The sequence below is a fragment of the Petromyzon marinus genome, chromosome 29 (genome assembly GCF_048934315.1).
Source record: "Petromyzon marinus isolate PM22_M1 ecotype Great Lakes invasive population chromosome 29, UKy_Petmar_22M1.pri1.0, whole genome shotgun sequence".
NCBI lineage: Eukaryota > Metazoa > Chordata > Hyperoartia > Petromyzontiformes > Petromyzontidae > Petromyzon > Petromyzon marinus.
Window position 1 is genome coordinate 1,217,403 of NC_133695.1, and position 60,948 is coordinate 1,278,350.

At 46.2% G+C, this 60,948-nt stretch overlaps 1 protein-coding gene across 3 annotated transcripts; it reads left to right on the forward strand.

Moving 5' to 3' along the window:
- The first annotated feature begins 19,817 nt into the window (after positions 1-19,817).
- LOC116947378 (uncharacterized) lies at positions 19,818-60,367 on the forward strand. 3 transcript variants are annotated; one of them, XM_032963038.2, is made up of 5 exons: positions 19,818-19,940; positions 24,036-24,180; positions 39,382-39,580; positions 46,801-50,847; positions 54,235-60,367. In XM_032963038.2, the coding sequence occupies exons 2-4, from the start codon at positions 24,076-24,078 to the stop codon at positions 50,811-50,813; spliced, it is 4,317 nt and encodes a 1,438-aa protein (XP_032818929.1). In that variant the 5' UTR covers positions 19,818-19,940; positions 24,036-24,075; the 3' UTR covers positions 50,814-50,847; positions 54,235-60,367. The 3 variants fall into 3 exon arrangements, with proteins under 3 accessions (XP_032818929.1, XP_032818928.1, XP_032818927.1); XM_032963037.2 differs by having other exon boundaries at positions 19,829-20,105; XM_032963036.2 differs by lacking the exon at positions 19,818-19,940 and adding an exon at positions 20,127-20,577.
- Positions 60,368-60,948: the final 581 nt, after the last annotated feature.

Here is a 60,948-nt window from a genome sequence, read left to right on the forward strand (position 1 = left end):
GACTCAGGACAGTGCGGCAGCCCAAGGTGGAAACACGCCTGAGAGTGGGCGTCCGCTGTGAGGATTCAGCAATCAGCTTGTGTGTGCAGGAGCGAGAAGGATTGTCACATCGCGAGACCGTGAGCTATGGTGCGAGCTTCGTAGAGCCTTCATCCGGCCGCGACAGAGAATGATCACTCTACACTATAGTCTCGGTTCTTTCGGTAAAGTCACGTTGAAGGGAAACAATAAAATAATAATAAAATAAACGAAAAACCATTCATAATAATGGAATCGCTGAGGAGTATGGGGAGGTGAAGCGTAAGACGCGTAATGTATGACGTTGGGACGTTAAACTGCAGGACAATGGCATTCTCTTGAAAATGACGTCGCTGGGTCTTTGAATGACGATTTCACATCAGACAGCATGCTTTGAATAATACGGCACTCCGTCACATTTCAGGCTCGGTGTGAAGTCCTCCTGTTGTTTGTGGCCACTGCCATCAGCATCACCATCAGCATCATCAGCATATACATTGTGATATTTTGTCGAAGGGAGAAAATCTCAAGACTCTAAAAATGCCGTAAGTTTCTCCAAACTTGCGTGGGGTATATCTTCCCCTTCTCTCAACATTGTGGGGCGTGATTGGACACCCACAGCACCCGTGGCCCTGAACCACAAAGAGGAGGAACCAAATGACACACACACACTGCAAACCGCCGCCACGGTGACTCACACACAGATGACTGTTACGCAGTCGCCCCAGGACACAATAGTCGAAACTCTTCGGCTGATTTTTTTATCAGCAAAAAATATGAAGTACGAGAGGGGAAAAAATAACAACGGGTGGAGCGGTGGAACAGTGGTTAGCGCACTCGGCGACCCAAGTTCGAATGTCGGCTACGGCTAAGATCACGTGAGTGGCGAGTGATATCCAAACCGGTCCTGGCCCCCCTCCACGCTTTACCAATCCGTACTGACCACCGTGATGAAGTATGGTCAAACAACCCACAATAACCGACAGGGTGGTGAGAATCCTTAATCCATCAGTGGATTGCCAAATTGTCCGTAAATGATTATTATTTTTTGGTTCTTTCGGTAAAGTCACGTAGATAGAAAAAAAAAGTTAATAAAAATTAAAATGATACAAATAAAATAAAAATAATAAGAAACGAAAAACCATTCATGTATTATTGTTATTATTACGTGTAATGATTAAGGTAAACCTTCCACATGCAAGCAACAATCCTGGGTCAAGGACTTGGCAAGTGCTGTCGTTCACAACAATGACAAATAGCCACAGAGTTTTGTGGAGTAAAAATAATCCGCAGTTTTTCTGGCCGTTCTCCTTTCAAGAACCAGTCTGCAAACACCGAATGGCTGCCAAGGCAAAGCGCATGGAAATAATGAGACCGGCATGCTTTAAGTGTAGCATGACAGCATGTATAAAATATTACAATAGCGGCCTTGCAGCGTGCATTGCTTTCAACGCAACTATTCCATCTTTGCTGGCTAAGTTTGGCTCTACGGGGCTGTATGACCTTGGTCCAACATGCCCCATGACATCACGGACTGGCGCTGACCACCAGCAGATTCCCGCTGAATGGGCAAGACGAAGGACACAACGGGATTCGCTTCAAATAATGTTTTGTTGTTTTCACGGACAAGAATTTGTTCATCTCACATATGCTAGTACCCCCAGAATGTTTCAGCTCTTTACATCAGCCGTCCGGTGTAATGGTCAGGACACCGGTTTCATTGAACCTTCTGGCAAAGCGGTTTGAAACAAAGGGAACGTTTCCTTAACCGCTCCTCCTCTAGCCACACAGCTGTATACATGGGAACTCCACAGGTTGCGTGTGATGGGGTAAAAGCGTGGACACTGCCACGAGTTACAAATGAACGAGACAATGTGGAAGAGTAGGCCAAATTACCCTCCATAGGAGCTCTGTGGAGGTCTCTCTCATGGACGTGCTTCTGTCAGCATTGGCACGAGCAGGCTGACCATTTACGTTTTTCTTCCTTTACATGAACTAAAAGTTTACATTTTTCTCCGGAGAAATTACCGTGAGCTGAATTCACTGGGAGCCTGTTTTCTATCTCCGACAGCTGCTAACTTGATTGAGCAGAGTTAACGATTCTGAAATATTATTCATTTGAAGTGGGCCCCAATCTCAGCAGACGCCATGCTGTCTGTAAGCTGGTTATTACACAAGCAGCACATTACAACGGTGTATTCTGGGTAATTTAGTCGATCATGACTTTGACGACTATTTATGACATTTGTATAAATATTGTTGCAGGCGAATAATAAAGTGTCTTCATGGTTAATGTCCTATAAATCACGCTTTGGTTCTTTCGGTAAAGTCACGTCGTACGTTGTGTGTGTCTCTATGTTGTCTCTCTCTGCTTGTGTGTCTCTCTGTGTGTCTATGTTGTGTGTCTCTCTGTGTCTCTGTGTTGTCTCTCTCTGCTTGTGTGTTTGTCTGTGTGTCTATGTTGTGTGTGTCTCTCTGTGTCTCTGTGTTGTCTCTCTCTGCTTGTGTGTCTGTCTGTGTGTCTATTGTGTGTCTCTCTGTGTGTCTCTGTGTTGTCTCTCTCTGCTTGTGTGTCTCTTTGTGTGTCTATGTTGTGTGTGTCTCTCTCTGTGTCTCTGTGTTGTCTCTCTCTGCTTGTGTGTGTCTGTGTGTCTATGTTGTGTGTGTCTCTCTCTCTGTGTGTCTCTGTGTTGTCTCTCTGTGCTTGTGTGTCTGTCTGTGCCTATGTTGTGTGTCACTCTGTGTGTCTCTGTGTTGTCTCTCTCTGCTTGTGTGTCTGTCTGTGTCTATGTTGTGTGTCTCTCTCTGTGTCTCTGTGTTGTCTCTCTCCGCTTGTGTGTCTCTCTGTGTCTATGTTGTGTGTCTCTCTCTGTGTCTATGTGCTGTCTCTCTCTGCTTGTGTGTCTGTCTGTGTGTCTATGTTGTGTGTCTCTCACTGTGTCTCTGTGTTGTCTCTCTCTGCTTGTGTGTCTGTCTGTGTGTCTCCGTGTCTGTGTTTTGTCTCTCTCTCAAATTTAGTTGTACCTGATGACGGCTGCTTGTGTTGCAATCGAAACGTCGTACTCTATTATTGAATTTATTTTCTTTCTACGTGACTTTACCGAAATAACCAAATAGTAATCCCTGCAGTCACGAAAGCTTCAAATCAAGTTTGCCCTATAAATCATTTGCATGACAAAACCCTTCTGTAAACCTCAACATTTCCTCAATAAGGCCAGTCAGCCAAAACATCAACATTTTCCTTTCCTCTAAGGTACCATAAAAGCAAGCGCCGTTGTTATTTTTAATCATTGGAAGCAGCAACTTGTAGAGAAGAAACCCCCAATATACACAGGATACAGTATACAACTATCAAGCATAACGTTATCAAAATTATTTCTCAATACAAAACTGTATAGTCCTAGACAGTGGATTTTTATGGGTTGTCCGTTTAAGCCATTAACATTCTCGCCGCGTTACATTGGCGTTGTACCAAACAACGCAACGGACGGTCTGGATTTTACTCCTGTGGCAGTGTTAGCACGTGTATTGACAATGCCGGCATGCCGGGGGCATTCAGTGCAGACAAACAAATGGACCGGCCAGTGGCAGTCACAGCAGCGGTGACCTCAATTGTTGCAAGCGCCTCCCCCTTCCGACATTGGCACGCGATATCACCAAACGGCGAGGAAGAGTGGCATCAGCGGTGCGCCCGACACGTTCACGGTGTTCGCACGAAAGCCTCACCCGATCCCTTCCACGACGCCTTCCGTACAATGCAATGCACGGCCCCGTACAAATGTCAGATTACAACGTGCAGGGGCATTCACTGCTCATCACCCATCAACCCACCCCCCACCCATCTCTCTCTCTCTGTGTGTGTGCAGCTGGTAATGTTTAATACATTCCACAGCAGAGCTCTGCCAGGCTAAGCGCCGCGCTGCCAATTAGGCTAACTCGAAAAACACCAGTCAATAGCTCATCAGTCTGAGGCTATCACGCGTATGTGGCTTGACAGAAACATAACTAGTCCTGTGGGCAAAGCAGCACCCATGAAGGTCTGCCTGCACTGCTCCGTCAAACCCAGCAAGCCAATTGCCCCCACAGCCAAAGCCTCCGCCTTTAAACAGGTGTTAACTTCCAGCTCTGTGGCAATTGTCGCAAGTTTCATCTGGACCAGTGTGGCACGTGAATTGTTTGCAAAAAAAAAATGTGTTGAGCCAAAGGTAGTTGTTGCGAGCGTTATATATTGCATCGCGTCTCAAACGAAAGGCTGGCGAGTTTAAAATCTAACACGCGTGTTGCGGGAACGCCACGGCTGTCCTTGGCATGGACTGGTTCCTGTTTGTTGTCTTCATGGACAAAAACAAACTTGTTGGTGATTTGTACCGCATTGGCAGTGGCACGCACAAGCACAGATAACAAAAATGCCGCAGATCTTCGACATTGCCTTGAACAGCAAAATAACTAAATATATATAATAGGTGACATTTCGAGCAATATCCCTTCTCCATAGCGCTCACATTCAGCGCCGGATTATCGTAGGAGCAACAGTAGCTACATATGTAGTAGCTACGGGCCCCGCACTGTGAAGGGCCCCACGCTAAACGCTTTCAAGCTATCAATTCCGGTTCAGTGATTCTGCACTTGCTCTATTACTATAGTACTATACTGCCTTCAACATTTATGAACGACTGGGTGTTTAAGGTTAGCGATTTGTCGTATTATCTGGCTGTATAGCAAATTAAAACGTACAATTACTTTACTATGCAAGTTAAGCATTTAAGTGTTTATTTATTTAGGGCCCCTTTATAACATGTGCTACAGGCCCCGCATTAGCTTATTACTGCACTGTTCACATTGCCTGAAACGTCGCCTGGATAGCAGCAGTGTTATTGTCAAATTGTCGGGTTTCATAGTTCATAGTTAGTTCATAGTTCCATTTATTTGGTGTAGCCCTGTGAGCCATTCGGCTCTTGAATCGGGTGCAACCGCAACAAACGAAAAACATGAACAAAAAACATCTTAAAGTGATTATGTGACTGTGCAAACAGAAAATACAGGAAAAATTATCAAAATATTCCTGAAATAGCACCGTACACCAACGCTGTGTGCAAAAATCCCAGTGGGATGCAAGTCAAATAACAACAACCACCACAAGACAACTAAGATTAAGGCCATCAGTCTAACTCCGTACTACAATAAACAAAAACACGGCCAAAACAAAAAAAACGTTTTCGAAATCACCAAAATAAAAGCCATAAATGCAATGTAACAGCTGTGTTATGGAGCAGTGCTGTGTTATGTCTTCTAGAACACTGTACATCCCTTCTGGTGTGATGACTTTGTATTTACTTGTCTGCACATTACAGACGGACAGATGTTTTAGGTCCATTGTTTATGTTTTTTTTTGTTTTATTGTATTGTGATTGGGATTTTACTGTTTGCGGCACTGTTTTATTTTCTATATGAAACACATTTCTTATGATGTACTGTACAGCGCGTCGAGATTACCAATTTGTAAGATTGATGTATTACCCTGCCATGCACATGTCAAGGCTCAGCAGTGCTGAGCTACCACTGTACAATATTGACTTAGGGACGTTATTCTCTGAAGCCAATGTGTCAAAGTTAACTTGAGTATCACTGAGCTCACTTCCAGTAAGTTTAGCACTCAGAGAAGAAGTGCAATGATAGCATGTTACATTTAATGACTTTGACCGAACAAGCATAATTATTAAATGACTACCTAAAATCATGGGAGATGTTGACACCACGTTCTCACACAAATAATTAACTTCTGCGAGATTGTGGTTTTCGACATTATGCTGTATACCGTGTGTTGTTTGGTTCAATTCCTAAATTTAGTTTCGGAAGACGCTCCCAGTACGAAGGAGTGACACGTCTGACAATTCAGGAACTGATTTCAGTTCGTGAATAATTTCACAGCACACGTGGTGAGACGTCATCCACCGACGCGAAGAACGCACGGTACAACGGGAAAACGCATCGGAGAGAAAACAAGTTGCTTCTCTTAAAGTGACAGAAAAAAAAGAGAGCTGGATGAATTTTCACTGTGCAAGGATGGCACAGAAGTCTCCCACCACACAGACCGAGGGGTTGCTTTCAGAAGAAATGGCATGGCATCGGTTATACTATGCAACACAATTTTTGTTCCTGGGTAGTAAGTGTTATTTCGTAATTGCTTATGCCTAAAAAGTATAGAAAATGGCTATTATTCCCCACAAACTTTGCTTTTGTGACTAGGACAGTGATATTTTGAAATGTACACAAATTCGCCCGTTTTCTCACTGAATATAGGTAAATTTCAAAATATCAATGTCCTGGTCAGAAAAGCAAAATTTTTGGAAAATAATAGCCATGTTCTGTACTTTTGAGGCATAAGCAATTAGGAAATAACACTTACTACCCAGGAACAAAAGAAAAATTGTTACACAATGTTATGAATGTTGCCATTTATTGCCCCTTAAGCGCCCATTTGTGGGTTAGAAACAATCGCGAACGTACCAATTCATGATAAACTGGGACTTCAGCCGCCATTCTGGCTTCGACTTAAATCAACACCTTATATCGCTATGCATACTACAGAAAGGGTATGCACTGTACTCTATATATTACATATACTGTTTTTATATCGCAATGGGCTTTTGTTTGGTTAAAAGTCAGTCATTTTGCTCCTTTAGTTTTTTTCTGTTTAAACTTTTAGGATCATGCGGTTTGATGTTTGTGTTCCAGCATGGTACTGGCCCACTTCGAGGCCTTACGGATTTGTTTTCGTGTGTGGAGGCGAGGGGCACTCCCTTTCAATTACCTAAATCTTAGTAAGATGACAGGAGGGAAGATATGCGGACAAGATCGAGATGGGAGAGATGAATTGGTGTTTTGTGTTCATTACTGTAGCTTGTTTATTGGCATTTGAGTTTATTATTGGTTCACCCATGTTTTCCATGATTCATCCGGGGTTCATTGAACGACTTGGGGGCGCGGGTTGATCCTTGATTTGGGTTGTTGTTGTCTCGTGGTTCATACCAGCAACAGACGCGGCAGCTCGGCTAAACCCAAGCGAGACATTGCACCGTGAGCGGTTATAGCTGTACGTAATTAGGGGCCGTCCATAAATGACGTCACGCACCTGGGGGGGGGGGGGGGGTTCAGACATTTGTGACGATGTGTGACGAGGGGGGGAGGAGAAATGTGACGTCACGTAAAAATGCGCAACTTTAAATAAATATAGACAATACGTTCTACTTAATTAAATATACTTTTTAATATTTTTTTCTCCTACAACATTAGAGTGCAGCGCCACATTAAATACGCACTACAATGACAATAGTTTAAAGTGATTTGAAGCATGTTTTATATATATTTTGGGGGGGGGGGGGGGGCAGAGCTTTGTGACGTCATATTTGAGGGGAGGTCTGACTCTTTGTGACGCCGTGTGACGAGGGGGGGGGGGGGTCAAAAATCGTCCAAAATCGCGTGACGTCATTTATGGACGGCCCCTTATTTGCAACAACAACAACAATAAGAACACACACACCCATGCACGTGAGGCGTTGCCAGTGGACTTCGCTGCAGAGTGAGTGCGTGCCGATCCAGTCATCGGACTGACTGTCAACTCGAATACAGCGAAGCTCATCCACTCATCAGCAACGTGTGTTGGTTGGTGCCGGCACTGGGGAATTGCCTTCCCGACTCCACTCACTTCTCCCTTCCCCCCGTAGCAAATCGCAATGCCACAGGTTCACCTCCAGCAGAGAGGGAGATAGGTGGGGGAGGGGCGCTGGGAAAGACGGGCACAGGGTTATGCCCGGAGAGTCGCGTTACAAGAGGAAGCCATGGTTATCTTGAGCTTAACGTTGGCTCTTAAATATAATGTTTAAATTGTTTATGTTTAAGTGAATTAATCAGAGCAGAGCTCAGTGAAATGCGCGGTGTGTTCTTCTCGCGGGGTAGCCCTGACTGTCTGTTTTTATAACCACCCTGGAAGACGGAAATGAGCAATGTCAAGCTTGCGATGTTATTTTTTTTTATATATATAACAGAAATGCAAATTGGGAATGAAAAAAGGTAACGCAAAATTACCGCTAAAACCACTGAAATAGCAATGCCGTTCTGGAAGGCACTGCAACAGTCGTGACCCGACTAGTGCAGTTCTGTCGCGCTAAACGGGGACTGCCTGGTTTGTGACGCTTCTGCTCAGCCTGGAGACTCGCTGATCTACAAGTCAGCATCGCTTTGCATGGCTCTTCAACTTTTGAGCTGAAGATTTGCGATTTTTCGTTTTTCCAATGTTTTCTTTCCTTAAATGTTTAGGGATGTCCAACCAACCACCCCTTCCCCAGGCACATCACATGCGGGACACGGCACCGTATACCCCGCCGTGTCATTTCAAGTTGCCACACGGTTTTGCTCAACTTTTTATTTGAATTGTCTTTAGTGATTTTCTCCCCTTTCCTATACTTTGCACTCCTATCGTGTTGTTGTTTCGTTTCTTGTTGTAACTTTCTGACCCGCCCCCAACTGGACATCCGTGAAAAAGAGCTTCATAGCTCATCAGATTCCTCCAGTCTAAATCAAGATTCTGATACTTTTGCAAGAGAGGCAGACCTTGATCACAATTGTTACGCAGAGATACATATTTTCACTACGTTCGTTGTACGTTGCTTGTGTTATTTGAAATTGTTTATTTGAGGATTTGAGCTGTAATATGGTTCAGTATTGTGAAATGAAATTCTTCCCCTCCCAATGAAATTCCAACTGTGCTCTTGGCATTACTTTATTATAATAATGACAATTTACATATCGCCGTAACAAGGGAAGCTATTATCACTTGAAGGTTTGTCCAGATATGACATCAAAACTACTTTGCGAACCCTTCAAGCGACCTCGTGCCCACACTGGTGGTTCTACTTTCCCCGGCACCACCCTGCTATACACAATGTTTGTCGCATAGTATTCAAACGTGCATTCAATATGTATTAGTTCCCAGAGCTGGATATCCCCCCCCCCCCCTCCATAAAGTTAAAGAACGTATTTGACATGCATTTTCCTTCTACGGTGTTTGGTGAGGCAGCTGAGACTGTCAACTTTGTACACTTGAGATCCCGGTTTAATCACAGGTGGCTGCCCAGATTAAAACCTCAACTCTCGGTGATCCTGAAGCAGAAGATTCGTACTGGCAACAACCACATTTGCCAATGTGATTTGGAACCTTGATCCTTATCCGTATATCGATAGTTAACATTGAATGTGAAAGTTAACATTGAATGTGAAAGTTAAAATTGAATGTGATAGTTAAAATTGAATATGATAGTTAAAATTGAATGTGATAGTTAAAATTGAATGTGATAGTTAAAATTGAATGTGATAGTTAAAATTGAATGTGCTATTTTATTGAGGGGACTGTGTGTTGTTGTCTTGGTGTGGTCTGGAACTGTTGTTGTTTTGCTGCCTTGCCCAAGCTTGCATTTAACGTTGAAAAATCGGTAGGAATCGATGCACTTGTGCAATCTCTACTTATATACGTACATTATTTATTTGTATTTATTTTTATTAACTTGCTAACCTTTTCTCTATCTTGCACTCCTATTGTTTTTTTGGGGGTAAAGTTTCTTGTTGTAGCTTTCTGACCCGCCCCCAACTGGACATCCGTAAATCAGAGCTTCATAGCTCCTCAATGGCAGATGGATTTTAATCGGCTACCTTTGGAAGTGATATCGCTTTGGTTTTTATTGTCCGATTCACAGCAGGTGACTTTCAACAAAAATGGTAAAAAGGATCGTCAATTGAAGACCCACAGTCCGTGGTAAACGGTAGACACGCCGGCCACCGTGCGATCTGTCTACGAATAATGATCGGGGTGTCACCTCGAATTGAGAAGCAGTAGAGATGAAAATTTTTGTCACAGCAGGTAGTTTCTCCCCAGTTGTCCCAAAACTAGAAATGTTCACGGAAGATTGTGGATAGTTACGAGGGTAGAAAGAGGCAGCCAAAACCACATTGGCCAGTGTGGTGGATTTTATGGTCAAAAAAACACTCTCCCATATCTGTTGCACATAAACCACAGCTACCAATCCCCAGCAGCGCTGGATCCACCACCCATGGTGTCACCTGGGTAGATGGAGTAGCCGGTGATAATAATTACAGGACACGAACAGCCGTGGTGGAACGGGTTAGCACACTGGACTTGCATTCCAAAGGTAGCCGGTTAATTCCCCGTCCTGGTCGTTGAAACATGGGGCATTTAAAAAACAAATCCACCCCGCCTCTGTCCACCCAGCAGTGTAAATGGGTACATCACATATGACTGGCACATTGCTTATGGTGTGGTAAAGTCGGAGTACTCAAGTCTCTTCAAATACCAGGCAAAATACCCTCTAGATATGTATTGAGTGGAGGCCCTTCCATCAGTATTCGCATGAGCAAGCGTTTTGCAGGGCTGCACCTTTATCTTTTAGCATGTGGACGCCTCCAATTTGTGTACAGGAGCGAGATGGATCGTGGCATCGCGGAGCTGCAAGGGATGGCGATGGCTTGGGGAGACCATCCTCATCCAGCAGTGAATAGACAATGCCTGCCGCTGCTGCTGATGATAACTGAGGCAGCTCCCTGTCCACTCCCCCCACCTCACCCCCTCGTCTAACCACCCCCCCCCCCCACACTCTCTGAGGTCTCACTTGAAAGAGGGCCCGGAGATCTGAAGCTGGGCCACGTGCTGGGAATGTTACCGATCAGACTCCCCGCCTGACACACGCACTCACATGCCCCCTTAAAAACATCTCGAAGTGGCCCTTGAGAAAATCCTGTTCCTCAATTACACGCCAGCGTTATGGCAAGGGGCGCGCCTCTCTTCAACAGGCCGAGGAGGACGTGACCCATTTGTTATGACAAGCGACTAGAGTACACGCACGCTAAGACAAAGATGCCCCGTGTAGCCTTAGCAGACCCTTGGGGCAAGTGCCGTTAGCGAGCGCCTATGAAGGCCGGCACGGCAAACGATGGCGGTGGGTGGCCAGCACAACGCCCGGCCGCCTTTGTCTCTCTTGTGATGATGTTTACACACCGCACCAGGTACTCATTTGAGGCTGAGTCGACCTACGGGAGGCCCAGGACGGCTCAGATAATCGTCACCGGTGTTGGCCCTGAGCGGGAATCGACCAGGTTCGTATCGCAGCGAGGCGCTAACCACTGCACTACCGTACCCCCATAGCACGCAGGACTCACAGAGCACTCGTGCACATAATATAAACATCACAGTTTATGTAACATTTGAAGAGCAGTTTCACACGTGCAGAACGTGTACATCGTATTCCAATTACATTAATTTAAAATCACTGTTTAAGAAGCTTCAACAAATCTAAAAGTAGTCCTTGCGGACTCTGAAAAGTGCAAAAAGATGTTTTCATCCTGAAGACTGCGTTTACAGCTGTTCAGAAATATTTCCACACAGAGAATTTCAGCTTTCATTTTACTTTGGTTATTTATTGATTGCGAACCATCAACTGTTCCACAAATCCACGCAACACTTACAAATTCTGGCTCGTGAACAACCGCGCTGAAGCTTTTATTGTGCACGAACGCCACAGCGGTGGATATGCTTTCAAGTTTCGGGGAGGCTTTCCCATCATCTCGGCAGCCTGACTCCCGGGACCCTTTTGTTCTGCCCAGTATCGCTATTTTGCACGGCACATATATTTCAGTGGCACTGAACAGCTTGAAACTCCACCGCCTTAGTCCTTCATACTTTGACTTCACAGAGCAAATGTTGTAGCAAAGCTTTGACCTGCCGCTTCGCCGACGGAAAACTTTGATGGGAGCAGCGTGGGTCTTGCTGCTAACCCCATAGGTCTGCAAATAAGACAATAAACCAAGTATTAATTGGCCAGCAAAAAAACAGTAATGCAGCACCTACTTGGGGAATTAGCAGGAAAGTGAAGGCAACTACATTTGCCTGTCCTCTCACAGAGCAGCTTAAGTGATTGTGGTGGATTTTTGTTGCGGGACGCGGATGACGAAAACACGCGGTAGTAAATAAAAAAAAGGGCACGCGGATGGTTTCTAGAAGAGCGCTCCCTAATTGGGATCACAAGGCAGACATAGTCCGCATTGCTTAGAGCAGGTCGAGGAAGTCTCGAACGCAATCTCGTGCGTCCCTGCAGACCTAAACACACGTCAGTGCTGCCCCGACACCCTCCCTACCGCCGCCGTTCGTGGCCTCCCCTTGCGCTTGAGAGCGATGTCTCTTGCCACCGCTTGTTGCTTGCGACCTCGTGATGCACGCCAGGCGTCATCCTCGGCGGACTGCCCCTCTGGCGTGCGCAGGCGAAGGGCCCACTTTGGTCTGACAGAGGCGCCGCTATCTCGGCGGTGCGCTGCGTTATGTTTCCAGTTTGACCGTTGAGGCTTAGGAATGTTAAATGAATCTCAAATATCCGACAAATCCCAAGTATTACGGAGCATAATGACCTTGCGTACACTCTCACTTCTGTCTATTTATTTTCTTATGTTAAATCTGCTTTTATTTTAATATGAATTGATTAAATTAATCATTTTTTTAAAAAAACGCAGCCCTGTGCTTTCAAACGCAATTATGTCAAAGTTGTTATGAACACGTGTCGAAGCGAATGAACAGATAAATTAAATGTGCCAGGTAAAAAAAAACAAGCAGGCAGCTTAAATTTCATTCCAAACCTTTACCAAACGGACTGACTGTTCCACGCTAAATTATTCACACTTGCACAGTCACACAGAGGCTGGTGTGGCTTCACTAACATATTTTAATTTTGGGCCACATTAGCTTGAGCAATGGTGACAAAATAAATCAAACGGTGTACATACACGTGGACAGGGGAGACCACGACAAGTATAAAGGGAACAGGCAAAAAAATAATTGTGGTTTTTAAATAGCGGCATTCTGCCTTTACAAACACAAGTGTGGGATGACAATTCATGTAATGATGCATTGCTTCATTCTGTAAAATGGATTCCTTTGCAAATAACAGTACCAGTGAAAAATTATTAGCCACGATTTTTGAAAATTATATGCGCACTCTTCCAACACGTTTATCCACCTTGGAAGAGAAGACCAAATATCTTCTAGAGGGGCTCCGTAGAGCTCCCTCGAGTCAATTGCAGAATTGATTATATAATTTTACATTTGGCCAAATAGAATGAACAACGCTATACAACGGCGCAATAAAAACAAGGGACAATACGAATGAGACGATGTTAAGCTAGACAACAAACTAATTGAATGCCGAATAAAAAAGGATCATGACACTGGATGACCGATGTGGAATTGTTAAGGTGTAAATAGTCACATGCCGATGAGACAGAGCAAAGGTTAAAGATTAGAACAAATACGTATAAGAAAATAAACATCTACAAACGGGGAAACTCTGAAACTGCAGTGCTCCCACAGCAGGAGTCTTAGCATGGTCGCCTACCCATTTCCCAAAAGCCAAACCATGCTTGTGTCACTGTAGCCCTGCAGACGATTGCTCAGTAAACAATGAAAGTTGGATCAATGCTGGGCCAGCATGAGCCCCCAATGTTGCATGTTTACTCGGGGAGGGGAACTTGGGGCTTCCCACCCGGGCCTCTCACATTTGTCAGGCTGAGGGGGTGAACGATAGATCGACTTTTGCCCCCTGCTAGAATCAATTTGGCACAACGGGAGAGTTTAAAAAAAGAGGTACTCATAATTTGTTTTGAAGACAAACCTCTTTCCAGATTTTTTAAAAAGGGGGTGGATGGATGATTTCTCAGTGGAGAGATGCTGTAGCCGCGGGAGTGGGTGCAGGAATCATCACCCGAGACGCCGCCTTCAGCCTGCATCGTTGTCGCACACGACACCCACGTGCCTCGTGTGATATTCACTTGGCTACAAGCGCTTACAAACTATCACGCTTTGTCACTACGGAATGTCAAATATTCGTGTGTTACCCAGCAGCTATTATTAGGTTCCTATTCATATGCCAAACTTGAAAACTGGTAATCAGAAAACATTAAAATGTAATTTCCATCAGGCCCCCATAGTGTAACATGCAGTCAGTCTCCAACTCTCATTATACACTCTGTCTCTTTGGCCTCCGTATTTATGTGTTATGAAGAAGAGCAATTGCCCGAAACGTCACCTATTATTTATTTCTGCCTCTTAAGGCCACGGTGTTGTTGACGAATTTGTTGTTGCGTTTTCGTTGTGACTAACAGCTACAGCGGGTTCCTACTCAGCATCAGCGCCATTGCCTCAGCACTGCCCCCCCCGCGTCCCTCAGGCCCCCAGCCCCACCCCCCAGCCCCCAGCCCCCACCCCCAGCCCCCACCCCCCAGCCCCCACCCCCCAGCCCCCACCCCCCCGCGTCCCTCAAGCTCCCAGCCCCACCCCCCAGCCCCCACCCCCCAGCCCCAGCCCCCAGCCCCCACCCCCCACCACCAACATCATGCAGCCCCCCCCCCCGCCCTGCGAGAATGGTGGTGACACACGTGTCATGAGGAGTGGGTCAGGTCATACCAAAAGAGCTTTGCACGTGTTTGAGTGATCGCCTTTGAATGCGTTCTGACACGCGGCAAGGACACGTTGGCGCGTGTCCTCTTGAGGCAATGACCATGCCATGCAACGCTGCAAAACGACAAAATAAATAAACATAGCCTGCCAAGCCCATCCATTCAGGGAGCCTTCAGTCATATTGAAAAAAAAATGACTTGCCACCGCTGTCTCTGGCCCTCACTTTCCACCAGGATGGCCAGTCACACGCTACATCGCTCAGAAGTCAGCAACACAAGCATGAATTAGATCCACAGGATTAAACGCATATGCGCAAGGTTGAAAAAAATCAAATTAATGCTCCACAAACAACAGGTGCAAGTTATGGAGATGAACATCTGTTAGGCCATAAGTAAAATTCGGCAAACAGAAAATTCCAAAGTGACTCGTATGCATTATATTTAAGTGTCACCATGTGCACAGTATACACAAGATTAGCAAACTTCTATGAAAAATATCTAATAATAATTTTATATGCCTCGAGTTTCCTGGCTGCCTACTGGCTGGGCTCCTGTCTACTCCGACAATAACTCACCTTCCCTCCACAAACCATGACGTCTTCTCGGTTGATGCACCAGTGTGTGTGGGTATGGGAAACGAAATCATTAACAAAACACACATTCGCCTGCGTTCATGGACCAAATAATGTAATGGTCATTTAGTGAAAAAAACAAAAGATGATCACGGTTGTTTGCTTCCGATGGCTTTATTATTTCATGTCGGTGGCGGCAGTGTAGACCCACGTCTACAGCCAGTTTTCCTGATTTGAGTTACACGGGATTTCAGTGGCCTGCTCGGTCGACTGCAGTCTCCTGCCTCCCCATCTGTCTCTGTGCGTGGGTAACTCTGCACGAGGGCTATGGCCGCAAGACCAGAGCAATGCATCCCACACACTATCCGACCAGAACATGAACATATGTAAAATAGCCGCGTACAGGTAAACCTTGCCCAACGCAGCTTTACCTAACGCGTGTTTCGGCTCTTCGCGGTTGAGCTAACGAGGTCTGTTTTCCGAAACACGGGGGTGACGTTTCGGCTCTACGCGGTGAAGATTTTTTTAAAATCTCTGAATCGACAAGTGGTGCCGTGAGAGTGCTGCTGCACCCGTTGGAAGGAGTGAATGAATCGACTGTGAGAGCGACTGATTTACCACGAATGTTTTTTTGTGTGTGTACGTTTCTAGCGCGCTTTTGTGTTATTATGTACCACACACTCAGCGCACACAACGGCACATCGCCAATGTTCACATTGCCGCATGCATCTTGCCGTCAAGTTAAGGACGCCCAGATGGCGAACCATTAACGTTCAAGCGACAATGTCAGGGGCGAGCGTCGGGCGTCAGGGCGGGAAGAGGAAAGGCGACGTGGGGTTTGTGTTGAGGTGACATTAACAACTCAAGTGAGTTTACTTGCACGAGCAATAGAGTGCGACTCAGCATCCCTTAGTGCACTCACAAGGGTGGACATCTTGTCGAGTCAGTTCTACAAAGCGGGAGGGGGTGATCATTTTGGACCTATTATTTGTCGACCGCGGTTTTGCTCAAAACGGCATTTTCCAGGAACGTAACTCCCGCGTTCAGCGAGGTATGTCTGTATTTCGTGTGTTGTCGAATTAGCAAGGACGAGCAGTGGACAATCCGCAGTATATTTAAACGAAGCATATTTATATAATTTTGATCATTGAACATGTTTAATGGCTCTTCATTTGATGTGTCCGGGATTGTTAAACATTAATTATTTTGATTTAAAGTTTTCGTGACTGCAGTAATTCATATTCTTAGCTCTTTCGGTGACGACCGTTTGTGTTATGGTCGAAACGTCGCGATAATTTTAATTGTTTCATATATATTTTATTATTTTATTGTTTCCCTTCAACGTGACTTTACCGAAAGAGCTAAGAATATATTAATTATTGTACATTGCCATTAATCAAACATATGATTAATTTTATATTGTTAACAATCAAACAGAAATTACTTTATATTATAAAAAAAATCTAACATAGGAATTCTAAGTTACATTATTATTTGCAACAATATTTTTCTTTATTCTACAATTATTTGGAATATTTTGTCGATAATTGAGGATACATGAAAAAAGTAATGCAATATATCGTCGGTAATTGAGGATATATTAAATAAGTTAAACTAGTCCTGAATACCTCCAAAACCAAGGTGCTATGCTTCTCACCAGGACTAAAGCAGGAAGTTATTTTTTCCCCAATTACATTCCATAAATAATTATCAAATAGAGCAACTCAAGATCTATAAGTATCTTGGGGTCATCCGTGATTCAAAACTGAATTTTTAAGATCACATTGATTATATTGGTAAAAAGACAAAAAGTAAAATTGGTTTTATGTAACGACACAAGTACTGCTTCCCCGCTATGTTCCGTTTGGAATTGATAAAAGCTACCATACTGCCTCTACTTGATTACTATGACATCGTATATAAATCAGCCCCCAGTACTGTACTGAAGAAGCTTGACTCAATTTATCACTCGGCCTTAAGATTTGCATTGAACTGCCCATATAGAACCCACCACTGTGATCTCTACATTGGGTCAAACTTAACATCTCTCACTGTTCAAATAAACCTACCATTAAAATTATAGACTGATCATTTCTTTGTCAGTGGGCAAACGTACAAAATCAGCAGGGGATCAAATACTTTTTTTCCCTCACTGTATAGCTACAGGGTTTGGTGGTACATGTTGTTTATGTCGTTTATTGTGAAATTTCGGTCACAGTTTCTATGATCACTGTTACATTGCTTTTATGGATTTATTTTGGTGATTTCGAAAACGTTTTTTGGTTTGGCCATGTTTGTTTGTTGTAGTACGGAGTTAAACTGATGGCTTTAATCTAAGTTGTCTTGTGGTTGTTGTTGTTGTTTGACTTGCATCCCACTGGGATTTTTGCACACAGTGTTGGTGTACGGTGCTTTTTCAGGAATATTTTGCTGTTTTTTTCCTGGATTTTCTGTTTGCACAAAGTCACACACAGTCACTTTAAGATGTTTTCTTGTTCATGTTTTTGTTTTTTGTTTGTTACGGTTGCACCCGATTCAAGGCTAAACCAAATAAATGAAACTGAAATGAAACTGAAACGCGTGAAGAATCAAATGTAGCAACGAATCTCGTGCCGTAGAAGAGGTGGGAGTAAGGAGTAGAACAGGCGGACACGGTTTATTAAAAAATACTCAAACTTGTCAATTGCCTTCCTGTTCATGCAATTTTTTCACCGGAATGTTCTTTAAATCCTTGAGAATGTAAAAAAAGTACAAAAACACGTTATCTTGGAGTTTTATCACGTTTAAAAGTACAGGTGCATTGTGGGAAGAATGAGAACGCCAGCTGTCTCTCATTCCTCGTTACAGATCAAAGGGTTCTCTCCTGATATTGACATAATTATTGATGATTTCATGATAATTAATTACTTAGTGACGCAAAGGCCATCGTTGTACTGCACTCCTGTGCGCCCACATCTATCCTCTCCGCCTTCACCGACACGCACTGACCAGCATGGTGAAGTATGGTAATAAAAGACAATCCAATTGCTGACGCACATAAACAACGGCTTCCGATCCACAGCAACTCTGGATCAGTGATAATTATCTGAACCGGTGCTGGGCCTCCCTTGGGTCGACTCAGCCTTTAATGAGCACCTCATGCAGTGTTTAAGGGGCCGTCCATAAATGACGTCACGCACCTGGGGGGAGGGGGGGTCAGACATTTGTGACGATGTGTGACGAGGGGGGGGGGGGTTGAGAAATGTGACGTCACATCAAAATGCGCAACTTTAAATAAATATAGACAACACGTTCTGTTTAATGAAATAGACTTTTTAATAAATGTTTTCTCCTACAACATCAGAGTGCAGCGCCACATTAAATACGCGCTACAATGACAATATATGAAAGCGATTTGATGCATGTTTTATATTTGAGGGGGGGAGGCAGAGCTTTGTGACGTCATATTTTAGGGGGGGGGGTCTGACTTTTTGTGACGCCGTGTGACGAGGGTGGGGGGTCAAAAATCGTCCAAAATCGCGTGACGTCATTTATGGACGGCCCCTAACCACCATCAGCACCGAGAAGACAAAGGCGGTCGGGCGTGGTGCTAGTCCCGGCCACACCACCGCATCTCGCGCACAATGCCAGCCTCAAGAGATGCTCGCTAACGTCACTTGCCCCAACAGTCCGTGCAGGCTACACGGGTGATCTTTGTCTTTGGTGTAATGGGGCGATGGGAGTCTGGGAGTCCGATGAGAGGACCCGTGAAGTGCGAGTCGAGTGCGAGGAGGAGGGGGGAGGAGGAGGGAGGGGGAGGAGGGGGAGGAGGGGGAGGATTGTCCGGATGGGGCTGTTGTGTTTGGATTCGTATGAAGGGGAGATGGGAGAGTTTTTTTTTAATGTCGGGGGTTATTGAGCTTGGGGTTAGAAGGAGAGGTCTGTCGGTGGAGTGGTGGGGGGAGTGGTGGGGGGGTGGTGGGGGAGTGGGGGGGGAGTGGGGGGGGAATGGTGGGGGAGTGGTGAGGGGTGGTGGGGGGGGGGTGGGGGGGAGTTGTGGGGGGATTGTTGAGGATGGGCGGGTCGCGATGCTGGGGGGGAGGGGGGGGCGGTGGTGGTAGTGGTGGGGGGTGGTGGTAGTGGTGGGGGGTGGTGGTAGTGGTGAGGTGTGGTGGTAGTGGTGGGGGGTGGTGGTAGTGGTGGGGGGTGGTGGTAGTGGTGGGGGTTGTGGTAGTGGTGGGTGGTGGGGGGTGGTGGTAGTGGTGGGGGTGGGGGGTGGTGGTAGTGGTGGGGGGTTGTGGTAGTGGTGGGGGGTTGTGGTAGTGGTGGGGGGTGGTGGTAGTGGTGGGGGTGGGGGGTGGTGGTAGTGGTGGGGGGTTGTGGTAGTGGTGGGGGTGGGGGGTGGTGGTAGTGGTGGGGGGTGGTGGTAGTGGTGGGGGGTGGTGGTAGTGGTGTGGTCTGCTGGGGGTGGGGGTGGGTTGGTAGTCGCGGCTGTTCAGAATTCTGGGTGGTTGTGGTGGTGGGGGTAGTTGGGGCTGAGTGGTGGGGTGCTGGGTGGTTACTTGTGGATGTGGTGGTGGTGGGAGGGATGCTGGGTGGTGGTTGTTGTGGGTGGTGGTGGGAGGGATGCTGGGTGGTGGTTGTGGGTGGTGGTGGGAGGGATGCTGGGTGGTGGTTGTTGTGGGTGGTGGTGGTGGTGGTGGGAGGGATGCTGGGTGGTGGTTGTGGGTGGTGTTGGGAGGGATGGAGTTGTGAGGGAGTTTGAGACAGGAAACCGCGAAACGCCCTCGCCACACATTCGGAGTGAGCGGCTGCGTGGGATCGAGGAGGCTCCGCGCTCGCTCGCCCTCACCACGACCAGCAGTGAGTTCACTCCCTCACCACGGGCTCCCTCCCTCACCACGACCAGCAGTGAGTTCACTCCCTCACCACGGGCTCCCTTCCTCACCACGAGCAGCAGTGAGCTCCCTCCCTCACCACGACCAGCAGCAGCAGCAGGAGCGAGCTCCACGCATTCCCCCCAGGCTGGTAAGCAGCACGTGGTGGCGCGGATGGAGTTTTCGATTTGTGGCAACCCCAGTAGGCACTATGCTTGCAGCCCCGTGCTGTGCACATGATGATGATTATTATTATTATTGGCGCACCGAACCGGTTGTTGGCAATCCACGAGTGCGCCGGTTCGATTCGATCTCCAGGGGCGGCGGTTGAAACAATGGTCAAGTTAAATTTCGATTTAAAGCTTTCGTGACTGCAGGGATTCATCTTCTGGGTTCTTTCGGTAAAGTCACCTGAGGAAGGCTACTTGTGTCGTGGCCGAAACGTCGTGAGAATTGTATCATTATGTTATTAGTATTTGTATTATGTTATCTAAATTCTACGTGATTTTACCGAAAGAACCCAGAAAATGGTCAAGTTTTATTTTATTTTGTTAACTTCCAAACCTCGAAACTCCGTCCAGCCAGGGACCAGCGCCCATGTCCAGGGCAGGGTCAGTATCCAGGTGGGTACGTTGTGGTGTGGCGGGGTAGAAGTGTGTGGTGCTCCCATCTCTATCCGCTGTGGTGAGCGTGTAAAGAGTCGGCCGAGGTAACGCTCTGATTTAGTGTGCAGATCTGTAAAGGTGCATTGAAAAATGTTGATACTCCAACTGATGCTCCTGCTGTTGTGGAGTGAATCATGCAGCCAGCTATGGCTGCAGGGTTTTTTTGGTGGTACATGTTGTTTATGTCGTTTATTGTGAAATTTCGGTCACAGTTTTTATGATCACTGTTACATTGCTTTTATGGATTTATGTTGGTGATTTCGAAAACGTTTTTTTGGTTTGGCCATGTTTGTTTGTTGTCGTACGGAGTTAGACTGATGGCCTTAATCTAAGTTGTCTTGTGGTTGTTGTTGTTGTTGTTGTTTGACTTGCATCCCACTGGGATTTTTGCACACAGTGTTGGTGTACACGGTGCCTTTTCTGGAAGATTTTGCTGTTTTTGTTTCCTGGATTTTTCTGTTTGCGCATCAGTCACATAGTCACTTTAAGATGTTCTCTTGTTCATGTTTTTTGTTTGTTGCGGTTGCACCCGAGTCGAGAGCCGAATGGCTCACAGGGCTACACCAAATAAATGAAACCGAAAACAAAACTGAGATGGACGAAGTCTCCTGTGCAGTCCGTTACGCCGGCAGCGGTGCGAGTGGGCAATTGCAGGGCTGCGCCTGGCACGCTCCTGGGTGCCAATGTCACGACTGGGGCATTCGTGCGTGGCTCGTGTGGATTCTTATAACATGAACCTCTGGCCTGTCTTGTGTGTTCTGAAGAAGGGCCGTTGTCCGAAACGTCGCCTCGGTTAGTGTTACTGACGAATGTGAGCGTTGTTGCAATGTTGTGATGCGCAGTGATTGTCCCATACAAGTTGAAGCATCACGTTTGTGCACATGGCTCTTAAATCAGCACTAACATAGTATATACATTTTTAAGTGTATTTTTGCTTAACCAGGTGAGATCTTTCCATTCTAAAATAATCGTTGAGAGTGTAGAACACGTGGACTAACTCATGTATGCACACGACGTTTTGAGAAGGCATTGTAATATGTTGATTTCAGTAAGATGAGTATGTGGAGATGATTAGTAGTATGTGGAGATGATTAGTAGTATGTGAAGATGATTAGTAGTATGTGAAGATGATTAGTAGTATGTGGAGATGATTAGTAGTATGTGGAGATGATTAGTAGTGTGTGGAGATGATTAGTATGTGGAGATGATTAGTAGTATGTGGAGATGATTGGTAGTATGTGGAGATGATTGGTAGTGTGTGGAGATGATTAGTATATGGAGATGATTAGTAGTATGTGGAGATGATTAGTAGTATGTGGAGATGATTAGTAGTATGTGGAGATGATTAGTAGTATGTGGAGATGATTAGTAGTATGTGGAGATGATTAGTAGTATGTGGAGATGCTTAGTAGTGTGTGAAGATGATTAGTAGTGTGTGGAGATGATTAGTAGTGTGTGGAGATGATGAGTAGTGTGTGGAGATGATTAGTAGTATGTGAAGATGATGAGTAGTATGTGGAGATGATTAATAGTGTGTGGAGATGATTAGTAGTGTGTGGAGATGATTAGTAGTGTGTGGAGATGATTAGTAGTGTGTGGAGATGATTAGTAGTATGCGGAGATGATTAGTAGTATGCGGAGATGATTAGTAGTATGCGGAGATGATTAGTAGTATGCGGAGATGATTAGTAGTATGCGGAGATGATTAGTAGTATGCGGAGATGATTAGTAGTATGCGGAGATGATTAGTAGTATGCGGAGATGATTAGTAGTATGCGGAGATGATTAGTAGTATGTGGAGATGATTAGTAGTATGTGGAGATGATTAGTAGTATGCGGAGATGATTAGTAGTATGTGGAGATGATTAGTAGTGTGTGGAGATGATTAGCAGTACGTGGAGATGATTAGTAGTGTGGAGATGATTAGTAGTGTGTGGAGATGATTAGTAGTGTGTGGAGATGATTAGTAGTGTGTGGAGATGATTAGTAGTGTGTGGGGATGATTAGTAGTGTGTGGGGATGATTCGTATGTGGAGATGATTAGTAGTATGCGGAGATGATTAGTAGTATGTGGAGATGATTAGTAGTATGTGGAGATGATTAGTAGTATGCGGAGATGATTAGTAGTATGTGGAGATGATTAGTAGTATGTGGAGATGATTAGTAGTATGTGGAGATGATTAGCAGTACGTGGAGATGATTAGCAGTACGTGGAGATGATTAGTAGTGTGGAGATGATTAGTAGTGTGGAGATGACTAGTAGTGTGTGGAGATGATTAGTAGTGTGTGGAGATGATTAGTAGTGTGTGGAGATGATTAGTAGTGTGTGGAGATGATTAGTAGTGTGTGGGGATGATTCGTATGTGGAGATGATTAGTAGTATGCGGAGATGATTAGTAGTATGTGGAGATGATTAGTAGTATGTGGAGATGATTAGTAGTATGTGGAGATGATTAGCAGTACGTGGAGATGATTAGTAGTATGTGGAGATGATTAGTAGTATGTGGAGATGATTGGTAGTGTGTGGGGATGATTCGTATTTGGAGATGATTAGTAGTGTGTGGAGATGATTAGTAGTGTGTGGAGATGATTAGTAGTATGTGGAGATGATTGGTAGTGTGTGGGGATGATTCGTATTTGGAGATGAGGCTTCGATGTCAGCCCATCATTGAGTTGGTGAAAAATATAGTGCTCCATTAAAGAGAGCGCGTGTGATAAGGGTGCCGATATATATTTAGTGTCCAATTACAAAGAAAAGTGGACAGTCTGTTTTTCTCGTGTGTCCCACTTCATAGTGGGCATTGCATTGCTCCATTAGACCAGAGGGCACGAGACACAAACAAAGTTTGTGTATTACATTCATATAGCCCTATTGTCGATTCACTGCTGAATGAAGGCCTCCCCCACGCCTGGGTTGTTTGGCCATACTTCACCACGCTGGTCAGTGCGGGTTGGTGAATGGGGGCACCCAGGACTGACTGAGCTCAATAATTCGCCAATGATCTTAGCCGTGGCTTGGAATGGAACTCGGGTTTATAACTTGGTGTGTCCAACCACTGCATCACTGATCCCTACAAAACTATCGTGTTTAGTAGGGCCCTATAATCAGGCACTCGAGGCAGACCCAATGCTTATCATATAATGTCCCTTTAGATCGAGGCAGTCACATTATATTGCTCCATTAAACAAGAGAGTGGTGAACACTACATATAGGGGAACCAGCGTGCACAGTGCCCTATAATTTGTCAATCGAGGTGGACACTACGTATGCAGTATACGGTTCCCCATTCAATGGAGGTGAACGCGTCCAGGATACCTGTTGCGTGAACCTCGCACGGCGTCTGTTGATGAATCCCTCCCGTTGACTTTGCTGCTTGGCTTGCGCTTTATTATCGTTTACGTTGTTCGCTTTCAAGAGCTGCGTCCGTGCACGGAGGAGAGACGACGCGCTCTGAGATGGAGGCAGTGGAGGCACCGGGATCCACAGCTGTAGCAGCAGCAGCAGCTGTGGCTGTGGCTGTCCTCCCACCACCCGTGGAGCAGGACAGCAAGGAGGAAGAGGTGAGCTTCCTCTGCGCACCCCCAGCCTATTGTGTGCTGCGCTTCGAGCGGGTTCCGCTCCGTGCGCGCTCTTGGCTCGGTATTCCCAGGTCATTTGGTGAGGTTTTTTTTTGTTGTATAAGCAAAGGGCTGCATTTTTTTTTTTTGGGGGGGGGGGGTGGTCAGTGGACTGATAGACAAGTTCAACTTAGTGGCACGGCAAACTACATAATTTAACACGTGTATGCTTTTGGGTCTGATCGTTTAGTATGAAAGCTACATCATGGGTGGCATAATAGACGTCGCTGCTCAGCTAAGCGAGTGGTGAGTACGCAGGCATAGTATCGGTCAGAATGATAATTATACCATAACAGTACTAATACATTTTATAGCTCTTTGTCAATCTACTGTTGGACGAAGGCCCTCTCCCACGCCATGTCGTGGTTGATAATACTTCACCACGTTGGTCTGTGCAGGTTGGTAAAGGGATGGAGGCCACCCAGAACTGGTTAAGATATCACCCGTCACTGGCGTTGGCCATGGCTGGGAATTGAACCCACGTGACATGGGTTCATAGTGCAGCGCACTAACCACTGTGCCACTGCTCCACCGAGTACGAATGTACTGCTGTCCTTCATAGCAAACAATGATTGCCAATTCAGTTTAATCTCCATTGACTCTAACAGTCCCATTATTATTTCAACTGCGATTTATTTCATGAGGCTTACCGAAGCACCAACAATTAAAATGCTGTCCGTCATTCACCCGAAGCCTGGCAATTTTCACAGTCTCACAGCGACATAAATATAGACATTGCTTAAAATATTCTAAATTGCTCATTCACTGCAGTTGGTAATCAGTGGAATCAAGAAGGAGGTTGTGCCTCTACGGTGTAATTAACTAGGCCTTGATTTATATTGTGCCTAAAAATAATCCTCAAGGCAGTGTTGACTGTCAGATTGCTTTCCAATAACAAAGAAATAATCATCGGCCAGCTCAATGAAGGCCTTTCCAAACCACTTCCATTTCTCGCAATCCTGCGATGCAACAATCAACCCCCCAGCACCTACACACGAACTTATTTTATCGCTCCATCGCCTTCGTGAACATCATCAGACGCGTCCCATTCCTTGGCAGCCACTTCACAGCAATAGACAACTACGCTGCTGCTCCTGACTCCGTTATCTGGGCTCGAGCACCTGAATGTGACATTTCAGTTGTTGCTCTGCATCTGCATCAGCAGCCACACGAGAGAAGAAGAAAATTGCATTATAATTCTTGACCATCGTCCATTGTTCCTTCTTGCATTGCGTCCTGCCTAAGCCCACTTAATTTTTTATCACACTTTTAATGTCATTAATCCGCGTGCAATTCTTAATCCGCGTATTCATTCCTCCTCCTCCTCCTCCTCGCGATGTCATTCCAAGCGAGCATCTCTTCGTGCCACTTTTTTGTGCACTCTCTTTCAGTTTTTAGTAAAAAAAAAAATTGTGAAACGAATGACCATGTTTCTGAACCATGTCATGACAGCAATATATATATTTTCTTAATAATGCAAGCGAAAGAATGCACGTGAATATAAATCATCCATAGGCATGTTTTGTTCAACAGCCGCACACATGTTGTGCCTGAGTTCCCACTGCATCAGGAAGCTTTCAGAGAGACCAAAAAAAACCCAAATGATTTTTCCCCCCCCCCCCCCCTCCTCTCTCTGCACTTCATTGTGAGCTTCTGGTGACGCCACGAGGCACGCATGGATAAATGCGTGACTCATGGTAATTATGGCGTGGGCCCGTACAGTGCGTGCACGCAGTCATTGGCAGCGATGTGGATAAGCACCCAACTCTACGGATTTGGAGCCGTGTCTCCCGTGTCTCGACATGGTGGATGGTGACTGATGTGAGGCAATCCAGAGATAATGGCGAATGTCTGGCCCATCAACAACGCCTGTGCAACATAGCTTAGAGATTGTATGCCCATCAAAGCGGTGCTGGGTTTTTTTTTAACTTATAAATGAAAATGAGGTGTATAAACATGAAGGATGTTCTCTGGATATCTCATAATGTATACCAGATCCCCTCAATCCAACAGAGTAAAACTTGTGTTGCTGTTACTACATCTATAGACTCAGATGTGTTTTCGTTTGTAGACGTATTGATCGGTCGTGATGTCGAACGTTTCGCTCTACGTGATGGGAGCTTCTTCGGGAACTTCTTTAGCACGATGTCTGATGTTTTGCTCGTTGGACAATTGGGGAGCGTTTGGGAAAATAGGTTCGTGGAGAAGCTCCCAGAGCGAAACGTCGGGCGTCATGCCGAACATCACGTGATACTACAACTCTGAAAACACCTCGGAGAGCAAAGCAACGCAGTTGTAATTCAGACGGATTATAACGGATTAGTCTCATCCACAATGTCGTCTTAAGTTTCTCTGTTTATTTATATGAGCAACATTGTTCGTGTCTATTAACATTGCAGACAGCTGTTTGCAGACGGCTGTTTGTGTGTTGTCTGTTATTGTAAATATTACCCTGAGCGTCGTGATGGGTATTTTAATGCAATCAAGACCACTGCATCCTCTACAGCAGAAAGACAGTGCCTCACCAGTGTGTTGTGAATGTGGTTTTGATTTAGAATTACAATACAACATAGCATTTTCTATGGAATATTCATTTTAGTGTTCACAAACAGCACAGAGATGTGTGCAGCAGCCGGACTGCTGTACTACGTTGGGAGTTGTTTGACCATACTTCACCATCCTGGTCAGTGAGAGTTGTTTGACCATACTTCACCATGCGGGTCAGTGGGAGTTGTTTGACCATACTTCACCATGCCGGTCTTAGGGGTTGTTTGACCATACTTCACCATGCCGGTCTTAGGGGTTGTTTGACCATACTTCACCATGCCGGTCTTAGGGGTTGTTTGACCATACTTCACCATGCCGGTCTTAGGGGTTGTTTGACCATACTTCACCATGCTGGTCAGTGGGGGTTGTTTGACCATACTTCACCATGCCGGTCTTAGGGGTTGTTTGACCATACTTCACCATGCCGGTCTTAGGGGTTGTTTGACCATACTTCACCATCCTGGTCAGTGGGAGTTGTTTGACCATACTTCACCATGCCGGTCAGTGGGGGTTGTTTGACCATACTTCACCACGCTGGTCAGTGGGGTTTGTTTGACCATACTTCACCATGCCGGTCAGTTGGAGTTGTTTGACCATACTTCACCATCCTGGTCAGTGGGAGTTGTTTGACCATACTTCACCATGCCGGTCAGTGGGAGTTGTTTGACCATGCTGGTCAGTGGGTGCTGTTTGACCATACTTCACCATCCTGGTCAGTGGGGGTTGTTTGACCATGCTGGTCAGTGGGGGTTGTTTGACCATACTTCCCCATCCTGGTCAGTGCTACGTATACGGCAAGGTACTTCCTAGATCATCATCGGCAGTTATGGTGAGTCCACTGCTGGATGAAGGCCTAGCCAAGCCATCTCTCATGGTCCTGCAATGTAAACATCCACCTACCAGCACCTGCAGGCCACGAGCTGACTACATCGCTCCACTTCACAAATGACAATCTAAATCTGTGGTAGTTGCATGAGCTACCTTAAACAGTACATAAACTAACGTAAATGTGTGAATACATATGAGGCAAACGTGTCTGCTGTGGAATGCCTTGTTCACACCACTGCTGGTGGTTGCTCCTCCATAGGAGGGGGCTCTGGAGCAGAGGTCCCTAACCTGTGGGTCGCGGATGCCCGGTGGTCTGCGGGAAAGGAATACAAAAATAACAAATCGCAAATAACGTCACCCTCACCATGGAAATGTAACGATTTCAAACAGCGTGTGGTGGTTTGCAAAATGTTTGGAGGTTGAAAAGGGGTCCGCGCTACCGAGAAGGCTGGGAACCGCTGCTCTCGAGGATACGTTGTCCTGCTGCCCCATGCTGGACACACATCTTGGAAGAGGTGGCAGCGACCCGCAAGTTTTATATATATTAAATTAAATGCATTGTTTCTAGGCAGCTGATGTTTGTGACGGCATATTAACTCATTGCTATCACACACACACACACCTGTGAGGTCCGCTCCAAATCTTGCATACAAATCCATCTCATGAATATGGAATTAAGCGAATGCAGAGGTGGCTTGTAGGCCTCGGGTTACGTGTCAGGGAAGTGAGCCAGCACCCTCAATCGTCCGAGTTCGCACTGGGGACAAAGCAATAGCCGTACATCGCTTTCCCTGCCGTGGAAGGGTTCTCGTAAGTCGGTCAGCCCGGTTGCCATTTGATGCACAATTTCCCAAGGGATGTTAATTCGTGCTTGATTTAGCCAAAAGATTCAGCACACAACGTGGTGCACAAGTTTGTTGGAATTATGGGAAAATTGTTGCGATTAGATAGTGGGAAAAGCTGTTTAGTTTTAAGTCCCAGAATGTTTTAGTTGTGTAAAGTGGTTGCATACTGCAGCCGGCAAACATAACTGTTGGCAAAACTTTAAATAAACTTAATATATACTTAAGAATATAATAACAAACTCACGGTGGATGTGTGTTGGAGTGCAAATAGCTGTAATGTAATTTTACCCAGCCAAGCGAAATGAACATTTGCTCAGAGTTCAATATTTTCTTACGTTAATAAATAAATAGCACTTAAATGAACACGAAAAAAAATTAAGTAAGTTCCATACATTTTCTCTCATTCAAAAAAGGGAGAGATATCTTAATCTCAGTGTGCATACATCAGCACATGTCTGGGAAAAAATACTCGCGTACAACAGGAGGTGCATGATTAATAGGCGTTCTTGTTCATGTTGACATGGTCAAATAGTCCTGGTCCATTCCTGTGCCATTTATACAACTCTAAAATGTTGCCTCTTTGTGGGAGGAACTGATGTTGTCTATTAATACAAATTAACTTGTCCAATGCCTCATATTTCACATTTAAAGTGTTACTTTTCTGCGACAGTTTACATGTCATTACGTCAAAGAAGAACGTGGATTTCATGTCCAACATAAACTTATTTTGCACTGTATTCCTGGAATAAAACATTTAGATGGAATCACATGATTTCTTTATACCCAGGAATGCTTCACGGAGTCTCAAAACTTTAATGCAAGTCCTGCTCTGGGTTTTTTTTTTAAGTACAGTAACTTTAATTTCACTGCACTGAGAGACCAAAAGAGGAACACATTGGTGAGAGAACGCAGTCCGTTTTATAATTTAAAAATGTTAAGACAAGTAAATGGGCTTTCAGCAGGATGCTTAGCAAGAAGGGATGATGGCTAATGGTCAAGAATAGTGACGGAGTGGTAGCCAAGGAACGGAATGGATCCGTGCGGACAGGCACTACGGAGATGGAGTGATTAAATCAGGCGCTCGATTGTTACAGCGCAGAACAGTGAGAGGTGGTGACGGCTTGGGGCGGCATTCACGCAGCAGTAGATTGATCTTGGCTGATGGTGGTGATGATGAACTTTTAGTATGTGAGAGGAACGCGGAGTTCAAGGAGAAAACCCCCGTACATTTGAAGAGATAACACTCCCAGAAAAGTTTCCGCGTGCTTTGGACACAAGGGCTTGTGAGATGGCTATCGATGGGTAGTCCAGAAATGGGTTTCATGACCCCATCAGTGCGGGCCTTTGAGTTGTATCCCTTCATGTGGGTGGGTTTTCTCTTGAGAACTCGAGTTGCTTTCCCACATACCAAACAATACTTACAAGCAATTAGTTAAACATTCGAAGGCATATTTGTCCTGAGATAATATTGGGACTCGGTGAGGCTTTCCTGGGTAAATAACTTCCATTATCATTACTACATCATTCTTATTAATGCTTTCCAACTAAGTTGAAAATGTAAACGCATAAATCTCCCTATATCCCTCTCTCTGTAACAAAGGGGTCACAATAACTGTTGTAAAGATGATCCATTTATAAATACAATTTCAGTATAAAGTTGTGTTGCTATTTGGGACTCACCCTTTAGAAAATCGACCAAATTCACCAAAGGATTGCCCCAAAACTTAGTGATTCAAAAAATCTGTGACAATGGACATGGTCTTTGGGTCAATGCAATGACATCAGTCGCATCCCCACAACATCATTAGGCATGACGTCATCTGGTTGTGCGGTTTAGTAGGTAACGTCATAACAGATCATTAAGTTAATGCCTCCCAGGAAAAACGCATGTCAGAAAGCGTTACAGAATCCATGCAATATGCATGTTTTTTTTAACCTTGTTATTGTTATAGTAAATGTTTTTTTACCTTGTTATTGTTACAGTAAATGTTTTTTTGTTGCTATTGTGGACCATTGTGTCATCTGCAATGGTTTTATTTTGTCATGAGCACAAAATGGTTTTTTCACACTTTGCAATAAATAATAATAGCAATGAAATCATATATCATGCAGTGCAGAATTTCCAGCTGTGAGAAACAGTTTTCCAGCGCTCATTCTCCCTCATAACAGGATAATCCTGACCGTGGGATCTGAGTGGGCACAACTTCACGCTCGAATCTCGCTGGGCTCCTGCTTGATGGACTTGTACCCTAATCGAAAAATAACCTGGAATGCACCCGACCTTGTCAGGTCCTCAAGCCAAGCAGCGTCGAGCTGCTGCCCAACCACGCGGCCCTGCAAACCGCCTGTGCACGGTAGTCACTGTGCAAGCACTCTCCAGTCTCTGTGCCGCTTGGCTTCAGGACTTTGCACGGTAGTCACTGTGCAAGCACTCTCCAGTCTCTGTGCCGCTTGGCTTCAGGACCTTGCATGGTAGTCACCGTGCAAGCACTCTCCAGTCTCTGTGCCGCTTGGCTTCAGGACCTTGCACGGTAGTCACCGTGCACAGACGGCTTGCAGGGCAGCATGGTTGGGCAGCAGAGGGCAATGCAGACAGGCGAATTGTTGATCTGCAATTCTATGCTCTACGCCTTCACCAACAATCCACACTGACCAGCGTGGTGAAGTATGGTCAAATACCCCCCGTGACCTGCATGGGTGGTATGGAGGCCCTCATCCAGCAGTCCGTTGACAGAACGGCCGCACGTATATGCGCCATATTCATTGTCCATGCTTGACGTGGCTAATTGGCACGATTGAAGACCTTATGCAAAGCTATTCATAAAATCAATTCGCTATGCTTGGGGAGTGACTCAACCGTCAACATAAATCGAGGGAAAGGCAGGCGGCACCGACTCCTGAGCCTCGCCACACGGGGGTTAGACGTTCGCGCGTTCCAGCGCGTGAACGATGCACCGAAACAAACGGGCACACCAGACTTGAGCCCCGCGTGAAGGCATTTGTTGAACATTATTCTCAGCGATGCCTCATCTGAGACAAACCCCAAAAAAATGTTGCTGGGAAAATGGCGTGCTTGCAAAGTTAACGATGAGCAGGGCACGGGCCGTTGGTCAACTACCAGCGCCACGCGTGAGAGAACCACGAGGTAGGTGATCCTACCGACGTATTTTTACTCCGTGACTATACTATGGGTATGCGAAGCTCACAGCACAGTTGGGGGGCGGGGGGGGGGGGAGTGTGGTGGAGTATTGATGACAGCCTCTAACCCAAACAATTCAGTTTCGCAACTGGTTACCTAATATCAATTCAATTTGTTGCCATGAATTTTTCCAATTCCACAAAGCAAGCCGTTAAGTGGGTTTCACTTAACGGTGGCGGGCGATATAAGCACACACGTAGTATCATGCTGTAGAGATGTACGTATGTATGTTGAACTTCTTTCGTGATGTATTTGGCCAATTGTGCTAATTCGGAGGTGCGGGGGAAGGACAACAAACTAAATCCACAAAGCAGTTCTCAAGAAGTGAGTTTTCAATCTAGTTTATTTAAAAGTGCATATCTCCAGTGGCTTCCGAATGTCAGAAGGAAGAGCGCTCCAGACGGCAGCAGAAGCGCATCTGAAAGCGTGTGTTCGATGGCTAACTAAAAGCCGCTGCTGCGACGATTACCGGAGTTTACGCTCCTTGACAAGATCAGCAAGGTATTGTGGTTTATTTGTGGCAAGCACTTTGTGTGTAATGAGTGCCGTGTGTTTTTTTTGGGCTCTGTTGCATGTAGTTCGGCACGATGTCTGACGTGCTGGCAGCTTCTCAGGCACGGAGTGTTCCTGAAGAATTCAGTTACTGGAGAAGCTCTCAGCACGTGGAGCGAAATTTCAGACATTGTGACGAACATCACGCGGTACGACCTGAAAAACACATCATAGAGCCACGCAGCACAAACGTGAAAACCTACTCGGTTCCTATTTGGCAAATCTATATACTAAAATACATTTGGGAGGGGAATTGGCAAGAGAGATGAAGTGATCCACAGGCATGGAAGTAGGTTTGAATGCCAGGAAATTAAAAGACACGGCTTTGCAGAGAAGATTGGAGATGTTACAATATCTCTCACAATTCTAAGGAACCGTTGGATTCCGTGGAAATCGTTAAAGGACCCAAAGGGGCAGCATTTTTATGGTGGCAGGAGGGCAACACCCCCTGCCACAAATACCCGAACAATGTGAATGTCTTCCACAAAGAGTGCAAAATCACTTGCCTTCAAAATGCACAGGTGCAATATCTCAAGCTCAATATAATAACTACTATATACATTACAAGAGCACATCTTTCCGTACAAATACACATGACAGGGTGTCCATGAAGGTGTACCATACATTGTTAAAGAAATGTGATTGGCCATCGGTTTGAACCGTGTGGTGGACATGTAAGCAACATATTCTTTATGTGCTTACGGTTTTTAAATGTCAAAAGAAATCAACAACAGCACAGAACAGAAGCATTCGAGACAATGAAATCTGAGATGTTGGGGAAACCCCCGGGGACTCTGAAATCTCAGTACGACGTGTGTCGCCAATGCCAAGGCAGACACGCGGAGGTTCAGAGGGACGACACTCGTACTGTAAAATCTTCACATACCCGAGTTTGTGCGTGCTTTTGTAGCTTTATCGACCTATAGCTCTGACTGCTGTCTAAGTATACATCTTTAACAATGGACGATACCTGTGTGGACACCCTGTATCAAACAAATCCCATGAGTAACACAATCGGGCCACTGAACGTCACGTGACCTTCATAAATGTACAGATCATTAAGACTGATCCTGGGTAATGATCAAAAGCAAACATGCTGGGTAAGGCCAGCACAGGAGGTGAGAATCATATCGTTTGCATATGCAGGCAATGTTGAGCAAAAGCAGATAAATTGGTGTTTGTGAATAAAAAAATCGACAAACGGTTGTGTTGGAAACTATATTCTTTGGGTCTTTGTTGGAAATTAGAAAAGTGAAAATTTTATAGAAAATAATAAAACCAAAAAGTGTCCGTGCCCTGATATCAAAAAACTGTTTCTACTTTACCTCCCACAACTAAATAAACCCACAATTCAGAAATACTGTAGCGACAAAATCGCTTGTAGTTATTTCTTTACGTTGATCCACAATATTGGATTCCAGCGAAACGGAACCAATGTAATGTTTTTCAATTGGCCCAAACCGACTCCGCTCGACGCAATTTGGTGCGGGTCCTCCCCTAAGCTTCATCGACTTATTCTGATTTGAACAAAAATTTAGGTTGTTTTCGCGTTTATAACTGTCCAATTTAAGATGTATTTTAGAGAAGTGTTGAAATTGGATTGGTATCAAGTCTGAGTGTAAAGGAATGTCCGATGTGAACCCACAGCCTCATCCCTCATGGAGGCCCCAAGAATGCCATTAAGTGTGGAAAAAAACTATAGTAATCTGAGCTTTCTTTGTTCAGTTGAATTTCAGCAGCTGTGGTACCAGCTGTAATAAAATAAAAGTTTGGTCAAATGAAAAAGAGGCCAACGCACTGCCAGCTCGGTTTGTTATCGTCGCTGATCATCTGTCCGATCGTCAATCGGTCAAAGCGAGGCACTTCAATCGGTGCCCTCAAGTTTACTCAAGAAGTTTTACGGTATTTATACAGAAGCCGGGGGGGGGAAGGGGGGTGCATTGGGGGGGGGGGGGGCACCTCAGCCAAATCTCCAGCTAGTGGAGGCCACGTGTCGAGTGCTCGCTACATCCAGCCTGCCCCCCCCCTCCCATGCCCCCACCCTTCCTGCACATTCACTTAATTTATTTCATTTACATGTCATATTTCTTTGGCCAACGAGCAGTGCATCAAATGTTTGGGTCATGACTCACGGAGGCATTCCGGCCGCGAAGCGTACCTCTGCTGGAGGGCCGGCGATCGTTGTGACTCAAACCAAAAGGCTCTGCAGAGGTTCCTGGAGGCCCAGGGCGGAATGCCACGTTGGGTCCTCTTTGTTACTTTAACATTGCTCCCCCCCCCCTTTGTGTGAGGCCCATGGCAATTTGCCCAGTCTGTCCCCTCACCTCTCTGGACAGCCCTGGATTCAAACAGTCACGAGGCAGATTCGGAGCGTATCTGGGTCGCGGTGGCAATCAATAACAAGCGCTGCGTTTGCAGCATTAGCCCTGTGCTCGTTAATCTAGGACACCGGCAAAGTACGCATTCACGTGGTAGCGCACGCACACGTATAACGCGAAGACGAGAGGGCTGTACGACAAATAGGGAAGGCTCGCTGCACACGTTCAAATGGAAATTCCAAGAGCGCGGATGAGTAACGATGCACAACTGCATTCCCCACTCATTTTACAGTAACTCGCAATCTTGAGGACTCTTCAAAATGTGAGAGATGACTTGCTGAGAGGGAACTTATGGACTGGTCAACAGCACATGCCACACTTGGGCTGTTTGCTGCTGCTGCTTACTCAATCGGTTACATTCGCTTGCTGTCTGCGCCAATGTTGACTCACACTGGCCGATAAGGATGCCAGTTTTGAGCAAGGCTGTCAGAGCGAAACTTAAGTTTTTTGTATGCATCTTCTATAAGCCGCGGTTACATTTACAGGACACGTCGACTTCAACAGCTGACACTGTTTCATGGAAGCACGTGCGGTGAGCTATGGGACCCGCAGGAAATTAGCGCGGGTGTGAGATAACATAACGTCGCTTGGTTTTTATAGAGCGGGTGTGAGATAACGTAACATTGTTTAGTTTTTATAGAGCGCCGTCGTTCAGTCCAATTGCATCTCGCGATTGCCAAGGAGCCACAGATGAGCAGGAAGGCAACCAGGCAGTAAGCCGACGCCCAACAATCCTCGAAGCTCTGCAGTCCTCTATACATTAAGATATGTTCAGGCGATTAATGAGTGTTTATACGTGCGGGAGCAACTGTAAACCCACGCGTGCATTGGGGGGCAACACAATTGCATATAGAAGGGACGGATGATATCAGTGAGCAATTTGCTGTACCGCTTTAGCCTGGCGAACCGGGGTATGTATATGTTATGTTATTTTATGTCGTACGTAACCAACCGCTCCAATCTGAGGTGCGGGGGAAGGACAACAAACGAAACACTAAAAGCAGTTCTAGAGAAATTCGTTTTCAATCTAAGGATGGCACCTCGACGTCCACGGGAAGGGATGTTTCACAGCCTCTGTGAGAGATCCAGCAACCATCGCTGCCTACACACCCTGCTGGGTTACAGGCCGTGTGCGCTTACATTGCCAGGCGATGAGATGAGAGAGAATGGTCAACCACAGAATGTAGATGCACAAGGTTTGAGAACGCACCGCTAATTCCATCTATTCCTGAACTGAAAAAAATCCAACAATTATCCGTGGAGCCAGATTTATATTTAACTGTTACAATGGGTATTTAAAAAGCGGGCTGTTATTGATCAAAACTCATTTTGGCCCTTGTACTAGGAGCAAATCGATCCAATGATACACTGACATTTATGATAAGTTGCCCATCAATGCTTTATTGTGACTTTAATTGCACATATTGGCACTGTGCTGTCTTCACAGCACTCTGCTCTGTTAATCACAACAACAGTTTTTATTGACAGCATTCCTGCACTCCTGCCGCTGCCAGAGAAACGACACGCTGACGAGTGGGCTTTTATTAGCCTTGGTCGAAATACACTTGCGATGAATGAATGCATCTGCAAAGGTTCCATCCCTGCATGAAAAATCTTTTTGTCGAATCCATTAGCCAATTTGTCCTTCTGGACTAATATTGCATTGGTTTAAGCAGGCAAACTGTGAACTGGTTTAGTCGTTGTGGAGTTCATCAGGTAAACTAAGTGCGTAGGTTTTTCATGGTCGTGCTGTACAGCTCTCCGATGCGTTGTTGGGTCGTGCCGCGTGATGTTCAGCACGGTGACCGACGTTTCTCTGCATGTGATGCCGACTTCTTCAGGAATTGAAGAATTAAGAATTCGGTTCCTGAAAAAAAATCTCCCTGCGCCGAGAGGAAATTGCTCGGGACGTCGCGCGGAACGGCACGCGGTGCAATTCACAAACTAAATAATTCGGCCGCCGAGAAACTCGCGGCATGTGAAGCGAAACGTCGGACACCGTGTCGAAGAGCGCGCGGTACATCGGGGGAAACACGTCGGCGAGGTGAATGCTGCGGGGAGTTTTCTGCTGCTGTTTGCAGGGGCCATGTGAGCTATGGCGCCTGCCGATTGAAGGACAATATCACTGCGAAGAAACTCACTTTGTTGCACTGTTGTGGAGAATTGGGAAGGGAAAGTCGTCATCAGCCAAGATCAATCCAATGCTGGATGAAGGGCTACCCAAGTAGTTCTACGATGTAACAGTCTGTCGAGCACCTGCTCATAGGTTGTTTTCATCGCTCCATTTCCTTCACTGGATGGCTTCCTCAAACACGTTCCATTCCTTGGCTGCCACTTTGGGTTATGATGTGTATACGTAACCCAAGAAAGCCTCGCTGAGCCTCGGAACATACTCAATGGAGGGCGCTGGTTGGGAACATTGGACCAATTTGTTTTGTACACATTCTTGTACGTGGGAGGGAATCGGAGTGCCTGCAGAAAACCCGCACATTCAAGGGAGATAACACAAATACCACATGTATATTCCACGATCCTTCTCAATGTACAACAAGAACTCGACACACATTCGTCAAGAATTTCCCTAGAAGGAAATTAGTTCTATATATATTAAATAGCTGACGTTTCAGGGAATGGTCCTTCGTCATAGCGGAGAAAATAGTTTTTTTTTTTTTTACCCAACGGTACTGCCTTTTGCAGATGGCTGTCTCAAATAGGCTCCATCTCAGAGCGACCCGCCAGCCCCGTCTCGGATATTGGATTGTAGGGTTCATTTAAAAAAGGCCGTAGACAACGCTGTTTTTAGCTGTGACCCTCAGGTGGCACCATGTTTTCCATATGTCGAACGTTGGCACCAAGGTGGGGGGCTGTGGCCAGCCGGTCCACACGGCCATGTCACAAGTAGCGGTGCCTTAGAGCGTATGCTTTGCATGCTTGACATTACAAGCGGCTATTGTGTAATTATTGGATCGTTACGAATCTTTTTCCCTGACATGAAACGAACACAAATTGAAGTGCTAAATCAATGGTCAGCCCTGGACGTGCTTGAACTCACTCCGCCAAAGTGGCGTTATATGGCAGACCGTGAACCTCGGCGATTTAACTTAACGTTATTAAACTGTGAGACAACAATGATGTTATAAACGGGTTCATGCTCCTATCGGCCGCTTGCCTCGCTCCACCGTGTGCGCAAATGTTAACCGGTGGTCGAGGTGCATCTACGAAGATTGCCTCCCCGCTTGCCTAATGAGGCGCAAGATCTCGCTTGGTTCTCCGTTGGTGGTCCTGTGGTGAGAAATTCAGGGTGGCGGCGTTACAGTCCGTCGGGATTTTCGAGCTAACTTGAGAATCCACATGGGCATCAAAATGAAAGTGTCCAGGGCTATTTATGGCCAACAAATGTTGCCGCTTGAGCTATAAACATTTTATGCATTATTGTGTGTGTTTTTTTTTTAAAGCACCACGGACAGCACAAGGCCGCAACTTTAAAAACACAGCGTCACGATGACGGTTTCGTTTACCCCGCCGAGAGGCGTCGTGCGAAGGGCATCGGTTCTCTTTTTGTGGCACAGGACGGCAAATGCAGAACTTGCAAAGCGGTTTACCAAAAAATACAACACGTGGTGCAATTTACCACTGCTATCACAGTAGCCACGCAGCAATACAGGCAGACATCACCACAGTGCAGCCTGCTCATTACCGATGCGGGTGAACAGCCACCGTTACACGTTTAAGGGTGCGAGTGCGCATCCTTGCTCACCGTCTGACGTTTCAGTCGTTCGGGAAAACTGTGTCCAGCGAGCAGCTGTCTTTTCAAACAAAGCAAAGAAAATCTAATATTTCCCTGATAAGATACAGTATGTGCATCCGCCTACCGCTAAGTACCGCTGCACTCGGCGAATAAACCCTTGGGTTATTACAACAAAAGGTGTGAGTGTGCAGAGTTCAATGACGGCAATCTGGGTCTGCCCTGTGACCTGGGTCTGCCCTGTGACCTGCCAATGAGCTTTCACCACTCCACGGGATCTCTGAAGTGCACTTAGCCTGGCGTAGGGCGCCACCGTGACGCCTCTGCAAATTAGTGGATTGTTGCGTTGAAGTGAACACGCAATGATGAAAACAAATTCTGAGTCCAATGTCACCTGAGGCTAAAGTGAGCACCAAGCACGTTGTGCAATTAGCAGTGGGCAAAAGCTGCCAAGCGTCATGTCGACACCACGACCCAGCCCGTTGGGTACTAACCCTAACAGGTGCTCAGCCTTGCCATCATGAGGACGATATTTACATGTGTATATGCTGTCTTGAGGAATGTGTTCATGTCGTGATGAGTGAACTGTGCTCTGAGCCCGGTGACCTGAGTTCATTTCCCGCTTAACGTCAGTGGCGAGTTATTACTGAACCGGTCCCGGGACCTCCACCCTTTACCAAATGTGGTGAAGTATGGTCACACAACCCCCAACAACGAATACGGTATGGGGTGGCCTTCGCCATGGGGTGGAGAGGCCTTTCCTCCAGCAATTAATTGTTCGTGCAATATTTCAATATCTCATGAGACATTTGTGTTTGCTCTGATTTCTCTTTGCTTCTTTGCTGTACTTTATTTTTTGTTTTTTTTATTTTGTCAAAAAATGTTGTCACCAAGGTCGCTATTGCGAAATGAGACTCTATCCTGGTCTCTTGAGTCCTCACCTCGTGGTTAAACTAAATACCCTTAACTTGAATTGATTGACAAAGCACTGTGAATGATTACTTTAATATTATTGTTAATATATTTGTTGTTGTTTTTATTCGTCTACAGCTATTGCCCTCACAGACTCAGGCATGCAGGAAAAGTGTCGAGTTATTCAAGGGTGAGGGTCCAGTGGCGGTGCTGCAGCCAGCCACAGGAGCAGCAGCAGCAGCAGCAGCGGCGGAGCTCGGCGCGGATCAACACGAGCAGCCGTCTGGGCAAGAGGCACTGGCTAACGACCACACCAGCACAAACATCGACCACCGAGGCAAGTGCACCATAATTACACGCACCTCGCAGCTCCTTCCGTCCAACTTTTTTTGTGTGCGATGATTTATTGTTTTGAGGCAAGTTGATTGCGAAACTTGGAGCGTGAAGGAAACGGGGTCAGCGTTGCGTTCATTCTAGGTGCAGAAAACAATGGAGTTTACCATCATCGTATTCACGGCTTGGTAAGGTAAAATTGGAACAATTTCGCCGTCAAGTTACATATGAGCAGCAATATATGAGATTGTACACACAGCCACGGCTATAACCCACGCGAGAAAAATAACGTGTTACTTTTTGTTATTCATAGTATCTGCCCTGAAGACATCCACTCCAAACATGTATATATATTTTTCTGGCTGATGATGCACAAAACGCTTCAAATTGTTTCGTGTACACACGTGTTATGCTGCTATAGCTGTAGGAAAAGTTTCATAGCTTAAAAAAAGTTGAACTTAAAAAAAAACTCTTACAGATTCCAGCAATGCGGGCAAGGCAAACTCGTGCCATACTTTGTCTAAATTACTTTGTTGGAATGCTCCACTACTCGAACCGGTATTTATACAAATGTCAAGCCAAGTGTGCATGACACAAGTTTATAAACGTGCTGAAAGAAGTACATTTTTAAACGGTGACTTATTTTATCCATGGCATTTTGGATCAGATCCGGACACAATACTTTAAAAAGTGGCACAAACACGCAGGCGGAGGTGCGCGCGTGGAAGTGCGCCAAGTGACAGGAAGAGGAACACATAGATCAGGGAGCACACCCCAAACAAATCAGAGGCATCGTCTTGACTAGCAAGGTAAAGGAAGTGGCCTTGGGCACGACACGTCACAGCTACAAGGGATGACCACCAATGGCCGAGACCGGTCACGGATTGGCTCAAGAAGACCGCCGTCCGCCGTAGAGATGGAGCCGACAAGCTCCGCTCATGTCCAGGAACGAGATGGCTTGTGGTATCGCAGGCAACGTGAGGCATTGCATCGGTGTGGGGGAGGCCTTCATACAGCATTGGATAGAACAACGCCGCTGCTGCTGCTGCTGCTAACAAGTAGTGCAGTATCACAAGTAAATTATATTTTGCACAGCTGTCTCTGTGCAGACTTATGACTTCTCTTTGCCCAGAATCTAGAGCTGCATAGTGCCACTCAATAACGCAGGTTACGTCAATATGCAGATTTTGTATTTAAAAAAATGCAGGTTATGCAATACTCGGTCCACAAATGCAACCATAACCAGCAGTAAATCGATCAAAACCACAGGGAAAAATTACAGTCAACACAATCAGTACTGTTCATAAGTAGGAGCTGGGGGAATATTTTCCTTACTGTGGGGTGAATAGGACTTCCAAATCCGTTTGGCGGTGCCGCACATTGCCACACACCCTTAGCCTTATCCAATAATAACCTGCAACATGATTAGGATTCACCTTTACTGAGCATGCCAATATTACATACACAGTGTTTGCCAGGTAAGAAATACCCCCCTCTAATAACCGATGAATTACAGCTAAGACGCTTGCAGTGACGGGATATATTTTATTTGTAGGCCATTTCGAAGTGGTAGGCCTCGTGTGGCCATAGTCCGTAGATTCCCCACCCCTGGCTTATAGCATTTACAGTACTTACATATGATAATGCTACAACAAAATAAAGTCCATATATCATCTTCTTTGGTATTTATGCTGTTCACCAGTTCCAATCATTAATATTACATCCACAATTCCACCACTGTGTTTGCTCAGTCATATTTTGCTGAAATCCCACTGCCTTTCCCTCAAATTGCCCTTCCCTTGATTGAAAATACAGGAGGTGTTAAGATGTTCACACATAAAATAGGCACACCGATTAGTAGGCATCAAGTCTGCATAAACCATACATACTTGTGGCAGAACATGCAAAAACAAATATGCTTGGATAATGTATGGATTGTCCTCGAAACTAATTTGCCTACACCAGAGACAACCTCTTTTAGCATATTTATTTTCATGATTTACCAAAAGTACGTGTGGTTAATGCAGACTTGACGCCTTGTAATAGTTGTCTGTTTGGTGTGTGAACATCTTTGCACCTCCTGTATGTTTTTCATCATCTTGATACTGGCGAAAAGGTCCCACAGATAGAACAGCCCTTGTATCTTTTATCAGACTGTTTACTCGCTCAGGATATGCCTGGGGAAGTGTTTACTGAAGCATTTAAAAGCCAAGCAATTAACATTTCATTTGAATGTTTATGCAGTTTTATTTACCTAACTGAACATTCACAGCTCAAATCACCCGCAATGGACCCAATCTCATCAGATCTTAGAAGCTAAGCTGGGGCTGTGGCTTGTCACTACTGGGAATGGTAGTACAACAATATTTTTAACCCATCTGTGTGTGGAGCTTTAAGTGTTATCCTCTTGTCTGCATTAATTTTCTCCGTGTACTCCAATTTCCTCTCACGCGCCATGCACTCCTTAATGGAATTGGCCAAACATCCCAACGAAAGACGTTCCCGAAAATGAAACTGAAGACCCAGTGTGACTCACTCGGACAGACAAAAAGAGCGTTATAAGTCACCCACCCAAGCCGAACATGCCGTTAGTTTATTTTTTCATCCACACACAAAAATCAAACGTACCCGACGCTGTTATCACAGAGATTTAAGAGGTTTTACAACGCCGACAATAAACAAAACACATCTCCATGCTGGCAGGGCAGACTTGCAGGCATCAACCCCGACCGCTCGCCAGACTCACGGGCTCGCAGGGTGGGTGGGTTGGCACGGCGTTCTGATGACTGTGCCGTCTTTCAGCACGGGCAACTAGGCTGCCTGCCACCGACCGCCTACGGACATTAAATACTTTATTACACTCTTTGTCAGAGCAGGTCATTGTGTGTGCTGCTGTTGTCACGGCCAAATTTACTCTGCCTGCAACAATGGCTATATCGCCCACTGCGCCCCAGCCGCCCTGTCGCCTTGCCACCCAGCCGCCCTGCCAGCTCTCGTTGCCCGGCCGTGAGAACTCTATTCATCCTACTCACCACGGCGTGGGTTTTCGCGATCGCGCTGGGCGGCCCTCCCGTGTGTTGTCTGGCCGGTACCGCGTGTTTGTTCGGAACGATGTCCGACGTTTCGCTCCACATGCTTTGGAGCTTTTTCAAGCACTGTTATTTTACCGACGAAGTTCCCGCTGAAACTCCCGGGACGCGTTACAGTAACACACCGTACAACCAAAAACACAGTAGAAGGCCATCCATTAAGACCGCGCAACCTCATCTGACGAGAAAGGAACGTTTTGCAAGACCTCTACCCTAATTCATCATATCCTTGACAAATGGGTCTGCATCTCTCATCACTCGCATGAAACCAACGAAACCAACTTGAGTTTGATTGCTCATCAGAGTGCAATAGGTTTATCAAATCCTCACAGTTCACTATCCTGCAGTGACAGTAAGGGTTCAGGATTACAGTCGCTGCAGTTCTAGTCATCACGAACGTGAGTGGGACAATACGAACGTGAGTGGGACAATACGAATGTGAGTGGGACAACACGAATGTGGGACAACACGAATGTGGGACAATATGAATGTGAGTGGGACAACGTGAATGTGCTTTCCAGTGATTCATAGCATACCATTACCATAAACCACGGTTAATCCCTGGCTGGATGAATGCCTCCCCAAGCCACGCCATCTCTCATGACTCTGCGATGTAACAATCCACTCGGCACCACCTGTACATTAGCCGAATCCATCGCTCCGTATTCGTTCCCAATGGGAAAAAAAAAACTTCTTAGCTCAATGAGCCTCCTTTAAAAGAAAGTTAAGTTAACAACTAATATTTATTATAGATTAAAAAAAAACATTGCTACAAGTCCAAAGCCCTCAATTGCATAAACTGTGTGATTTTTTTCGTGATAATGAAAAGAGCAAGTCTATGGCTGTTTTAAACAGGACCATGATAATGTGTTATGCATGATACAGATACTACAGAACTGGACTTGATAACTGGATGCACTTACAGCAATCCATTTAGGGAAGCATGACTGGTCACGCCATGTGATCAGCTGTTTGAATGCCAAGATGCGGATGATGGCCACAGAGGCAGCCTTGCCCCGAAATTAACGAAACTTGAGCTAGGCCACTCATTCGTCTTGAGAAAGAATTCCGTTACATGAATATCTAACCGGCTTGCCCTGTAGGTATATGGAGCGTATGGTCAGGACCAGATTACGTTTTTGCGGGGCCTGGGGCTCTTTGAGATTTGGTTGAACATCTCTTCCCCTATTCAACTCCATCCGTTTTCTGTTTTGCCATCACCCATGCCCATTACCAAACACTGCATTGTTATTCACGAATTGCAAGGCCAAACCAAAAAGGTAGAATAAACAAAACGGTGTGAATGTGAGCACATAACTGGCAGCACAATACACACAGTATAATGCTGTGGCTTTACTGACCACAACACAATACAAACAGTATATTGCTGTGGCTTTACTGATCACAACACAATACACAGTATACTGCTGTGGCTTTACTGACCACAACACAATACACAGTATATTGCTGTGGCTTTACTGACCACAACACAATACACAGTATATTGCTGTGGCTTTACTGATCACAAAACAATACACAGTATATTGCTGTGGCTTTACTGACCACAACACAATACACAGTATATTGCTGTGGCTTTACTGATTACAACACAATACACACAGTATACTGCTGTGGCTTTACTGATCACAACACAATACACACAGTATATTGCTGTGGCTTTACTGACCACAACACAATACACACAGTATATTGCTGTGGCTTTACTGATCACAACACAATACACAGTATACTGCTGTGGCTTTACTGATCACAACACAATACACACAGTATATTGCTGTGGCTTTACTGATCACAACACAATACACAGTATATTGCTGTGGCTTTACTGACCACAGCACAATACACACAGTATACTGCTGTGGCTTTACTGACCACAACACAATTCGCACAGTATTGTGACTTTACCGAAAAAAACAATTATTAACTTTATGCAATCACGAAAGCTTTAATACTTTATTACACACAGTATATTGCTGTGGCTTTACTGACAACAGCACAATATGCTAAAGTAAGTTTCATAATTCAACGGTACAGTATTGCATTTTAACCAGTAGTATCTTTATTTGGGGGAGCAGGGGGGGGGGCAGTCCTCAAAATCTGAGGTCCCAGACTGCAGGCCCCAAAGCCCCTGCGCTAATCCAGCCTCGTGTGTAAAAAAACCAGGTAGCCGTTTGTTCTCTTGCCCTATCCTACACAATCTAAAATCCAAACCGCACCTAAATCATGAACAATGGCTTCCTGTTTTTGCAGGTGATTCATAACTCACGCTGGCAGATTCATTCACGGATAGATGCGTCGCTTTTCTGATAAAAAAACACCCCCCCATCCGACTGCAAGTAATCTATTGTGCCGTACTTCATGACAAAAAAAGTAATGTTTTTAACAGTGAATATCCACGGTTATGGTGGCACGCGCTTTATTTAACGCAGTTTTAAAGGTTCTCTAAAGTGAAAGGAAAATATTTTCTCGGAAAAATTTTTATAAGTCACGGTTCCGTATAAGTTAATGATACTGGCAGCTGTGACATCATCTGCGCGTGTATTTTTCCTGCCACAGTTGGCAGCGGAGCGATCATGTGACCACTGTTAGTGGGAGCGGGCGCGGGGGACATGTGGATTCACTTAGCAGCAGGAAATCGGGCGAGCACATCTGGTCTTCTGGCCTAGGTCGTCCGCATTTGGAATGATCGATATTTGATTGATTAAACCCGAGCCCCGTTGTTTGCATCTGAACACCAGGAGCAAACCTCGAGGCGGAAGTGGGCTGCTGCCCTGCCGTAGCGTCGTCCCACGTGAACACCGCCACTGTCAGCGCGGTGCGCTTGTCACAGTGCGGGCAAGGTAGGCGACATCAAGATGTGACACGTGCAGGATGACAGCATTCTGACAAATGCATGTTGAGGACTTGGTCTGTCAGGCTGATCGTTTCATCTCATCCACACTGCGTTCAAACACCGTACGCACCGCTGGCCCCAACACTCTCTTTCCGCTTCTCCCCCCCCCACGCATTGCTCCACTCTGGAAATCCCTCCCATCGCTTCTCTAAGTGGTCACAAGCTTGGTCAATTCAAGAAGTGTATCGACTCGTATCGGTTACACCTTTATTTGTGCTGTTTGTTGCTGGCCACTTGGCGTTACGGGGGCTTTGAGCCCGTGCCCAGCAACCGCTTTTAAACAACATCACAAATCCTCATGCAGTTTAATTGGTGCCAAATGCAAATGGCGTGCGGGGCTACAATGGGAATATAAAGGAGCTCGCTGCAAATCAAACAGCAGGGATCTCAGAAGTACGCAATAATCACACCGCATTCTCCAGAGTTTAAGATTCGCTTCCCTCCCTCCCCCCTGTGTTTTATAAAGTTAAAGTTGAGGGTACATCCTATAATCCGGTAGTTATCTGTTTGTGTGACCAGGTTTGTGTAACTGTATTGTCTCGGGCCATAGGTCTGAGGTGTGTATTACTTTTTGTAGCAGTTTATTATCCAGATAATTGAATAATAACCTTTGCCCCCTATCAATCCACTGCTGGATGAAGACCTCCCCCACTGCGTTTCGGTCACCGGAGTTACTGATTGACTCAGCTTCATATTCTTATCGAGGTTGTTAGGTGTTGGAGCACAATCAGAGTGATAAATAACTAAAGTGACTTTTATTGTGCACGTGTTTTTGCAATGTGCCGTAAATTATAGTTCTGCTATTATCTGGGGGAAAAGAACACGCACTGTTATTGCTTTTGCAAACACGAGAGGATATTTTGCAAAAGTTGAACGCCAGCACATTGCTGTGGCATTCACACATACCGCGTCCAATTTGTAATGGAAATTTTAACAAAAATTTCTAAAATATTAATACCCAAATAAAAATAACGTATGCTTTACCATAGCATTAAGTGACCATCTTCATAAGGGAAATATAAGAAACTGAACAATAGTTTTGACTGCTAATTTAAAAGAAAAAATTTCTGTCTTTTGTGTAAAATGTTGAATTGTACACAAATATGCACGTGACTTAACTCATTCCTTTTGCCCTAAGGTACACATTTGCTTCAGTGTCAAAAACACGATTGTGCAATTATTTGACTCGTACATTTTTTTTTTGCCCGCTCGTCCTTACAGAGGAACACGCGAGGCTTGAGCTGCTTGCGAATACCAACGGGGCAGACGTGGAGGAGGGCGGCGAAACAAATAGTGGCGACATCGAAGTGGCTGCCAATCCCGCGGGAGAATGCCAACAAGACGCCCACTCCGATCCCGTGAACGGAACGGAGAATGAATTGGACGGCCAAACCGACGAAGCGACCGGTCGGCCCGACGTCGATCCGAAGCAGCGTGGCGAGCTGGATTCCTCGAGCGCTTCTCAGGGCAACGAGGTTGGCTTCAAGAAAATATTTAAGTTCGGGGGCTTCAAGTTCACGATGAAGAAGGACAAAGCCGCTCAACCGGAGCCCGCCCATCTCCTGAAAGTGAGCAGAGGTGGGGAGGAGGGCGCCCCTTCTTCGGACGCGGCGCATCAAGCGCCCCGGAGCGACGAGCCGGACGAGCAGCCGGCGGGGGCGACGGAGCCCGCGCAGGACGCTTCCGCCAGCAGCGGCGGGGCGCAAGGGGCGGAGTGGAGCGGCGGCGGCGGCGGGGAGGAGGAGGACATCGCCGACCTGGAGATCGTCGACGAGGAGGAAGTCGCAGAAGCGATAGCGGCGGAGGCGGCCGCCTCGATCGCTGCCAGCGTCTGCAAGCCGCCCGCCGAGCCCCTGAAGGAAGAAGCTCCCGTGCCGCCTCTGAAGAAAATGTCCGGGCTGTTCGCGGGGCTGCGCAAGAAGGCGGGCGACAAGCAGAAGCGCGAAGAGGGCGCCGCCAGAGCGGCCGCCGAAGACGCGTCGCGGCGACCCGATGACACGAGAGCGGAGGTGGAAGGGAAGATGGCGGAACTGGCACGAGCGTTGGAGGCGCATGCTCGAGGCGAAGAGCAGGCGCCCGACGACCAGCAGCCCTGCTCGTCCAAGTCGGAAGCCACGCCCGACGTCCTGGTGTCTATGGCCCACGTTCTCGAAGCTGCCACGTGCGAGGAAGCGTCGAGCGACCCACCTGCAGGGCAGCAGCAGCAGCAGAAATTGGCGGCAGCGAATGGCGAGAGCGCTCTAGAAACGGCAGATAAGAGCAAAGGGACGAACGAAGCCGCTGCTGATGACGACCACGAAGGGGATGCTACAGACACCTCTGCCAGGGCCAAGGCAAGGACTCATGAAGGACCTCTGAAGAAATTTTTCAAAGGCTCCGGATTAAAAAAGTTACCGAGCCTGAAGAGGAAGGTGACCAAGGAAAGAGAAGAGAGCGAACACTTAACCGGCGACGAGGGTGAACCGGGAACGGACGGGAAACGAGCACAAACTTCCATTTCCGTGGAAGACAATAATCCGGGTTCCCCTGCGCACGCAAAGGAAGCGGAAACTAAATCGGAGGATTCGCCGCATCCTGGCGCAGCAGCCGTCGTGGCAGATGGCAGGAACGTCGGGGCTGTGAGAAAGCGGGAGGGCATCACGGTTTGGTCTTCTTTCAAGAAGCTCGTGACCCCCAAGAAGCGCGTGAAGAAAGCGGCCGAGAGCGACACGGACGACGACCCGGAGGATCAGGCTGACGAGCGCTCGAAGAGCGGCGCGCCGGCCGCCGCGGGCAGGTCGCAAGAGGCGCGCGGAGAAACGGAGGAGGTGAAAGTGACCGTGGAGGTGCACAGCACCGTGGAGCCCGCCACCATCGCCACCGTCGTCACGGCAACCGCAGCGGCCGACGTCGCGGTGGAGGACGCGTCATCGGAGGCCGCTTTGGAAACGGCGGCCCTCACCGTGGCGGCGAGTGACGAAGCGCGGACGGACGAGGATGTTGCGGCCCGCGGCACGGCACCGGCTGCGTCTGACGCGGAAGTGACGGACGGTCCGGAGGCGGCGGCGGCAGCGGCGGCAGGAGAGGAAGAGCGGCGCGATGAGAGCAAGTTGGCGGCCGGATCCCCCGAGGGAACCGAGACGACAGCTGGGAGCGGCGGAAGGGCGGAGGGCGCGGCGAAGCAGGGGGACGAGGGGCGAGCTGGCGACTCGCCCAAGCGCGAGTCCGCCTGGGAGTCCTTCAAGCGGCTCGTGACGCCCAAAAAGAAGGCGAAGGCCAAAGGGGATAATCAGGCGGGTGGCGGAGACGAGGAGGACGCCTTGCAGCGGGCAGCTGCGGATTTAAAGCGAGACGTGGAGCGAGCCGCGCAATCCCAAACGGAATCCCCGAAGCGCGAGTGCGCGAAGGCGGAGAACCCTTCCGCCGCCGGATGGTCGATAAAGAAGCTCTTTCCGGGGATGAGGAGAAGAAAGGCCGACGCCGACGCGGAGGGCGCCGAGGCGGAAGCGGCCGCCTCGCCGGCGAGCGGCCGCGTCAAATGCGCCGAGGTCCACCAGGACACGCCGTCCGTCGTGCCGCTGTCCGAGTTCGAGTCGGGAGATCTGTCGGTTCAAGTGGAGCGTCCGACGGCCGTTGAGGAGCCCGAGCTGCCCGTCTCGCAAGAACGGCCTCCCGAGGTCGTGCTCGGCGTGCCCACGGAGGCGGCGGTGGCGGCGGCAGGGCCAGCGGGCGAAGATGGCGTTTTGGACAAAGCCGATGAGCCGTGCGACGATAGAGAGGAGGGTGGGAGCTCCGACGATGCGTCGGTGGGTGCGAATGCCGCAGGACCAACAGATGGTGCTTCACGTGCGGGTCAACCTGCGGGCGCGGCATCTGAAACATCGGTCACGACGAGCGGCGATCGTTCGCAACACGGCAGCGCGCTTGCGAAAGAAGGAGAGTCGAACGCCCTCCAAAACGTAACGGTGGACAACAACTTGGCGCAGGTAAAAATCGTGGTGGATGCGCCCTCGGTCACAGCCACTCGGCTCGAAACGCCCGACAGCGAAGCCGCTTGCGAAGGTTCAAAAGAAATGTCCCCAAGCCTGATCGTGACCGAAAATGCACCAGAGAAACCGAATCTGTCACCGGACGAGCGTGACGAAGAGAACGCCGATAAGGACTGTGCGCCGGTGGTTTGTGTGATCTCGGGCGCCGAGAGTGAGTCGCACACCGCCGTGCCGGAGGCCGCTCGCGCGTTGGACGGTGGAATAGACGGCGCTTCTGGTGATTTGAGCACCACAGCTCGCTTACCAGACCTTGTGACCGACGCTTCAGCAGCTAAAGACGGGAACTGTGCTCGGACTCTCCCCGGTGACATTCCGGCCGCAGACATTGGCTGCACTTTGAATGGAAAGCAACAATCTGAGTGCCAGGAGAGAGCTGCATTTCATGAGGTTCAACTGAAGCAGACAACCGTCCAGTCGGCCGCCAACCTCGCCGAACAAACGATCGAGCAGAACGCAACTGGGGAAACGCGTTCGAGTCGGGCGGCCGAAGAAATGGCCGAAGAAATTCCCGTGCAGTCCGTGAAGGATGCCATGGAGGCTTACAAAATCCCCTTGGAGACCATGGTCATGCAAGCTCCGCACGGCCAGGATCTGGAGGTGATCATGGAGGAAGACGCCGAGAGTCCGCCCGCCGTCTCCGGCGCAGCCGCTGTGCCCGGAGACGGCGCGCGACCGACGCCCGCCGCGGCGAAGGTGAACGCCGAGGAGCACGAGTGGCCGACGGCGGCGGCGGCAAACTCGGCGCGGAAGTCGGGGGTGGCGCTCGAGGAAGAAACTGCGGAGGAAAGTGACCACGGGAAAGGGCTGCCCGTTATTCACGACGGCCACAACAACAGCAACAACAATCATCATCATCTTGACGATGTCAACAGCCAAGCGCCTCTTGATTGCGTCTCTGTGGAAGGCGACAAGGCATCTGAAATAACCAGCAAGGCAATTCCGAACAGCGCTGGCGGTGTCGAAACGCTGTCACAGCAGAAACGTGCAGATGGGCCTATGAGCGAGAACAATGGACCCGAGGATTTGTCCTCGGCAGTACAAATGGATAAAGCGCAGCAGCTTTTGGAGAATAGCTTGGGCAACAGTAATTCAAAGGATTTTGCGGCGCAAGCGGAAACGGCCGCGGATCACACGCAAGAGAAGCCGCCGCCACCGCACTCCGAAGGGGGTCTGCTCATGGCCGCTGCACAGTCCTCTGTGAGCTAGAGTCCTCCGGGGCCGCCTGTTCGTTGCTTACCGGGTAAGGCTACGATGAGTACAAAACTCCGTTCGGCTTCCTAGTCTAACCGGTGTCTTTTAAGGGAGATGTTCACCCATCAAATTTTATGCAACTGGACGCCCGGGCCTGTGATCGGGTTTTTTTTTGTCTATTCCGTTCCATCCCTTGGCTGCTGTATGACCACCCATGCTGAAAGCCAAACAAACTACATTGTTATTCAGCTTGGTTCTTTGAGTGTTTAAATCTGAATTGTGAATTGTATAGGCGAATCAAAATGTGAAATGAAAAAAAACACTTTTATTTTGGCACGTAATTGGGAGAAATACGCACTTGCAATGCTACGGCTTTAATTACCAAAATGACATTGGGATTTATCATAGTGCTACAGTATTGCATTTTAACCATGATAGAGCAGTAGATATATTTTCTTGGAGCGGGCCCACAAAATCAGAGCCCGCTGGCTGTAGCCCCTAGAGCCCCTGAGTTAATTTGACCCAGACTATGACCACGTGAATATGATTTGTCCTGAAATTCCACCGTGCCAAGAAACATTTTTAGTGTATTTTTTATTCATTATATTGCACATATCAAACTATGGAACAAAAACAGGTTATTTTTTTCAACTATACGAACAAGGTAAACAAGGTCAGCTTTTATATATATAAATACAAATCAATTGCGGGATCTGCATTTTGGTGTTTACACGTGAAAAAATAAGGACATTTACCAATATATATTTTTTGTATGTATAGAAAAATGTTTCCCATGAGAACTCGGAGGGGAAAAGGTCACATTTTTAATTTGCCACGGTATCTGGTTACCCCTGATCAGCTTCAGTTCCCGCAGGTGAAGAAGACATTCCTACTTGTGTGGGTGGTGTTTTTCTCTCCTGCCTCACGAACTGCAGTCGTATAGCAAGGCTGCAATTATAAATCTTGGTAAATTTTGTCTTGTCACACTTCAGCTGATAAATGCATAGAAAGTGAGCACATCAGCCCCTTTTAAGTGTCATTTGTTATTTTATATTTCGCGTGGATTGTGCAAATGTCGGACGTTTTTTTAACGCCTCTTACTGACGTTTTTTTTCTTGAGTTTCCTGGAATTTTACATTTTTGCTCCTTGGTATTCTCACCCAAATTCCCTCTTTAAAAAAAATCTCATCGCTTGTGGCAACTGTGTCAATACGCATTTTTAGCTAACAGAAACCCTGTATTTTGGGAACAGTGCCAATTTTAAATTAGTGCCAAATTTTGCATTTACGAGCAGTCTTTGGTCTCTGGAGGAAGGTTGTCCGCATCCATCCCCCACATTTCTTAAAACTCTGAATGTAATTTGGCACGAAATATTACCATGGTCAATATCTCACCACTCGTGGGACATTTAAACAGCACAGAATAGCATAAAACCATCGAAGAATCGGACAACATACGCACAGCCTTCATTTCATTGCCACATCTTTTCGGGGGCTTATGTTCCTTACAAGATGACCTCCATACTTTGTAACGGAATTTGGTCGTCATGGTTACATTTTCCCTTTCCTAGAAACACACATATGTGTAAAAAGAACATAAATAAACGATCAGGTCAGAGTGGGTGTGGTAGGAAAATTATTCAACCAATGTTTTTCAGTAAATAAAATGACACCTATAGGGTACAACATGCATTTTGTGGCTATGCTGTACAGCTCTCCGTTAAGCTTCCGGGTTGTACTGCATTGCTGCTCAGCACGATGTCCGACGTTTCACTCCATGTGACGGGAGCTCAGTCCAGTTCCCTGAAGAAGCTCCCACCACGTGGAGACTTCACGCTGAACGTCATGCGCATCGGGGAGAGCGATAACATTACATCAACGATTGTTGCGATGTCTATGAAGCGCCCAGGACTTTAAGAAATGTTCAGATGTTATATTTTGCAAAGCTTGTAAAGGAGGGGGGGGGGGGGGAACGTCTTTCACAATTATGAAGTTAATATGTTCAGAATCAAAATATTTAAACCCGAGGAATCCGATGAGCTATAAAGCTCTTTTTTATAGATGTTTCAGTAGGGGCGGGTAAGAACGTTACAACAACAAACGGTCTAAAAAAACACGATAGTACAAAGTACAATAAAGGTAACACAAATCACCCAAACACAAATACAGCACTAAATCATCCGCATCCTACCAGGCAAAGCCCACTGAGGTATGAACTTATTGTTCACAAGCGACCTGGCCACAAATGATAGCTCAACGAAGTGGCCCATCATTTGGACATTTATTGCACTAACACAATATAAATAAGCCCAATCCACTTCAGGCAACCTTTTGTGCACTGATCGTTGCTGTAATCATGCGCCATCACTGCCACCGTGTGGTGCTACTGACCCTACATTTGTACAAAACGTACCAACATCGTTGTTGCCTTTCTGTTGGCGCCTTGGGGGAAAATAAACACGAGGCGTGTAACCTTGATTTGAAGCTTTCGTGACTGCAGGAATCCATACTCTTTGGTTATTTGGGAAAAGTCATCACGTGGGTAGAAAATTAATAGATCACGACGGTTCGATCGCAACACAAGCAATCGTTGTCGGGTGAGACAAACAGCAGGAGAACTTCTGTTAATTTTCTGTTAATTTTCCATCGACGTGACTTGAACCGAAAGAACCAGAAAGTACTAGGCGTGTAACAAATCTCGTCGCCTCTTCTCGTGATTAGCGGACTTGTAGCGGCCTCTAGTGGCCACCATACTTCAGCATATACATACAATTAATTATATGGCGATACTGAGGTGGCAACAAATAAATAAATTTATTATATGTTTGATATATTTAATATTTTAAGGCAGTGTTGTTGACGAGTGAGTTTAAAAAAGCTATAGGATAAAATATTAAATTCCAGTCATTCTCAATCTCCATACCATATCGGCCATGGGGGGGTGTTTTGACCATACTTCACCACCCTGGCCAGTGAAAGTTGATGGAGGGCAGTGTAGGACAGGTTCTGATATCGACGTTAGCCGTGGCCAAACATCGAACTCAACACTAACCACTGCGCCACCCACAATACGACTTGAACAACAGAACTGATTTCAAACGATATTTGATGCATGCAGCCTGCTACAGAAGAATCGATATGAATGTACACATTACGCCTCCAGTAAAACATTTAACTTGTCCTTCTGCCTTATACCACGCACAGTGTTAAGCATTCACGACAGTGGAAACATTGTACAATTACTGTCTTCAGTAAGTGTAGGCAGAGTAGACCAAATACCCTCGAGAAGGGCCCTCTAGGGCCTCTGCTTGTGAAGGGCCCTTCCCACCAGCAGTGGAGTGAATAAGCAATTTCAGGGCCGCACCTTTAGCTTTAAACAAAATCTCGGGCTGTTTGTGAGTTGACTGCTGAGAACGTTGCGTTCCCATTTGTTTCAGGACACGTGGCATCATGAGTGAAGCCCTCAACCTGAATTACTGCTTGGACCAGTCCGAGCGAATCCAGCTCCCTCTGCCGAGGAGCAGCAATACGTGTGAGCTGGTGTACAGTATTCGTATCCCAAGGGGCTAGGGACGGAAAGGAAGGACCATCCTGGTTTTTTGTTGTTGTTGTAGCTTACTGGGAGACTTACCCTGGAAAATGTGGGGAGACGCACTCCCTCACGCGCCGGCGACACTCGCACATGCGGACTCCGTTTTCACATGCAGTACATCCTCCTTCGTGCCGTGCCGTGGAACAGTTGTATCATTTTAACAGTAGACGTAGTAAACGCAAAACAGCTTACAAGTTTGTACACACACACACACACCTACATATGGCTGTTAATAACATGAGTGGAAGAGTTAAAGAGAGAGAGAGGTAATAAAGAAAATGTATTCGCTATAACAGTAATCAGTTGGTGGCTGGTTATTCGTGGCTGGTTATTCGTGGCTGGTTTTGGGCCAGGTCCTGCTCGTAAAGTGTTTTTAAATAAAAGTTAACACTACTTACCTGCTAATTATAAAGATTATAAACTGAATGTACCTCGCTCACTCCTTCCAATCCGTCTTCCCCCCCACTGCTGTTGGTGTAGATAACAAAAGAAAGTCGGTGATATTCCTGCTCGAAGGAGCATTGTGGCGGTGTGGTCACCCGCTGTTTACAGCCCTGAGCCAGTGATGGAAATTCCACATTCCTATAGTGGGGCGAGTATTTCCACAGGACCACCACTGTCGACTTTCCCACAAAGTGGTACCTATTTTCTGGACCACGGGGGGATGATGGGCAGAGTTCAACCCCCAATTAGCATTTTTATTTAAAAACTTTCAAACCTGAGCCTCTTACTCCTGGCGCAATATATTCTTAGCTGCTGGCCGCCACTGATGGTAATACATGTTGTGAACGTATTCACTGATGAGAGGCAGATGTGCAGGTTTTTGGCAATATCGTGTTTGCTGTGTGCTTCATTGCAAGCAGCTAAGTTTGTGGAACCTGGAGACTGGGTCTGCAATGCTTTCAAAGTTATTCCTCCTCGTCCTGCTTTTATGACTTTTTATTTTACATTTGCTTTTTTTTTTAAATAGTCACATTAATAAATGCCACAGTGAGAGGCCATCCCTCGCGATGTGCAGAGGCTCAAGGCCATGCTACTAAACTGGTGAAATGGTAAAGCAATTCCCACGGGTAACTGTCACTGGCGATGCATTTACTGTGAGCAGCTGTGGTGGCATGGCATGGCAATAGACTTGGTATGGCAAGAGATGTGGTATGGAAATGGAGAATTGGTATGGCAATGGAGACTTGGTATTACAATAGGGTTTCGGAATGGCAATGGTATGGAATCATGTCTGGACAATGAAAACCCTGTTTAAAAGTGCGTTTGATGAACGATGATTGGTCTACATCGCACACAACCTGAGGTGGCCATGTGACCTTATCTGCGCAGTGATTGTTCCGCAGAGCACACAACCTCGGGTTGTCATGTGACCTCTGTGATCTGATTGAAAGTCACAATTCAGGTTGCACCTTTTTGCGAGCAGTTATCGCACATTTGTTCAGATTCGGCAAAATTAAACATGGTGCAATCAACAATGGCGTGGCAACCATTATCAGCAACAATTACAATACAACTTCTCGAGTGCATGAATGATCTTATTGGTGGTCCACCAGTGGTTTATCGTGGTTCTAGTTTGGAATCGTACAAACTCCACGTGGGTTTTGTTAAATTGCAGGCGAAATGTGCGGGTGGTTAGCATATTAATTAGAATGTTGGGGCTGTTGCCAGACGAGTTCTCCTGGGAAATCGCATGGGTTTCAAGCTCTGGACTAGCCAAGGCAGAAATGTGTTGAACTCCCAGCAACTCGAGCCAAGAGCCACAATCGCGGTGTCCATCAGGCTATTTAGCGGTTGGCATGGTGAGGAGCACAGGTGGTGCATCTGCCCGTCATCTCAATCAGTCAACCCATAACACCCGGGTCTGTCCCATAACCTGCCAGCAAAACTTTGACAGCTAAAAGTGCACCTAGCCTGGCACAAGCACTGTGGTGGCATCACTGTCATTTAAGGGAAAATGGCAGCTGTTGCTCTAGCGGTGATGGGTTGCTTGATGTCGTCTTTTTCCCTACAAAGGCTCATGGAGAGGTTTCTAGAAATGCAGGCGTAGTGTATAACTAAATACGGTGCTGAAAACAATTGAGTGAGCTGACATTCTCGCATTACAGTTATCGAATGACTAGTTTGAGCAAAGAGAATGTATTTGAAGATTCAGTTATGTTCATACGCAGCAGAAGATGCGTTATTTCGCCAGGTGAGACTGTGATGAGATCTCGTTCAGAGCTCTGTTTAAGTGTCTGTACACATCATGAGAGAATAGCGATGCTCCGATGTGATAGAGACAACAGGAAGATTTCTGTGAACATCTCACTCCAATGCACATCGTTCCCATTATTTCAGCATGCTTAAATAGCCCCCAATTGCAGTTGAACTTCACTCAAACCACGTTAATGTAATCAAAGAATTACCTAATTTACATGTTTTAAATGAACACATGACTACATTTAATTTTATAAACTGTGTAATGGAAAGTATAAGCCATGTAGATTGATTCAAATTGATATGTACAGGATGCTATAATTGAAATAGATATAGGTTCAAGGTATAGACATTATAAGAGAGTTATTATATAACTGTGTGTGAAATAGCCTATGACCCTGTGGTGATGCAGATATGCTATGTGACCCGAATGTGAAGTTTTATTTGCAAAATCCTTCATTTATTAAATGCTCATAGAGCTATTGCATATGAATTCATTGACTTATTAGATTCAAGCCCTTTGTCAACCCCACTATTGCATGAAAGCCTCCTCACACCCTGCAGCTTGTGGGAGTTGTTTGACCATACTTCACCACGCTGGTCAGTGCAGATTGATGAAATTCGCAGGAAGGTCACCCAGGACCAGTTGGGTTGTTAGTCGTGACCAGGAGTTGAACTCAGGTCACCAGGTTCATTACACAGGGAACGAACCACTGCACCACTGCTCCCCAAGTTCTTACACAGTCAGTTTCCTTTCTTTTTTGTTGTTTTTACAAACAAAATTAGCACTAGGGTTTGAAAAATAATGTGTCTTAAGTCCCAGAGTATTAAGACGCGGAAATACAAATGCTAATTCGATCATATGGAGTTAATTATTATGATTTAATAGGTTGTAATGTACACGGCATGGTTGCAAAAAGTCGTTGCTTTTAAGGTTCAATTAAATATCACAACTCTGGAAATTAACTTTTCAACAAGAACCAATATAGAATGTGTTTGAATGTAGCAGTCTGTAGTAGCTGGAGGGGTCACACGATCTCATTACACACAACTAATATGAATCGAAAAACATTGATAAACAAGTGATTTGATGCCTGTATTGTGAGATTGATAAATACGTGATTTGATGTCTGTATTGTGAGATTTAAGGATCAATATAAAAATTACCAATTTTTGTGACATCCCCGAATAAATAGAATAAGCGTTACTGGCTTTAGTGGTATTTTACATCGAAACTTACTGTTTTAGAGTATCTGAGTCGGAATTTATCGCTTTTAATGTTTTTTAAATGTATAACTGAAGTTCCATTTTAAAGTTAGATTAAGCTTTTTGTTTAACAGTAATTTCCTTTACGTAAGAGAACCAAATATACGTCACTCTATGCCCGTACTGCCATGCCTCCGTTTAAGCACTGTAAATATGCAATCGTGTTACAAATATGTATAACTATTTAAACATTTAACAATAATATACTGATGCTGTGATTTTCATACGACCGTATATGTCAATGTGTTGCATGAAAGCGAGGCGTTGTTTGCGTGTTTGTATGTTACATGCAAACGCATTGCAAACTTCCACTTTGTGTGCTAACTGCTCCGTGTTGGGAGAGAATGCAAAAAAGCTCCGCTTCCAAATTAGAACAATATGCTCCGTTTTGAATGCTCCACGTGTGAAACTAAATATAATGTTTATTAACTTGTTGCAGTGGCGTTTCAAAAAAAAAAGACTATGCCACACAATAAGGATGTTTGTCATGGTGTGATGGTCAGCACGCTGGACCGACAATCCGGAGTCCGTCGGTTTGATTTCCCAGCGGTGGAAACGATGGCGCAAGCTTCTGAGATCCAGCCCCGCGACTCTGTCCGACAGGCAGTGTCGATGTGGACGCCACAGTTTGCCCATCAGCAGGCAGCGTGTGGTGGGGTAAAGTGTGGGTACTCGCACATCCTCTTAAGACGTTTGGCCGGCGTGGAGTAGGCCAGGTATCCTCTAGTGGGGCTCTGTGTCAACAGCCTCCTCTAGTGGAGGCCGTTATTCCAGCAAGTGGGGTAAGCAAGACATTGCTGGGCTCCCACATTCGCCTTCCACCTATGTCCAGTGAACAAACGTTAAAGTTTGCCAGAATGGGAGTTATTGTTAATCCCGCATCGAATTGCTGGTTGAAATTGTGAAGAATTATGGTAACAATACAGAATATGGCCCTGACACTGGGGTCTGTTAGAATAAGTAGTGTTTATTAAAAAAAACTAATGCTACTTGGATGCAATATAATAAGAAGTTTCAATAAGCCTATCATTTACAAAGTAATTCCGTCAATGCTATTACATATGCTATAGGAAAACAAATCAACAACCCTTAACAATGTATCCAAGTAAAGGCTGACTTGGTCAACATGCAGTGTATTAGATAAGTGAAACGACTTCACAAAGTTTTAGAGATAAATGTATCGCAACGTATAAATGTTAAGTTAACTATCTTAACAAATATCTTTCGCGTGAAGCATTCTCGGCATGTCGAGTCATCAACCCCCTTAATGAGTGAGGCTCGTCGCAAACCCGGCTTGTTATGTCGCGACCTTAATATCAGCACGACAAGGAAGATATCTCGCTCATGAGTGTCGATCGGGTTTGAGCTCGTGGGCTAGAGCGACTTGCTGTCCAATTGTGGCCGATGAAAAATCTGCGAGTGGCTCCCGTGTCTGGCACGACAAGTCAATTGCTCTTCCAAACCAGAGTCATTGTGTTACCCAGAATGCTTCACATCAGTCTAATAAGTTGCCATGCAGTGTTGCGGTGGGGTTTTTTTTGCCAGGAACCCTGTCGATTAGTAGGAGTGCTCTCACCAATAACAACGTCTGGTAAAGAAGCGGCATTTTGTTGGCAGTATGTGTTGCTTAGACCTAGAAGGTAAAAACTGGTCTAGAGCGTTACATTCTTAAATAACTGCTGCTGGTGATGAACTTCTAGAAGGCAAATAAAATATAAAACAAACTATTTCATGCAATTCCCTGGATTGTTCTACAACAGTAAGTCATTAAAATAATGTCCATAAAAAGTGTTGTGCATCAGCTGTATTAGCAATAAAGGTTAAAGAATAGCACTCAATGCTTAAGACATACTCACCGGTCATTTATCCTGCTTTAGTGGAAACTCCATTTGAGTAAAAATGTATGAAGTAAATGTTAAGTGCATTTTCTCTGCGAGAGTAATCGCAGCACGTCACACATTCGACTGGCTGGGGCCTGAGGTACAGGCGGATCTGTGCGAAAGGGTTGGATGTGTGAATATCTGTAGAAAATCACCGCCACGCACAGGCACTGCACTGGGTGTGGGCGGCTCCGACTTTGACGGTCTGTTGTGTGACGCTGCATCGTCAAGACCGGGCATCCCTGCAGGGCGAAGCCCGACTGCTCCCAACGCATTGTAAACTGATTCCACGCGTGAGAAAGGCTGAATGTGCCATGCGTGTAGCGGTGCCTGACCAACAGCTCTGATGAGCCACAGGATTTATAAGTTGTATCATTTCCAAATGCAAGTAGCGTAGATTAACGCTTAAGCTTTGAACTTAGCTCTACCACGGCAGTGTCATTAAAACGCATGCTTTGATATATCTTGCCCATCTACAAAACTAACAGCATTAACTGAAGTGAGATGAACAGATGGATGCTTACTCTTTGCCAACAGGCTCATTTAATTTCCCGGCTGTGCAAGTTGCGCGCACTGAGTTTTTGTAACATTTGCAATGTGAAATTTATTTCAAAAATTAAAATGTTAGACATGTGTCGCGTTTCGCAATCATTCTGTGGATTTCTGTTGTGGAAATATTCACCGCGCAAGACCTGTTTACTGGGAATTGTACGACGTGGATGGGGACAACGATAGTAACTGTCCACGTGGTCTTCCTAGTCGCGTGGCACAAGACGACGAATGTCATCGCTCTGGTGACACAACGTCAAAAAGAGCAAAAGCAACAATGCAAACGACGACTCTGGGACAACCCAACCTTCCGTGGCTGCAAAGCGTGCAGCTTAACGTGGAGGGGTCATCGAGTGTCAAATGCGACCGAGTGCTTTATTCCATATCCAGAGGCATCTGAAGGCATTCTTTAAAATAATCAGCACTGGAACCACCGCATTATTTTAGCATGCTTGGCAGAGACGATTTTGCTAAGTCTACAGAGTCCTTCCTTGTGGCTCCATGGTGAAAGATCACACATGCGAGTGTGGGCAAGTGGGTTGAATGCCAGTGGGACACGGGTCGTGCTGTCAGGCATGGCAGGATCACCTATTGGCGGAATAAAAAAATAACACTTCATCAATAACACTGGCCTTAAAGGGAAAACATAAAAAAATGACATGTTG

What these genes read in the sequence shown, in the direction of transcription:
- LOC116947378 (XM_032963036.2), top strand. Translation starts at nt 20,552, where the DNA reads ATGTCCAGGGCAGGGTCAGTATCCAG. An exon ending in AGGACAGCAAGGAGGAAGAG is followed by an intron (nt 24,181 to 39,381) that starts GTGAGCTTCCTC and finishes ATTCGTCTACAG; the next exon opens with CTATTGCCCTCACAGACTCA. An exon ending in CACAAACATCGACCACCGAG is followed by an intron (nt 39,581 to 46,800) that starts GCAAGTGCACCA and finishes TCGTCCTTACAG; the next exon opens with AGGAACACGCGAGGCTTGAG.